The following is a 72,089-nucleotide window of genomic DNA, read 5'->3' as shown; positions in this document are numbered from 1 at the left end:
TGGATCATGTCCCTCATCCCCGTGGCACACTGCAGGACACACACATAGCAATAACAGCACATCCACATTGACAACAATGTGGTACAATATGCAACCCCGACACTGCAGAACAGAGGGCACAACTGGCTCCGCACACGCGCAAAAACAGGCCCACCACATCTGACAGAGCTGGAAACTGTGAATTGGAAATGTACGCGTAACATCTCACACCCGTCTAAACAGTCACAATGTACACTGTCATACAGTCTGCATGTAAACAAGAACAATGCGCCGACACACATGTCAACAAAATGTCAACATTCATCTCCCCTCCACATTGCAGAGGGACACACAACACCTCCAGCAGAGCACAGAAGACCACACATCAGTGATGCCTGAGTGGACCACCACACCTACGACACCGACGCCCTACAACAGCCCAATGACATCCCACACAACCCACCACCAGAACAAGGGCAGCCAGGCTACTTAGAGGAGAACCCAGCCCCTGAAACAGATCACAGCACCTGCAAGCACTGCAGCCTCACAACACTTCACTGAACCACACTTGGCACCCCAATGCCAGGTGTCAGAACGCCAAAAGGAGGTGGCCCAACAGGTCCGAGCCCATGGAAGGCGAACTAGAGCACACACGTGGGTGTCCATTACCCTTCAGGGACCACTTACACCCCACAAAGGAGAACCACACTGCCAGAGAGACACATGCAGATGCACATTCCCAGTACAGAACCACGCCCAGGGGCACGCACAGATCAGTCACACACTGCGTACGACGGCACAGTCCACTGCCCTTACGAATTGCGTGGGTGATGACAAGGCTATATGTCCAAGCCTGAACCCGCTGCCTACGGTGACATGTCTGCATCTGCTGTACACAGCACAATGTAATGTCGTAGGGCCCAGGGCCCTCATACATACAGCAAGACCACAGGGACACAAGCAGATATCATGGTGAACTGGCCACGGTCACGTGCGCACGGCCCCTTTATTGGCAGGGCCACATGTACAGTGACACCTGTGCTTGTTGTGTGTGGGGTGAGTATAAGGAAGCTCGCACAGAGTGCTTGGTGCTGGCAACAACAATGAACAGTGGACATCAGTGCAATGGAAACAAAAAACACCTGCATAACAGAGTCAACTGCTGAGCAACATGGAGGGAGTCAGAGCAAGTACAGACGTCACCCAACATACAAACAGAAGTGTCTGTGAGTTTCAGTGCACTGAAGTTGGGGCCCCAGAGCTGAGCGTGCTTATGTGAAGAAAATGTCTAGGATTGTGTCTCTTCTGGACATTACTGATGCAGCTGCGGGGGGTCGCACCTGCATCATCTTCCTCATCGCTGTCCCAGGTCTCCCACACTGCCTGAGGTGACATTGCTGCATGTGCACCCCGCAGCACATAACCAAAACAGTAATGGATGATGATTCATGGTGCACAGAGATAGTGGCACCTGGAGTGCTGAGCAGGGGATCAGGCAGAAGATGGCATCCACGACAGGTGCGGGCAACTACATCAGTCTGCCAGTACGACCGTTTCAACACTGGCAGTTGGCGGTTGGTGTTGGTCTTGGCGGTGGTGACGTGTGCCTCCTGCGGTGATGCGACGTCAGGCCTGGTCATTACTCGATTTGATGTGTGAGCTCTGGTGTGCTACAGTTGAGGCCGGAGGCAGCGGACAGCGCAGGGCCACTGACACATGGCGTTGATGCCCCTAAGGCCATCGTCTCAGAGGCCATCTAACATCTCAGAAGAAGGGGTCCCTGACCTGATCAGCACCGAGTTAGAGTCCCCGGACGCACTGCGGCCGGCACAGGCACACCGCCATGGGACGGTGACTTGTGGTGCAGTGAGAAAGGGGCACATGAAGTGCTGAGCGGGTCCTCGTCGATGTCCAAGGTGGACGTGGCAGAGACTTGCAGGGGGCAGTGGGAGGTGTTCTCCAGGGCCTGATGTAGAGGGTGGGAGTTGTCCGGAAGCAGCAAATGGAGGAGTGGAATTCCACGGCATTGTTTTGGCCACAAAGTCAGTATCACCGACATGCTGGCAACGACAACCCCAAGTCCATGGACTCAGTCGCCACCAAAGTTCATCCAGAAAGTGTCCATGGGTCGCAGGGAACAGACCTAGTGGCACGGGGTCTGCAAGGGCATGCAGTCTGCGTTGAGGCATGTACAATGACATCAAGTCAGCCATAAATAAATCAAGACTGAATTTGAATAGTGTGTGACCTACTCGACCGCAGTGGGGGCCTGAGGCAGCGGTCAGCGCGGTTCAGCAAGCTCCTCCTGGTACTTCCACACATGACGTTGAGCTGACATTTGGGGGTGACTTTTGGTTGACGTAGGCAAAAGCACCAGAGACGAGCGGGTGTTCAGTCAGCGACGATGACGTGTGCTGCCTGTTATGGACTGGATTGGATTGGCGTGAGGCCTGCTGGACCGCAGTGTAGGCCAACGGCGTAGTCATCAATGGCCCACAGACACATTTGTTTGGGATGCTATGCACAGACTTGGTGGCACCTTATCAATGGGAGTACAGTGAGATAAAATATGCCATAATTGATGTTTTCTGCCAAGTGTAATCAAGACTCAGCTCCAAATGTGTGACCTACATTTCCGCTGTGCATGCAGGTGGAGTACCTCAACGAGAAGGGGGTGCAGCGTGCCGGTGTCGCGGAGGCCGTGATGGTCTGAGGAGGCTGACAGGTTCACGGCACTCTGGCTTGGAGCTTGCACAGGCACGTGGTTGGCCCTCATTGACACACGCCGGTGTCGGCAGGTATGCATTGAGGCCTGGGTGCGCAGGGCCCACAGGACTGGTACTGGGCCCTGCGTCCTGGGGTACAGCAGGCACACAGGAACGCAGGCAACAACACTCATGGCGACGGCCTTGTGGCAGGGTGATGGGCGTTCCAGAAGAGGACCACACCCAGAGCTACGTGCTTTTTATTCACACCCCTATGCGTGCCTGGCATATGCCAGGCCAGCCCACTCAGCTCACGCCTACAGGGGGGGACGTAACAAGCTACATTTCCGGGATCTTCCCCACTGGCTGGGGTGGCATGGTTGCGTCCACTGTCACCTGCACTCCATACACCAGCGGGGTATGTCGACATGGATATGTGTATGGTCTGCATACTGCAGTCTGGCCATCGCTTCAACGCCACACTAGGCATTGTGTACATTGTCATTCATCGGTCAGTTGCCTCCTTCGCACATGCCTGGTCCCACCTCTTCCCACAATCTGCTATCGTGTGGCTGAGGTGCCATGCAGTTGATGGCTTATGTGAATGGCTGGTCCAGGTTGCCCGAGTGAGTTGTGTTGTTGTGTCTGGTGGGTGGGCATGTTGTTTGGCATGTTGTATGTGAGTTTGTGAGGTGTGCATTCCAGTGTTGAGAGTTGCTTGGTTGTGGAGTTGAGGTGTGTGGTGTGATCATTTGGTACTTGCCAACTAGCAGCGCATTTATGTAGGTGCCAGCCAGGAAGCACCGGGTGATGGTGGTCTGTCGGAAGATGTAGGACTCATGCACTCGGAATGGGTGGTTGGCGTCGATGATTGGTGGAAGTTACCCAGGTGGTCCACTATTGCCTGCACAGTGAGGGTATGCGTGTGCTTTAGGTTGCGGATATTGGGTGCAGTGTCACCAGGGGGCACAAGTAGGACATGTGTGCATTCAATTGCCCCCTGACATGTGAGGGAATCCAGCTGTGGCTTTGAGGCCTTGCTTGGTCTCCAGCTGGTCCTGCGCAGTGTAGGGGAAGGATAGGTAGTGTGGTACCAAGCTGATGATGGCATCCAAGACAGTTGGGGGGGCTTGGATGTGGCTGGCTGTGAGACTCCTCGGACTCTGGTGGTTGTTGGTTGGGGGTACCAGAGGCCAACAGGTGCAGCACTGCCAGCAGCTTTGTGTGGGGTGGGATGTTGGTTTTCCGCTGTGTTGGTGCCGTCGGCCTGTTGGGCGATGATGTTCAGGATGCGTAGAATGGTTGTCCTTTTGAGCCTGTGGTGGACAATGACATCCTCTGGTGTTAAGTCTGTGAGGCTGGTGCGTTTCCTGTGGGTCCGCTGTCTTTGTGCGTGCTGCCTCTGTGATGATCTGGGGAGGGGTTCCGGGGGGGTGGTTGTGGTCCTTGGTGTGGTGGCGGTGGGTGATGTTGCCTTCTTGGGTGTCCCGCACACATGTTCAGTGGCTCCATGGCATCTGTTGTCCTTCAGGGGTGGCTGTGGGCTGGGCTCCCTTTTCTGTTGCAGGCTGCCGTCCGACTTTACACCAGGTCGGAGCAGGGTTTCTGCTGCTACCGTGCCTTATCACCTGTTTTGTTCTCTTATTGCCGATGTGGCTGGTCGTTGAGAATGTTGTAGAGTGGTGTTGTTGTGGGTTTTTGCTCGGGAACGCCTACTCTGCATCTCATTAGCGATAGTTGACGGCGTCATTCTTGGCGATGTTTTTTGAGGATGCTATTGCCGGAAAACTGGTTGTATGGGTTGTTTGCACCAGCTTGTGAGTGGGGTGGTAAATTTATCACAACTTTGTCTACGATAAAGTGCTGTTAACTCGGCGATGGCTCCTTGAGAATATGGCCCTACGTTCTTTAAAGAGGCTGCTCTGAGTGGTGGCAATACAGTAATGGTGCCAATAAAGGGGACTGCATTAATATTAGTCTCTGGTCTTGCCATATAATTCAACAATGAAGCCATCAGGACCAGGCGCCTTACACTTTGGCACACTTTTGACCACCAATAGTAGCTCATCTACTGTCAAGGCGTATTCAAGAAGAGAAGCATCAATAGTAGTGCAACTTCTGGCTTGAAATTTGAAAAGTAGGAGTCTATAAGTTCTTCAGAAGGTCTGGTTTCCAGAGCGTATAATTGCTGGTAATATTCTGCAAAACAGGCAGCATATTTTCATCATGCAACAATTGAGTTCCTAAAGTATTAGTAATGGGTTTAAAAGTAATGGTTTTCCTTCCTACATTTTAAATAGGTTGCCAGCAGAGCACCCACTTATTTCTTGCCACAATTGAATCTAGTGTTAACTTTAAGACATGTGCCACAAGCTTTTTTCAGAAGAAATGTTATTAAATTGAATATTGGTAGTAATCAGTGCTTCTAGATCCACTTTGTTATTTTTAGATGTAAAAGTATGCTTGATATTAGTTACAATGGTAATGGATTCTGTTTTCCTAAGTTTCCTTCTGGAGGAGACGTAGTTGATTATAAAGCCCATAGAAGTTGCTTTAAAAGAGTCTGATAAAAAATGGAAGGGAGTGTCACCTGTATCATTTTAGTCAAAGAATTCAGATACAAACGATTTGTAAGAAGCAAGAAAGGATTTGACAGTAAATAATGAATTGTTGAACCTCCAGCATGAGTTATAGTTACGGCCACTGAAGATTTCAATGTCTGTCAAAACAGGGGCATGATCCGAGATCAGAAATGACCCAATCTCAAAATTAGTGAGGTGATGAAGTCAATTTTTACTTAAGAAAATATAGTCAATCCTGGTTTGAGTGATGAGGAAGCCAAATAGAAGGAACATTCCTTAAATGTTGGATTAAGGATTCTGCAAGAATTCGACAGGAAGTGTTGGGATATAAAATGTTGGAAGGCTTTATTTGCTGTATGAAGTAAAAACTTAGTAGAGGAATTACGATCTAGAAATAGGTCCAAAACCTGGTTGCAGTCTCCACCCAATATCAAGTTCTCAGAATAATGTTCTGTCATTTCTTTGATTAGTTTCCAAAATTCAGGATCAAGGTTTGGGGCAATATACAATTTATACTGTGAAAAGAATATCACCTATCTTGAGTTTAACTGATACCTACTGACCTTCGGTGTCAAAATCCTGGGATAGAAGTGTAATATCTAAGTGTTTGTGACAGAGATTAACCACTCCATTTTTGGGAAGAACAGATGGGGAAAAGAACATATCACCCACCCAACATTTTTTCAACATGGCACTTTCCTTTGCAGTAGGATGAGTTTCTTGTAGTAATACCACTTGCAATTTCAATCTAGACTGTGACAATACATGTTGGCATTTAACCAGGTTTTTCAAGCCCACGACCTTCCATGCTATAACTTGATTATGACATAGCTAAAACACATAACCATATACGAAGGTATAAACACTGGGCATGAGAGGGAGAGAGAATAAATATGAACAGATTAAAGAAAGGAGAGAGGAAAGCAAGAGAGAGAGGAGATAGTGAAGAAAGAACTACAGAAATAATTTAAGAACAAGAGAAGGAAATACAGGAAAAAAATCCTTCATTGTGAATGAAGGAAAAAAGACTAGAATGAACATGCCGAAGGATATAGAGGGTACAGAACACCTAACGAAGATGTGTCAATCCTAGATCCTATGAACAAGAATGGGAACACAACCATTGTAAAGGATAATAAAAGCAAGGCACTTCAAGAAGTATGTTGAACAAGAATAAAGGAGCTAATCTAGACCAACGTAGGCAGTAACATAACAAGGAAAAATAAAAAACAGGACTATAGACTTACCACAGTTGACAAAGGAAAAAGTGAATAATAATGGACAAGACTAGGCAGGCATAACGAGGTCAAAAGTGAAAATCCAACGTACAGTCTGTTACTGAAACAAAATAGAAAAACGAAGACAAAAAGTGTCATTAGGGGGAATCTAAGAAATGCAACCTAAAATAAAATAAAGAACCTTGTTAGAAAAAAAAATGAAAACGGTAAGCAGAAGTAAATGAGAACACAATCTGGATTGAGCATTGGTGACAGTCTCCATTTCCTCGTGACTATGTTGAAGTAGGAGGCTTTGTGAACGATCTGGGACTTCGAAGGTATAAGATTTGTCTTTATAGGCAATTTTGAGGTAACACAGATCTACTAAACCATAGCTAATGTTCAACATAGGACACATCTCAAGAAAATGCTTTCTTCTTGCTGCAGTTGAATTGGAACCATCCTTTGAAAAAATACCTTATTCCCTAACCAGTCCATGGTACCAACTGGCACATGCATCAACGTAGGCTTGTGCGATTCCTTAATTGCTATTATTAAGGAATCGCAATTAAGGAATTGCAAAAGCCTATGCATGTAGGAATCACTATAAAAATAGTGATTCCTACACATTCCTTAATTGCGACTCGCAAATTGCGGGTCGCAATTAAGGAATGCCGTCCCATTCATTCCTATGGGCCTGGAGGCCCATAGGAATGAACTGGAGATTGCATGAGCAATTTGCGAGTACCAGTAGGTACTCGCAAATTGCTCATGCAATTTCAAGGGTGCAAGGATATCAAAATAACACCCTATTGCACCCTTGAAATTGATCTGTGCACATATGTTGCACACGCACATGCCCTAAGGGCATGTGTGTGCGCAACATGAAACTTTGAAAAATGCACAAAAGTGAATTTTTCAAAGTTTTTGCAAATTACCATGAAGTTCAACTTCATGGTAATTTGCTCCCCCTATTATCGAAATCGCTAATTTTTTTACTTTAATGCATTGCATTTAAGGAATCTCAATTTGGGATTCCTTAAATGCAATCGCAATTTAAGTAATCGCAATTTAGAGATTTCTTAAATTGCGACTTTTGCATTTGGGATGATGCATCCCAAATGCAAAAATACCGGTCGCAAAGGGGCAGATTCTGAGAATCTGCCCGTTTGCGACCGGTTTTTCCTTTGATGCATGTGCCTGCAAGTTTCTTGGCTGTTTATAATATTTACACCTCGTATGTGAACTGTGGAAAAAGAATATTGATCCCCCAGGGCATGAATGAGAGAACATAAATGGTTTAAGTCCTATGCGGTGCACTTTTTGAATGCTGATGGGACCTCAGTCTTGCAGGTGAACAATTGAAGGCATGGCCTTTTGCAAGAAAGCAATCATATTAGAGGCTACTGAATTCTCCAGTAAGCTGCAAAACCTGAGGTTATGTCTCCGATTCCTATTCTCTAAATCCACTGTGAGTTTCTGAAGTTGTACAATTTTGCTTGCCAAATGAGAAACATCAGGAATGAAGTCCTCCCCATTGCTGACACATTGTTCAATAGCAGACATTTTTTGCTTGTGAGAGGATCATTTGTCTTTAATACGCTGAAGGGATGCATTAGTCTCCACAACAAAATGCTTTAAGGTTCTAATTTCCTCCATTATGTCCTCCAAGGTGAAAGGTGAAGGTAACTTTGAGGGAGAGTATAAGGGCCTTATTATGAGTTTTGCAGTGCAGGAGGAGGACGGCCCGGCTCCCTCACTGCCAAAACCATGTGTGAACCACCCGCCAGATTAGGAGTGTTCTCCTGTCTGGCAGGCTATTCTTAGGTGTTCCCAAGGCAGTGTTTATGAAATAGGCACCCCAGTGGGAACGTCAAAGACAGTACCTGCACGGCATGGACTGTTGCAGTCCATGCTGCGCAGGTACTGGTGTGCATGCAAAATGTGCCCCCCGTGTGGATCCACATGGCATGAGGCATAGGACCCCCTTTGTTTCCTCACTGCCACACTTTTTATGGCAGGCGCACCGCCATGAAAAGTGTGGTGATGAGGAAACTTGTAATATGCTTGGTGAGGCCACAGCAGAACCTCCCCTCCCCAAGCATATAGCATCCTCAGGACCAACGCTCAACTATCTGGGAACCACGGTTCCCTGGTGGTTGCGGTGGATGCGGTTGTACCAGGGCGGACAGATTGCCCTAGTCGCAATAAGGCGGTCGGGAGACTTCCACCGTAAGTCTGGCAGTCCGTGGACTGCCAGACTCATAATAAGGCCTTAAATCTTTTTTGGGCCTTTTGACTGATCCAGAAGGTTTTTTGAAAAGAGCTACTGAAACTGAGGTTGGAGTAGGCCGCTATATTCACTATTTCCCTCCATGACTGCTGAAAGGTAGTCTGGAAACAACTCTTTTTGCTGTTGAGACCTCTTAATGCAGGTTTTTTGGTAGAGGAGATAAGTTTAGGAACAGTCTTTAGTCTGCAGGATTTAGGCCTAAAGAAACAGCGGTAAAGGACAATAGCAATTACTTATATGTAATGGTTAGCCTAACAGTGGATGAAAAGAGTGTAGGTACCGTATAACTTGTGCCACACCATTAACTGATATAATAAGTGGCAGATGCGGGACATAGGCAGTCAAAAACAGCATCCGAAGGCCAGTGGCAAAGAAATACTGAATAGGAAAATGGCAGCTCCAAAATTTAGATCAGCATATAGAGCAGCATCATAGAACACTGTGCCAGTGGTCAAAACAGAACAAATACTGGGTAATGATCAGTTATCCCTGGGAAAATACACTGAGGTGCATATTCACAAGGTTCTATCGCCGAGTTAGCGGCACTTTATCGCAGCCAAAGTGGTGATAAATTCATCGCACCATTCACAAGCTGGTGCTAACAGCTGATATCACCAATTTACCTGCGATAGTAGCCGCAAAAAACAACGCCACGGACGACACCGACAACTAACGCTAATGAGATGCAGAGTAGGTGTTCCCCTGCAAAAATACACAAAAAAAACACAACACCACTTTCACAACAAACTGCCAGATCCGCGATGCGAGTCAAAACCACGCGATAAGCCACGGTAGCTGCAGGTATTTAACACCTGCCTCATGCAGGTGTAAAGACGGACGACTCCCTGCAGGAGGCAACGGAGCCCCACACACAGCCACACCCGAAGAACAAACGACGCCATGGAGCTACTCATCATGCAGCTCGGAGCCCCAACAGGGCAACAACACCCACCGCCACCCCCACCAGGACCTCCACCACCACCACCCCCTGGACGTGGACCACCACAGAGGCAGCACAGAGTAAGACAGCAGACCTACCAAAAACGCACCACTCTCACAGACCTAACGCCCGCAGAAGTCATTGCCCACTACAGGCTCAAAAGGGCAACCATCCTCCGCATCCTGACCCACATTGCCCACAGGCTGACGGTACCAACACAGTGAACAACCAACATCCCTCCGCAGACAAAGCTGCTGGGTGTGTTGCATCTGTTGGCCTCTGAAACCTTCCAACCAACAACTGCCAGAGTCGGAGGGGTCTCACAGCCAGCCCTATCAAAGTTCATCATACCTGTCCTGGATGCCATCCTCAGCTTCATACCCCAGTACCTTCACTTCCCCAACACTGCGCAGGAACAGCTGGGCTTCTACGCCATAGCTGGATTCCTGGCCATGTTGGGGGCAATCGACTGCACACATGTCCCACTTGTGCCCCCTGCGGATACTGCACACCACTACCGCAACAGAAAGCATCAGCATTCCATCAATGTGCAGGCAATAGTGGCCCACCGGGGACTCTTCACCAATGTCGTTGCCAACTACTCAGGCAGTGTGCATGATTCCTTCATCTTCCGACAGTCCATCATCAACCAGTGCTTCCAGGATGGCACATATGGAACGGGACTGCTCGTTGGTAAGTGCCAAATCAACACATCACACACCCCAAAGCCACCAACACACAACGCACAACTGTGGGAATGCACACGTGACCAAACCACACACAACATGTCAAACTACACGACCACCTACCAGACACGACAACATGACTCCATGGTCATCCTGGACTACCCCTGCACCCAATACAGACATTACATGGCACCACATCCACACAACAGCTGAACGTGTGGAGATGCGGAATGCAGCCATATGCGCGGATGCATGTGACCCGTGAATGGGAATGTACACAAGGAGAAGTGAGGCATGGATGTGCAGGACAGACATGGCTATGCAAACCACAGACATGTCCATGCAGACCACAACTGCTGGTGACTGGAGAGTAGTGAGCAGTGGAAGCAACAATGCCACTCCAGGCCGTGGAACAGATAGCAGAAGTGTCGCACGCTGCGTCCCCCCCTGTGTGCGTGAGCGTAGTGGGTTGGCCCTGAGTACGCCAGGGCTGCGCAGGGGTGTTGTGACAAACCCTATTGTGCAGGGTGTGGTCCACTCCTGAGAAGGCCAACGTCACTGACAGGGCAGCGCCTCGACACCTCCAACGAGGCCGACGCCATGAGCAGCGGGGCCTGCGACTCTGTGCGCCTGCTGCACCCCAGGATGCTGATGCACAGACCAGGCCTACCCGCCCCAGTGCTCCGAGGCCGCACAGCTCACCTGCCGACACCATTGTGTGTATCGGAGAGGGCCCAACACGTGCCAGTGCAAGCTACAGGCCCCAGTCACGCATGCTCAGCAGCCTCCGTGGACCCTCGCTGGCCCCCCCAACCCTGGTCCACATCACTCCTTAATTATTGACATGCTCCACCGGCGTCCTCTTCGGACCAGTAGTTCCCACAGTGTGCTGAGTCCTGAGTGGCAGTGACCCCAAGTCCTTGGCAGCGGACACGCACAAGACTCCCTTTGATCTGTGTGGCATATTTGCATTAAGCAGGCCTGCGACATGAGATGCTACTATCCTTGTGCGCCATGAGTGACCGTTATCGGCCGGCAGAACATTGTTGGTGTCTGAGCCTGTGGCATGGGGGTTTTCATCAGCAACGGGCAGGTACGGACCCGGTGTCGGGCCTGGGTCTGTGAAATTCGTATGCGCCATGTTGCCAGACACAGTTGGCATGTGCCCTCTGCATCATGCCCTGGGGGTAGGCCCCCCATTCTCCCCCGTGACACTCCGCGGAAGGCACATATGACACATACGAGACCCTGCTATGCCCTCATGAGCCTACCCCAGTCTCCTGCAGTTCAGCTTCCCGTGTCGGTGGGCCTGTGTCGGCCGCTGTGCATCTGGGGCCATCAGCCCTGTGCGACTCGAGTCATTCCCCCTTGTTGCTCTGACATTGCATTTCTGAGTGCCTGATGCCTGTTGGAGTTGTTGCCAGCACCAGCTACTCCCTGAGGGCTGGCTTACACTCACCCCACACACAGCCAGCACAGGCGTCACTGTATTAGTGTGCCTGCCCTCACATCCTTCCGTACCAAGTATTGACTCTTTTCTCCCTGCACTGTCACAGGTGATCAAGGATATGCACTCTGCCCTTGGATGATGACACCCCTCCGAGACCCAAATACACCTGCCCAGAGGCAGTACAATGCGGCCCACATACGCACCAGGGGCATAAGTCACGTTTCAGGTGCCTGGAAGGCACAGGTGGAAAGCTCCTGTACAGCCCGGACATTGTGTGCAAGATGATCGTTGCATGTTGTGTGTTGCACGACGTCTGTGTTCGCATCAATGCCCCATGGATCCCAGTTCCTGAGGTACCGGACGATGATGGTGACGATGGGGCAGGGGGCCCACATCCCACTGCAGCTGCAGCAGGAATGGCCCGTAGGAACTCCATCATTGACACTTACTTCTCATGAGCACGTCACATTGTGACCGTCCATGGCAATCGTGGGATAATTGAGGATGTCCAATGACGATGCATGTGTGATTAAAACATATTTGCCGGTAACAGGTTGTACTTGTACATTGTCATGTTCCATGTTCCTGCGGTTTCAGGTGTGATTTACCACGGTGTGCACATTTGTGGAACCTGTAGTGCCCTGTGTTCTGTTGTGGAGGGGTTGCTGTTTGTACCGTGATGTTGTCAATGTCGAGGTGCACTTCTGCTTATGTGCGTATGCAGCACGGTGGGCGAGTCGCTCCTGCGGCTCTGATTTGTCTGCCACAGGTCTCTTTCATGGGGTGTGCCGGTCGGTTCTGTTCTTCCACGGTGCTTGGATGTTGCGGTGTACATGTTGTCCTCTGTAGTCGATCAGGGTGCATCCGTGGTACTCTGCTATTGATGCTTTTTTCTGTGGCATTTCCCGTATGCTGTTCTTGTCCTTTTTCCCGCATTACGCGTGTGTATTGCTGCCCTCGCTCTGGTTGTCACTGTTTTCTTTACGCGCTTTGGCCCATCGCAGGTTTTTTGGTGTTGTGGTTTGTGTTTTATCTCCGTTGAGGTGGTTGTATCGCGGTCATTGACCGCTGTTTTGGCAAACTATCGCATGGTACCACCTTGTTGTGAATTCCATGTTGCAATGGGCTGCAATTTTGGAAGTTGCATTAATCTACTCTTGCGGTAGTTATCACACGTTCTTGTGAATATACCCCTGAGTTGTAATAGAACACTAGGACATATTGAAACAGAAAGTGAGACCGGCGAAGGAGAGGCTGAAAAAGGCCTAAAAAGTAATTATTAATAGTGTTGCTGCATTGCGTAGCAAGTACCTCAGAAGATGCGATGAGGTGAAGACAAAATGGAGGCCATCTCACTGCATGAATATCTAGACTTCAAAAAGGCCTGAAAAGCCCCCTTGTGAAATTTCTCGAAAAAGGTCTCACAGTGTGGCACCCGACAATAAACGTCCGAGTCCAGCTCTGAGGACAGCTTGCCTCGTCAGAAACCATTGTGTTCCCGTCTGACCACCGGAGCCAGAATGGCAGTGATCGTGCACCTCCCTCTTCCCAGAAACGTCTTAAAGTTATCTACTGTTTTTGTGGTTTGGCTACATTGGAATACCCAACCCATGTGAAAGAAAACGTTTAATTCCTGCCTTTTCCAGCCTTTGTTTTGCTTTGCAAGATTTCTTTAAAGTCAATTGTTGGGCATGGGTGTCTGGGACAGCTATAAACAGGGATTGAATCATTTTTCCATTCTTGGCTCCTCAGTTTAAAGGGCTCATGAAGGGAAGTGCTTTGGTCTATTGACAGGATAATTAAGGGCAACCTCAAACATCACTAAACAGGGGCACAACAAGAACTGGAATGATGGGTTCTTTATCTTTTGTGAAACGTTTTTTGTAATAATGTGGAGTCCACATTGGCCATTAGATTCAGTGACCGATCCTGAGAATAACTGTATGCATGGGAATTAAAAAATGCTTTATTTTAAATTCTTTTGTGCACTATCATTTTCTTTCTTTCATTCAGTTACACATTAATTACAAAACATGTAGTTGATGTAGTCGCTCTGCGTATTACCTTGTACACAAGTGCATGATATACAGCTGCATGTAGGATATATTAGTGCACTCAGTTTAGCCAGTCACATTGCACTGATGAGATTCGTGTAACCTTTATCTTTATTATCTGACTTTCAAACTCTCAAAATAAAAGAACAGCAAGTACTGTTCATAAATACGATTGTCTTGTATAACAGTTCAAACCAGCCCAATAAAAAGTTGTAGTGGTCGAGTTGTGCATGGACTGTTTATGCAAAAAGACAGATATGAGCAATTCTTCAAAACGGAACAGTAAAACATGGAAACAAAATACACAGAAATGGAAAATATTATTTAAACCCCAGGAATACAATGTACAGAAAGACTAGTTCTGTAGCTTGGCCAAAGAAATGTGCCCTTTAGAACTTTTTGAGCACCATATTCGAGCCAGATTTATCAGAGCAGTGCGTTGGTGTAATGTCACAAAAAGTGAAACAAATGGGGCAAAGTCTTGAATTGGGAATTAGTTTCCAGCGCAAATCTTGATGTGTTCATGGAAGTAGCCCTAAAGTAACACAAAGCACTTTGTGTTGCTTTGCTCTCCTTTGCGTTCTAAGGGCATCCCTTGGGTGGCACATGGGGTGCTTATGCAATTACGCATTCTGTTTGATACAAAGCACCATCGACTAAAAATAGTAGACAGGGCTTTCTAGTCTAAAATTTAGACCTCAAGGCAGGCGTAATGTGAGAAAAGTTTTATTTTATCAAAACATTATTTACTTTGCATGTGGGCTGTACTATACAGCACACATACACTGTTAGAAAAGTTAACAAATATTTCTGAGTATAGTATTTTGTACTGGATATCCTGCCCGTACAAAAACTATGCTAGCCATCAAACACACATCCTTGCCCTAGGTTACAAGGGTGTGTGTATTGAAAGGCAGCTTAAGGTACACCAATGTAGGGTGGTGACAGAATACACTTGTAGATATGTTGCTATCTTTCAGTCTCCCTTTTACAAAATGCAGGGCAGCAACTTTGTTTGCTGTGTTGTGTTGCATAAATTCTTAGTAAATTTTCCCTCTTGACACAATCCATCTTAAGTTTTAAAAAAAGCCTTGAAAGTTAGTTCCTTTTCCTAACACAAAGTTTACTTAATAGATTGCACTCGTGCCCTGGAGACAGCAGCCTAACCTTTACTTGATGACAAAGTCCTCTCGCTCAGGAACACAGTAAGAGGCCACCATCACAACTCCGCCCTGCTATTTCAGCGGTCTCCCAGACACACAATGTGGCATATTATCAAGCACGGTGTTAAAATTATCGCCGCTTTAGCGGCAGAAAACTGCTGCTAAAGCGCCGATAATGGGCTTGATAATATGCCGCAGAGAATTCCAATGGAAGCCCATGTTGACACCAGAACATGGGCTTCTATGGGAATTCTCAAGGGCATATATATTATCTGGCGCAGGACTCCCACCTCCATTCGCCGTTGCTGCCTTCCTGTTGGCAGCGGGTTTCTGCTTGGTTTGGCTTTTCACATCATGGCAGCTCATCTTGGCCTCCTTGACACTCCGACTGCATTCATGATGGAATGAAATTTTTTCGTCTGTGTTGCCAATGACACGGTGGAGATGACTGACAGTTGTTGTTAGCGTTCTGTCACCTCCGTGACGACGATCGGGCTGTCGTGTGGACTGTACCCCGTCTTCCTCTTCTCCTTGGCCTTCCCCGACCCTGAGGTTCCTTGCTGGTGGTCTGTGGGGCTTGTGGGGTTCGCTTTGACCTGGGCACTCGGTCCGGGTGCATCCATGCTGCTACGCAGTTTATTTTGTTTTTGCTGTGTTTTTTTAGTTCTGCTTTTATAGTGCATTTTCCCGCATGACATGTGGGAATTGCAGGCCTATGGCTGGTTTTCGCAGATTTTTGTATCACGATTGGCCTCATCGCAACTTTTTTCGCGTTCGTGTTTTGCATTTTTGAGGCTTTGCATTGATTTTAACACGGTCATTTGACGCGTTATTGGTAGACTATCGCATGGTGCCGCTGGGTTGAGAATACTACGTTAACACGGCGTTGTTTTCCCGCGATATGCCAAGTTGCGTTAAGCTAATCTTGCGATGATTATCACACGTTCTTGAGAATATCCATCAGAGAGTTTGCGAATGCACTCGAACTGTGTTTGATCTAATTGCATGAGAAAAAGGCACGCACTGTTGAAGAGACAAAAAATGAAGGCCCGTATTTGTAAAGACTTTGCATAGGATTTGTGTTACTTCTTTAACTGAATCCTGAGCAAAATGTTGTGTAGAGATTTGCATCTGATGCAAATTGCAATTTGCATTGGATTGTAACCAAAAGAAACACAAAGCTGCCAAGGGGGTGTTCCATGTGTGGTACATGGGCATTCCCAAGCAAACACCAATAGGTTTTGATGCAAATCTCTACCTACAAAGAATTGTCGACAGGGATTATGCCACAATCCTACGCCTCTTAAACACCTTAAAACATAGTTTTTGCACAGGAGGGAATCCTTCCTTTACATAAACTAAGTTTACTACAACACAGGCAACTTTGCTCTGTGGCGCAAGGGTGTCTGCATTGGTGCATGGCAACAAAAGTGCACCGAGAGAGCAAAAGAGGACCACTCTTATTCTATATGGCGCTGTTTTACTCTCCCCATGCATGCAACACAACTTTATTTGGTGAGCTGCACTGTGTGATTTCTTATTAAATGTGGCCCACATTTTTTAAGTCTGTGGGGCTTTAAAAGTGTGCAGGAAGTCCAGAACACTCACAGAGACAAAATGACTGAATAGGAGCTCTATTTTGAAATATGCTAAAATTTACAACAGCAGAGCAAGCCTTGAGACCTGTAGGTGTTTAAATACCAATTGGAAAAGGTTGGCCTCAGGCAAGGCGATGGACAATTGCTAGTTTGGGCAGCAAAAACCGGGATATATAGTAAACGCAAAGGGCCCAATTCACAGAACTAACTTAAGACAAAATCCTAAACTTACTACCATTTTGGTATTCACAGAAGGCACTTACTCATTTTGGTACTCACAGAATGCACTTACTCATTTCGCTATTCACCGAAGTTAGGAGTCCTAACTTTAGGACTCCTAAATACCTTCTGTGAATACCGAAAGTCTTAAAGTTATGATTTTTCTCAGTTTAGGAGTAGCAAAGTTAGGACTCCTAACTTTAGGACTCCTAAATGCCTTCTGTGAATACCGAAAGTTTTAAAGTTAGGATTTTTCTCAGTTTAGGAGTAGTAAAGTAAGGAAAAAAGGCATTTAGGAGTCCTAAAGTTAGGACTCCTAACTTCTGCGAATACCGAAATGAGTAAGTGCCTTCTGTGAATACCAAAATGGTAGTAAGTTTAGGATTTTGTCTTAAGTGAGTTCTGTGAATCGGGCCCAAAGTGAACAGTGGTATCGAAATACTGATATTGATTCATTTATTGTGTACAGATATTGATGTATAGGTTTTGTAAACATTTTCTTTATATAGTTAAAATGCATTCATTTATCATTGATAATGCTTATTTACAATCAAAACTGAATTCTTTTTATACATTACAGATGTCATAAGTGACGATACAATGAGCGTTGTTGTGGCTAATCTAGGTAATACAATGTATAGACTTAACTAAACAGTATTATGATCTATCCATTATATACTTAGTTTTCTTCTATCTTATATAGATAGTTGCATGATAATTTATTAAACTGGCGGTAGGTAGCACTATGAGCGTTTCGGCATTGCCTTCTTCAGGAATCCGTCTCAGTGAACTCTCAATGGAACTGTGTTGGTGGAGTTCCGATAATTCTGCTGGTCAGGGGAAAAACAGCACAGTGTGGTCTGCTACTCCTTGGTGGGGAAAGCTCGAGGCTTTCCTTTGTATGTTGCAGAGGAGGTGAATTTCACTGAAAATACCAGCTGTTGAGCAACACGTTTGCTACATCGGGAAATAGATTTCAAAAAAGTTGTTTCAGACTTATAAAAATGTCCACAGACAGTGATCCTGACTAGAATTCTAGCATACCGCTCAGCTCAACCTTTTGGGTTAGCTGAAGGAGCCCTCCATTCCCCTCCATATCATTTTTTAAACAAATTGAAAATCACTTCGTCTGGAACATACAAAGGAAAGCCTCGAGCTTTCTCCACCAAGGACAAATTGCGCTTGCATCAAGGGATTTTCCTAATGTGTGTACCCTCAGATGTTATCGGGAGGAATTTCTGTGGTGAAAACTGTCATATATAAACTGTGATATATAAACTGTGATATCTTATAGTTTAACTTGTTAGTAAGTCCTACACTGCACAGTATCCCCCTTCCGATGAACAAAATGTGGTGCAGATTGATAAAACCCCTTAGGTTTAAGCTCATATTTGTGTAATAATGCCTTTTCCCCAAAATAGTTTTAGGGCAATTTTCCTGCATGACTCAGGGAGAGGTTGGGGTGTGTAAATGAACCACACACTTATCACCACATTTTTCTAGAGATGATATTCAGCATATCAAATTGTAGGACCCTCAAGTGTGCATCCCTCTGCACGTGCTGCCTGTGCACCAAGTAACCCCACCACTACCACCAATGCCATCACAATCCTTATAGTGACTGCACTGATGTTGGAATGGAGGCCTTGACTTAGCAGTTGCTGGATTATAATGGCAAACCCCTCTCCAGGCCATTGCAGACAGTGTTCACAGTCATGGACATTTGAGTGATAAGCCAATGCATTCTGGAAGTTGTAATCTCGTTTTGCTTTAAAAAAACAGAAATCAATTTTGTTTGGATGAAAAACTCAGGACTGGAGACAGTTTCAACAGCGACCTGAAGCCAGGTGGTCACACCAATCAGGGGACATCCTACCCATAATACAGAGGAGGCTTCAAAGGCTAACTCAACTAGTCCTAAATTAGTCACCAAAAGAGGGAATCAGAGTGCCGGTTACTTCCCCCACTGTAAACTCTACTGCTTATCAAGAAAAAGAGGGGCCCCTTCTAAGCCAAAGGAGTAGGGAGCTATAAAGTGAATGCAAACGGTGTCCTTTGGACCGAGAATTAAATGTAAACAATAGTTCTGCCACAGCTAGTCTCACTCAGTCCCTCTATTCACATGCATTCGTCCATACCGAGGAAGATTGAAAAACATAATCAGAAAATACACAATGCAAAGTTATAAACTTTTAAAAATCTGACTTCACAGATAAATTTATTAGTTGTTCAACATGTAATCAAGAAGAAAGAATAATTTAATGTACAGAAATAATCAGCATAAATCAAAACCAAAAGGCTACATTCATAAAAAACAAATTGACAATCTAAAAAAACCCATAAAAGATGAGAGTCACTAATGCAGACAACTACAATGTGTCATTGGAAGAATTACACACCCGTGAAAACAGTACATAGGATGAAGAACCCGGTACTTTTGTGCTTTGTAATCGTTAGCTATCGCCCGTGTTAACAGATTTGTGTAGTGAGATAGGCGTTGATGCGTTTCCATGGCTAAATTCTGTCTCCATCTTTTTCAAGACCAACATTTTTGACTCTCTTGTAATGATTAAAAACAGGGGACTTGCACAATGTCCAGGTATATACCTTTTCTTGTTTGAGCAGGCTACCTTCCATACATTGGGCCAATAATTATCAATTTTTCTAATGGAGAGACTCCTCTCAAAATGTCTTAAAGGCCCTACGGTTGATCTTAAAATGAAACAATGTCGATTTCCAGTCTACACCTCCTACATGTTTCTTGACTCTCTAGTCGTCGTATATGTTTAGTTTCTTTGTTGGAGTTTCACCTGCGTGGTTTCCCTCTTATAATTAGAGTTTGAATGAGTCGATGTCACCGGGTTTGGTCGACATGAAAGAAGTCATCAACCGCTGTGGAAGAACTATTGTTTACATTTAACTCTCGATCCAAAGGACACCGTTTGTGTAAACTCCACTGCACAAGTGAATGGGCAACCACCCATACCTGTCCATGATGCCATTCAGGAAATGTCCAGGAGAATTCACTCTATGGAAGCAAGCAAGTTGTCTCCGGTGGTCAAATCCTTGGAGAGTGCAACTCTGTATATCCACAGTGAGGAAACCATGACTAACTGTGCAGTGCTAAAAAGCAAAAAACAAGTGATAAAGATGGACACTATGTCACGATGTGGCCATGACGTCTAATCCAGTGCCAGATGGCATAGGAATATAACTTTATTTGATGTAGATTTCAAAAACCCGACAAAGTTCCTGGAAAAGAGCGAAATGACCATATAGAAGATGTAATTGTTCTATGCAAGAGATATCACACCATCTACTGTCCCCTCTTCTCATCCATATATTCATAACAGATATCACAGCCAAGGAAATGAGCGCTCATAACACACCAAGTGACCAAGAAATTGTATTTGGGCAATGTGAAATGGCTGCCAAGGCAAAGGAACTTGGGGTTTGAGTAGGGATAGAATAATGCAGCAAGTTGATGGGTCTCTTGGGGTTAGGATGTGCATATTATGGAGCTACCAGTTATTGAGGGTATTGGCTATAGAGAAGTGGTAGAACATCGCATCCATGGGATGGGTCTTGTAGGGTTATGTTGAAGATAGGAAAAAGCTACTCCAACACAGGTGGGCAGGTAGTCAATATTTGCTATTGTATTACATTTTCAACTCACTTTCAAGTTGTATATTGGTTTATTTACAATTAGGTATTATTCTCATTATGTTCAGAAATAATGTATGATAATGTTGTGCCCAAAGCAATTGTATTGTTGATGTGCACCTTTTTACTTCTGCTTCCTTATGATCATCATTACTTGCATTTACTTTCTACTCCTCTTCAGACATTTGTATACACCTCCTCACAAAAAATAGTATTTATCATTGAACAATCCGGCAGTTCTTTAGTAATCCACTTGTGCAGTGAAGGCACATGAAACAAGAACAAGCCTTTTAAAGTCAAAATGCAGGTTCTATTGTTTTGCATTCCCTGATGTATGTCATGTAGGCATATACATAAAAAGTAGTTGGTGCTTTCTGAGGGCTTTTAACCATAGCATTATAGATATTCTCAGTCACTCGCAATGGATGCACAGATGTGTTCTCTAAACATTTGTATTTACAATATGCCCAAAAGTAGTGAAGAGATCACTATTCAAATAATATCATTATGGGAAATCAAAAAAGTATTCTGAAATGCCTACATCATAGGAATTAAGTGTTCTGCCTCATTACAATTGGATAGTAAGTTCCTTTAACTAGGTGGGATTTTGATAATCATGTCCTCAATTTTTTGTTGGTAAATTGAATGTTTTCTAAAATAAAAAGCCTGAGTAACTAGATAGTGGATCTGTATCTGAATCGAATGTGAGTAAATTCTTCATACTCTTTAAATAATTCTTGAATTGATTATAGTACTAACAGTACCTAAATGTGGCTCACATTACTGTTTTTATTTTTATTGGGTACAGTCTACTTAGTGTTATTCGATATTAAACATGAAAGCTCTCCAGCATGGCTAATAGTTTAGCACTGAAATTGACTCAATGTAATCACTACCTGGGAGGGAACAATGTGATTATATTTTGATACATACAGGGAAGAACAATAAAAGATTGATTGGTAGGGTTTCAGACAAAATCTAAAATCAAATCAAGAAAATTGTCTCTTGGTCTGCTGAATGAGTAGGTCCCTCTGTATTATGTATGAACCCAACATATATAACAAATGTAAACATTTTGTCCCAATAATTTCATGTTTCCCTTTTTTCTTCTAGACTTCATCTCCTACTATTGATCCGTCTTTTTCTTCTTTGAACCCCCATATTACAATTGACAGTGGAAGTCAGAACCATTGTTTACATTCCGATAGCTGAAACTCCCTCACCCAAGATCTCAAATGTATTTGTTTTCAGCTAACACTGGAACAACAGAATGAAGGGCTAGGTCCTTGTATATGGTAGGTTTCCTGGTGCAGCTTGACTGACATTGTTTCAGGGCAAAGATGTTCTCTCTTGACTGAAATCGTGAGAAAGCGATAAGGATATCTTATGGGAATACATTGTGCCTTCTTTCGCTTCCTGCAGCTGAAACCTTCTTTTTTTATCTTGTAAAAGTTTGCCTTCAGTGAAACATTTTAGGAGAAGTGTAAAAAACACACTTTATCAAAACAATAAATGTAAGCAAGAAGCTCAATGGATTTATTGCCACACCATCCACAGCAATAGGCGAACTGCCTTTCACTCCCTTCAAATCACATCAAAGTTCTTAAACCAAGAACCCAGAAGCAAGGAAGTGTAAAGGCACCGGTCCTCTGAGGCAAATGCCACACACCTCTCCCCTTTAAACAAAAATGTAATCAATAAGCATAAATTATACACAAAAAAAGCTATCCCTAAAATACAAATGTTACATATTGACAACAGAACAGTAATTATGAAATCATAAGAAAACATATTGCATTCAATATATAACAAACAGAAACTTAAAATTACTTTTTTAAAGTGCAATCAATTTCTCACAGCCATGTTGATAGTTGGGTATCTGGAGACATCTTTTTGTCTTAGTCCCCGTTGATGTTATAGTTTTTGCACCTGAAAATCCATTATTTTTATTGCTAGCTGAAGTGCAATCCTTATTAGAGAATTTGTCACCACCATCAGAATTTTTGTTTGAAACTACACACTCAGAACCCTGCTCCTTCAAAAGAACTACTCTATTGAGATTCCAAATTCTGCCATCCTTCATTATAATGGCATTCTTAATCAATTTAATAGCTTTCCTTGGTGCATCATATTTTGAATCAGGTTGGGCTCCCACAGGAGTTTGAATTTGTATCCAGTCACCTACCTTCATATTTAATTCTCTCATGTCTAGTATCAAACTTACATTTTTGTTTGTTTAATCGTCTTCTCTTTCTCTTTAGCTCTCCAGTTACCATCTACAGAGACCTTAACTGAGCCTTTGTTTTAATCTATCCATACTGGAACTAATTTTGAATTGGGTTTTCTCACCCTAATTGTTGAAAAGGAGACTTTCCGGTTGTCATGTGTCATATGAGAAGAAAGATGATACAAAAACAAGTAACTCTATAATTCCTTTTTCCAATCCAGACCTCTGTTTCTGGCTAACTGATTTCCCTCTTTAATGCCCTGTTGAATCTTCCTGCCATTCCTTTATATTCAGGATGATACAAAGCAGATTTCCTGTGTTTGATTCCATATGACCCTAAGAAATTTTCAAATTATTTGAAGCACAACTGTACCCCACTGTCAGTTAGTGTGCTACTTGGTACACCCTCTCTCCCGTAGAATCCTTCCAAAAAATGCACCACAGCTCCTCCTCAGACACACACCACACTTTAGTCCATCTTGAGAAAAGAGCAACAAACTCAAGCATATATAAGGTGTAGCTATCTCTTCCTTCAATGGGCCAACCAAATCCAATTCCATACCAATTTCTTGCATGGGTTCTCTAGGAGGTTCTCTGCAAACCATGGGCTCATATCTTCTCTTATGTATCTTGTCACTCTCTTTGCATTCAAGATTTTCACAGATTCTATTCGCATATTCAATGCCCAAACTAGACCACTGAACATACAATATAATCCTTTCTTTACCTTTGATAAGACCCTCATGGGCCATAAAAGTTATTCTGTTTCTCATACCAACAGGAGCTACAAGTCTACCACTTCTAAAAATCAACCCGACATGAACAGCAAACTTGCTTCTGATCATCCAAAATGCATATCATTTTCATTAAGTTTAGCTTTTGCAGGCCACCCTTTTAAAAAATGAGGAATTATAGACATTAAAATGTCATCCTTCTTCCACTTTTCTTCACCATTGGCACCTTCAGTCACTACACATATACTTTCATCAGCCCATATTATGTCATGAAAACAATGCCAATCTGCATTTTGTTCTGAAACTAAACAAGTTAAATAATACTCAGTACAATTTTGTACTCCAGGTACAGATTCAACAAAAAATGCATATTCCTGTAATTCCACAACTCATTTGCTTATCCTGGCCGAAACACTATCCAACCCTTTCTTCATGAAAATTTTCTTTAAGGGTTTGTGATCTGTCACCACAGTAAAGATCCAGCCCCATAGGAAATACTTGAATGTTTTTATTGACCAGGAAACTACTAGGGATTCTTTTCTAATTCCAATTTCGAATTGTCTGTGACATGCTCGCAATAGTATATTCTTCCCTATTTTCGATATTTAACCGAACTGCACCAACCCTTTCTTACTGGAGTCTGTAACTACTTTTGTTTGCCTGTGTGCTCTAAAAGCATTGAGATTCGGTGCCTTACGCAAATCATGTTTAGCATCATCAAATTCATTCTGACATCCACTATTTCACTCAAATTCTATGCCCCTTCTGCACATACTTCACATCTCTCTTGTGTTATTGTAAAGATTATTTATACATTTAGTATAAAATTCCAACATGCCCAGGAGTGATATAACTTCATCCTTGTTTTCCAGCATACTTAGGTTACACCGATTCAAATTTTGATTTAACTCCTTGTGGCGTGACTGTGGTTCCAGATAAAAAAATCTCATTCTTACTAAAGAAGAATTTGTCTACATTGAAAGTCAAACCCATATTTTAAAAATTTCTTCAACACAGTCCAACTCTTCTAATATATTCCTCCCAATTGTTATTATAAATTCAAACATCTTGAGAACATTGTACTCCTTCCAACTTCCCAAGAATCAAAATTTTAATCTTTGGAAGACAGAAGCCACTGAAACAAGGCCAAAAGACATCCTCAAAAACGTAAATGCTCCCATGGGAGTTATAAATGGTGTTAGATCTTATGAGTTAGGATGCAACTTGATCTGATGCTATGCAGATGCAAGATCAAGAGTAGTACACAGTTTAGCACCACAAATGGTAGATGTAATTTCAGATGTGTTTGGTAGAGGGCACTCATCCACCACCACCTCTGTATTCAATCCCCTCAGATCCACACACAATTGAATAGCTGCTGAAAGTTTCTTTGTGACTACTATGGATGCCAACCCTTCTGTTGCTTCCACCAGGGTTATATTATCTTTGGACTCTGATCTTTCCAACTCCTTGGACACTCAAAGGAATTTTCCTGAACTTGGATGCGTAGGGTATAGGTCCTGGTTTAAGTTTAATGTAATGAAGCTAATCCTTAACACATCCCAGTTGTTAGAAAATACCTCAAGGAATTTATTTGCAAAATCAGCACACCTATTCTCAATTTGCTACCCCCTACTTGAGTCTGTGCATTAGGATCAAGATATATGCCCAAATATTTTTGATGAGGCCACGCTAAGATATTGTCTCCTTTGAAGCCACATAAATCTTTGAAAGAATGATACATTCTCTATACTTTACTGTGCTCATAAAATACGCTTGCACCCTTATTTTATGACCTCCATAACCCACCGGTTTAATATCAGTATAGCAAAGAGTTGTGTTGGGAAAAAAAATTCTGAGCACTACATCGTTAATAATCGTGAGCCTTGAACATGATTCAAACAACATGTTAACATTCGCATCACCCACCATAACACTGTCAGCAGGAATATCAGGTGCTTGAGTATTTAATCTTTCCTCCTTGATGTGTAACACTAACTCCTCCCCATCTCCTTTCCTCCACTACTCTTACTTATTTTTTTCTCCACTTTGCCAGCCTTATCAGAACAGCAACACTTAATAAAATGACCCCTGACTACACAGATTGCACACAGTTTTTGAGGCTTAACATCCACTGCTATTCACCATGTGACCCATCTGGCCACATCGAAAGCATTTACCCTTGAAACCTTCAACAGTATCTACAGGCTTCAAAGTTCTTCTACAGAGTTCAATTTTCTTAATTCATCAACACGTTTCAGCATATGTTCAACTCTCTTGGCTTTGGCTAATACATCCCCCAAAGGTGGTTCATCTTTGTGGTATAACTTTTCTCTTATCCTGTCGCTCTTACAGTTTAGAATTGATTAATCCCTGATACGTTCTTCTATTAGTGCTGTATACTTGCAGGTACACCCACGTTTTCTCAGATCTGTCACAAATTACTATACAGTTTCATTGTCTTTCTGCATGTGCGTGTTAGTGAGTGGTATATAATGGTTATCCAATTTTTTAATAACCACTTCAAATTCATTCAAACCATGTGCTTCTTCTTGACTGGGCTCAGTAAGATTATCCAACACATCCTGGACATCTGCTCCCAAGGTGTGTAATGATAGAGCACATTTATGTTCCAAGCTCGAGCTGGTGTCACAAACTCTGGTGTAGATATGAAACACCGTCTTCCACTTGGCCCCCTTCATTGGAAGTTCACCAGGAATATCTAAGGAAGAATGATGGAGATGTTGCATTCTGCATGTAAAAGCGTCAGATTTGCAAGGCAACACGGTCATTCAGCAATTAAAACAACTAGAGTACTCTTTGAAGAGAGAAATGAATCAACGACTTCATGCATCTACCCTGATACAATATCATAGAGCCAAAAGAATTCCAAGAGGGTTGAGGATGTCCATTAAACCCATGCTATACAGGTTTCATCTAAATAAAGATTTCATGGAACGGTGGTATTCAATATTGAACAAATGTTCACTTGATTTAATCCTATTGTTAGTAGAAGAATTATCTAAAGTCATCAATGAACTTGCCAAGGAAATTTCAGAAATAAAACACAATTTATCAACGAGAATGAATGACGACGAGCTTAAAAAAGCATTAGATGACATCAACATGAGACTGGATAAATACACGAAAGAAATACAGGAAGGTAAATTACGAAAATATAAACGTGACACGTTGGATTATAAACTCAACGAAGTTTATACATGGGCGGAAGTCTATGCACAAAGAAGACCACAATCCAGAAAACCAACCAGGAATACTTCCTCGGAGGAAAGTATAGTTACAGACACCGACACCACAACCACTAGACCCACAGCGAAAAGTCAACTACCGAGTTCAGAATCAACTAAAGACATCACCAAAGACACCATTGAAGAATCAGGAGCATCTGGATCCACACATTTTTTATCCAGGGACCTGGATACAAGTCAACCACCGGGTCCATCAAAAAGCGCAAAACCAGGAGAGGCCACCACAAAACAAGGACGCACAAGGAGCCAGAAGTAAATCTAGTAGTCAACATTTCTTCAAAGGAAATCACTACTTCACAAATTCAAACACTAAGCAAAGGCCTTGGATATGTTCCAACCTATGACACTAATCTACTGGAATGCGAACTAGCCCTATACAGATTCACTAGAATACTACGATTACGACATTTTTTCACAAATGTGTTACCAGCTAAGGAAGACACACAAACCAAAGAGTTCCTTGAATTCAAACCCAAATCCACATACCAGGCACCAGTTTCGCATAAAATCATAGATTCATTCGACAACCTAGTGAGGAAAGATCTACAAAAACTTCAATTCAGGAAAGCGAAGAATTCGAATTTAACTTTACAAGAAAAAAATACACTCAAACTCATTCAGAAGGATACAGAAATACAGATTCAAAAAGCAGACAAAGGAGGTGCCATTGTTCTTATGGATCGCTCCTTTTACATTAACGCAGTACAAGAACACGTATCAGACACTCAAACTTATTTAAAACTGGACCAAGATCCTATATTTGAGCTTAAGGAAACGCTTGGAAGCATTCTTGATCATGCTTTGGAAATGGGATGGATAAGTGAAACCACCAAAAAATTTCTGACAGTAGAGTATCCAAGGAAACCCACCCTGTACATGCTGCCAAAGATTCATAAGAACTTGTTTAACCCACCAATGCGGCCCATAGTAACGGGTTGTGGAACCATCTTCGAGCCCTTGGGACACTATATCGATTACTTCCTACAACCGTTGGTTCAAGAATGGCCCTCGTATATCAAAGATACGACAGATTTCTTATTAAAGCTACAGAAAATAAAGTTCATGGAAGACATCATTTTTTGCACTATAGATGTCAAGTCTTTATATACTTCGATCCCTCACTCAGCTGGCATGGAGGCGGTAGAATGGGCTCTACTGCGCCAATCTTCGCTCAGAGCAGACAAAGTGTTCATTCTGGAACTTTTACATTTTTGTTTACATCACAGTTACTTTTACTGGAATAATGATTTTTATTTGCAGCAACAAGGTACATCTATGGGCTTTGCCGGGGCTCCGGCATATGCCAACACCTTCATGGCTAAATTTGAATCAGACTATATCTACAAAGACATTGGATGGACTGGAAATCTACTGCTATATTGCAGATTTATTGATGATATACTTATTCTCTGGATCAATACTCAGGAAATGTTGGAAAGCAAAATTGAACAACTTAATCAAATTGATGAACATATTCAGTTTACCCATGCAATTGACCAGACAAAAATATCTTTTCTTGATGTTATTCTCACCAAAGAAGCGGGTCACATAAAAACGGAGGTTTTCAAAAAGCAAACAGATGTGAACAGCGCGCTCCATTTTCAAAGTTTCCATCCCAACAGCCTAAAACACAACTTACCACTGTCCCAATTTTTGCGGATAAAACGGATCTGCTCCACTGCAGAGGATACGGAGAAGAATTTATCACTCCAACAGCAGATGTATCTTGCCAGGGGATACCCTACAGAATTGATTGAATCAGCCAAACAACGCGCATCCAAACTCAATAGAGAGAGTCTCTTACTAAGCAGACCACGAAAACAGACAACTAGACAAGTGTTTGTATCAAAATACTCCACAGCATCTGGTAAAGTGAAGAATATCATTATCAAAAGATGGGAATTGTTACAGAATGAGCCTGATTTTCACAACATTTTCAAAGATCCTCCCATGTTCGCTTATAAACGCGCAAAAAACATCAAAGAAATTATCAATACTCCAATTAAGCAAGGAAACATCGCTTACAAAGGAATGAGTAAATGTCACAATTGCATCCATTGCAATAATGTGATCATTGGTAACACATTAAACCATCCATGTACTGGAGAAATCATTAAACTTCACCACACTTCTGATTGTAATTCAAACAAACTCATCTACTACATTAAATGTCCATGTGGCAAGTTGTATGTGGGCAAAACCGAAAGAAAAATTAAAACACGGATATCTGAGCACAAAAGTACAATTAGAACATTGAATAAACACAGCAGTTTGGCCATGCATTGGAATGAAGAAAAGCACAGTATCGCCCAACTCAGATTCTCTGTGCTAGAAAGAGTAGAGCAACGTCAAGACACAGATCTGACCAGAAGTCTCCTACAGAGGGAGACCTATTGGATCAAGCGTTTGGACACCTTAATGGAGAAAGGCATCAATGACAAAATAGACTATGCTTGTTATTTATGATGTATTCTTGCTAGAGCTTTTTTGTATCAGGATAGTATTGTATATTCATATATATCAATGTGATTAACCATTCTTCTTGGGTTAGATTACCCTGACCAGTGACCTCACCAACACACGTTTCATTTTTTCCGGTACATTTTGTATTTCCACCATTTTTTCAACTATTATTACAGTAATTTTCCTCTCCGGGTCCATTTTCGCTCTCTTCCAAGATGGCGGTACCATTTATCTTGTTTTTAGTCACCTTGTTCATTTTTAGTTCAGCAGCACAGTATGCACGTGAGCATTACCCCCACCTTGATTCAGGCTTATGCGCATGGTCATTTTGTCCATTTCCAATAGAGGAGTTAGCCTTAACCTTGATGAGAGGCTGCGTATTTTTAGTCACCTTGTTTATTTCCAGTATAGTTTCCTTTCTTGTGATAGTTCCACCCATATGTAGTTGGGTCATCGTTGTTCAGTCACCTTGTTTATGTCTAACATGCTTTGATATAAGCGCATGCTCCCAACATGCCGCTATGAGTTTCACCTGGTGATTTTTTGAACCAGCAGTCGGATAGGTTTCCTCTTCATTGAATCGACCACGTTGTACTGTGTCGGTAAGATTTTTTCATTTGAATTTTCGTCTTATCGCTCTTGTCAGTTTCCTTCTTTATGCTTAGAGACGACATTCTAGTGTGTTCTGTTTTCAGATTGAATTCTTCGTTCTGAAAAGCGGTTTTTCATTGATCAACAAGGTAACAGTCCCATTGAGCTTTTTTACGCTTCCTTCACCATTCACACAACTTTATTCAAATATTTCTTGGTGATGGTCATTCTGGGTCATTATTCGGTCACTCAACTCATTCACGTAGTTGTTTCAGCAAAGAATGTTATGAATTTTTGAGTTTGATCATGTATTTGCAAACTGATGTTTTTGCCATCATTGTCACGTTCATTGTGTAAATATACATTGTTTATTTATTTCTTTAGATACTTAGCCCCTGACGAAGAGCCGGTTGGCTCGAAATGCATTGGGCATTTACAAAAGTGAACCTCTTGTAAGAGTGTAATTTGGATTTGTACGAAGAAATGAATGAAGATTCAACTAACAAATATTTTTGCAATGAATAAATTGCTTTAATCATTGAGACATTGATTCGAAAATAATTTTTTTATTCATTCATCACAAACGTTGGATTAAGTATGTTCATAAAAAACTACAGTCTTGAGAATTGTTTTAAGGTATTGACCTGAACGCAACTGTGCGTGGAGATTAGGGCCCCACCGGTCCTAGTATTGAAGGTTTGAAGTGTCAGGAATCCATGACTGTTGGAATCCACTCCACAGCACGCTATTCAAAAGAAGTGTTAAACGAGTAAAACATTTTTTCAAACACGAACTCGGAGTGCCTCTACCACCCATTTTGTTGCATTCTGCATGGTGTCATAATGGTAAGTGGGAACAATGAATAAAATGTTTTAGCTAAACATATTTCTCAAATTGAGAATAATTTTATGTTTATATCCCCTTTCTCTTTGCCACACTATGGTCAAAAATGTTTTCCACTACGATGGAAGGGGGTACACATTAAAGTAGTAGGATTATTTTGTGAACACATATTGATGGAAAATGTTTCTGAAAAAGACACATTTGTGCACCATATTGACTTAAAATTAGCTTTGCAGTTAAATCCTGGAATGAAGACTTTGTTAAATAATCAATCAATACCGCACTGATGTTTGATTAAAGTAGGTTTGCCAATACTTAAGATGGCTGCCGGGCATGTTGTTCTCTTGTGTGAAACTCCCAGTCACTTAAAAAGGCAGCCACTCATTTCTATTAATTGGAAAATGCAAGACAACTTCCAATTGTACTGGAATATATGGCAGCTGCAAGAAACAGCCCAATCACTTAGAATAGCAGCCAGTCATGCATATACAAGCTACAGTTCCTAAGAATAATTTGTCCCAAACACAGAAAAGGGCCGCCACACATGGGATTAGTGCGTCAGAACGCCCTTCACTCCGGATGTGGTATGATTTGTCCCATTCACAAAAAATGGTCATCATTCATGTGCTTAGCACGCCATATGCCCTTCACCGCAGATACAGTGAGGACTGCACCATGATGAAACTGTCTCCCTGTACTAATTGTGTAATGATCTTTCCAGATAAACGGACAGGAGAAAATGCGCTTCACTAATCCAGTCGGAGATAGATTCCAGCTCTCACTCTGCAGCTTTCTCAAATGCTGCCATGGACCTCTGAAACTCAGCCACTGAATCTAGGATATTCAGCACAGTATGTTGAGGTAGAAAATTGCTTGTTGCCAGTGTAACAAACACACTTTACCAAAGATGAAGGCAAGCAAGATGCTCAGTCGATTTATAGCTATCCCATCCACAGCTCCAGGCTAAATGCCTTTCCCACCATTCAAATCACAGCAAAGGTTTAGAACCAAAAACCCAGAAACAATCAAGTGTAAAGGGACAGGACCTCTTTGGTAAATGCCACAAGTAGCATCTTCATTCTTCCAATGAAAGCAATCTGTATGAATTAGGTTGACCAAGATTCATAAGGCTTTCAAGCTTTAGATGGTGCATATTATTCCTTATATCATCAGCTTCAATCTCATAAAAGAGGCCTCATACAGTCATGTTGTCTCTTTTACTTTCTTTTGTTCTGTTAATCTGAACATTTTGGCAGCAAAGTGATAGCAAGCTCTCAAATGTGGTTCAATTGGTTGGTAGTTTTCCTCAGAGATTATGCTAGTTCTTCAATATAATTTTATTTGTTTCTGTTAAGCATTTTATGATGTGATATGAGAAACTGATGCATATACTTGTTTCTTCCAACCTTCAATACACATTTGCATGACCAGGCATGGAGTAAGGCCATTAATGCAAAAAGAGAGGTTTATGGTTTATGCTACATCATGTCTAGTTTACTTTGTGTATCATGCACACACAAGCTCTGGAGCCGTTAGTTTGTGTTGTTGGTTGCAGGATTTTTCCATTTAAATTTAGATGCATGCATACTTAGGGCCACTCATGTGACATTCCATCGTTTTTACTGACATGGGAGGAGACCTCTTAAACTACCAGTTTTCCCTCTATGCATCACTTGTGTTCTTGCTTGTACTTCTTTCAGGTATCTCTCTGCAAATATCTGCATGCCACAAATGGTAATCCTCTTTCAAAATATGTCAAATGTACATAAGCATATATTCATCTAGTTACTGACAATCTCTGCTTCTACTTCACTGATCCCTCTTTATGAGTCAGCTGGGATCTTTGTTCATTTGTACCTTCATTTATTGCTTCTCCGTCATGGTTCACTAATTCATCATGTGTTATTTGGACTACAGAATGCCTGTTAGGACTTATACATCTTGAACTGCAGAGTGTGAAGACAATCCTCCCCACTCCCCAGAGAGCAGGACCAGTCTCTTGGTTGAAGCAGGAATAGAAGTGACGGAGAAAAGTTTCAGCTAGGGTGCCACAATCTTGTCTTGTGTGCATCTCTCAAACTTCAACATAGGGTTTTTACAGGTCAATGTCAAGCATTTATTATAGAGGTGAGAAGTAGGCAAATATTTACTATGGCACACAATCTAGAAGCCTTGACCCTTGACCTTACTAGGCTGGTAATCCTGGCATCCCAGCCATCAAGGGCCTGTCTGCCACAGTCTCACAGAGATTCTTATGTAGATACTGTTGCATCTCCTTCCCAATGCAAGTCCCAGTTTCGCATACCACACTTATTCCTGTCAGTGCCAAACGTTGTCTTTACTTTTTTTCCTCCAAGGTGAGCAATGCTGCAAATGTGTTCAAATTATGCATTTTTTTCATCTTTTTATGCATATGTGTATCGTGTATTGATGTTTTTACTGTACTTTTATAATCTTATATTGTAAGCATCGAATAAAGTAAATTGACTGACTGACTGAATCCTTTGCCAGGTGACCTGGATTACTGTTTATGGCTCAGCTGGCAAGGGGTAGAGATGCCTAGACATGGCTGTGAATTCTTTGTAGAAGATAAAATACTAGAATAATTGGATGAGTAAATGTATGGTTCTTAAGCAAACAATAATCTACCAGAACTTTCTGAAATGGGATTCATTAGTTGCAAGCATTAATATCCATATCTATCCACAGGTAGCTTCATGCACGCAATGCCCGTTGGGCCCAAAGGGCTTCAGCCCACCGTCGTGTGTGACAGCCCTGGCTGAGAAAGCTTCTTGGGCACACACATAGCCGCACCGAGTACTTCACAGGTCTTTAAAGGACCATTTGCTTTTTAATTAGGTTTTCTTGTTTATTCACCCCTTCTTGGAGCCCCTGCATCTCCACTCTGCTTATTGCTGGAAGAATTAGCCCCCCCTGAAATGTTTTATTAGCCCCCACTGAAAATGGCCATCATTCATGTGCTTAGCACGCCATATGCCCTTCACCGCAGATGCAGATGCAGTGAGGACCGCGCCATGCTGAAACTGTCTCCCTGTAACTGCCTGAAATTTGTCTCTAGTTGCATCTCTGGGTAGCTTTCAAATTTTCACCAATGGCAGTATATATTTTTTTCACTGTGACCTTAACTTTAAAAAAACGTTGGGGGCATGGCAGGACGACATTGGAGTGAGCAGCCCGGAGACCTGCTCGCTCGATCTCCATCCAGTGCCATCCTACAAAAATATAACATGGGGCCCTATCTACTCCCCCGAGGACAACACTGCACAGAGGAGACTGACTGTGCTCCTGTCAACTCCGACCACAGCCGATAATCCATAGTTTGAATTGCTGAACGATCGAACCTTGAGGCCACAATTCAAGATGGCAGCGAGCCTGCTGATGATACACTTTGGAGGCCCGCCTGAAAAGAGTGGCCACAGGCGATGCCATCCATCCCCCCTCCCGACCTGGCAGATAGCCTGCTAGCCTAACGGTGCACGGATCCATAGAACAGAGACCTGCCAACAGATGCGAATGGCCTGAGTGACGGGCGCGAGGCACTAAACCCTTTGCACTGGGAGAGAAGTCTGAGGAGATGGCCCCCTGCGCAAAGGTGAGCAGGTGCAGCGATTACCTGTGCCCATATCCTGGGGGGCGCTGGAGCAGGAATCCATCTTTTTGACCTGGTAAGTGCTGCAACCCTGACTCTGGCTGGTTTGAGAGCTGCGGTGTGAAATCGTGGAGTCATTCTAGAGTCTTCCGATGACTTCAGCCAGGCTATTCCTGTAATTATCTGGGGAAGTCATCCAAAGCCACCCTGAAGTATGCCTATAGGGTATAATATTAAAATGAGATGACTCTAGTGTCATTACAAAATCTGCTCCAGTATGGTGTCCTGATTACTTCAATTAAAAATGCGTGATGAACCTTTACAACTCAAAGAAAACTAATTGACAACTTCAGGATGAGTGTGAATTACTCCAGGATGAAGTTGTGATGACTGCAATTAAAAATGTGTGATGATCTTGTACTACTCGAAGAATACTAATTCACTGAATTACTCCAGGATGCTTTCAGGACAACATCAGGTTTAAGGTGGATGACTGCTGGATGATTTCCTAACATCTTCAGAATGAGTGTGCATTATTGTAGTATGCTTTTATGACAACTTCAGAATGAGGGTGGATTATGCCAGGATTATTTAATAACATTATAACAGCTTCATAATGAGTCTGAATTACCTTTAGGTGCTGAGAACCAAGAGTTCCCAGTGGAATCATTTAGAAATAATACCCATTCGTAACATCCAAGAGTATCCACTGGGTAGGCACTCTTGGTTATAATGAATGGGGATTACTTCAGAATGAATTTAAATAGCGATTTAGGATGGATGATTTATTGAAGAGTGCGACGTAAGCACATTTTCCAAATGCCGTTTCTTTCATCCAGGATAACTCAAGTCTAATTTAAAAACAAATTTGAAATGAAATACATGGGTGAAACATGGTGTCTCTGTAAAAAAGAAAACTGTACGGGTTTAAAACTTGATCCTTCTTTAAACAAGATGAAAAGTGATATAAAATAAATTTGTGAGGAAAGTTGGTGTAGGCAAGAATTCCATTTGCATTGAGTAGCAGCCTTGCAACGTATGACCTTTCCCCATACTCATTGTGACATGTCTTCATTTGAGCTAAACAATATCGCTCTAAGTTTTGATATAGTGACCTGTGACAATACACGGAACAAAGAATTGGTAGAAATAAATGGATCTGAAATGACTTACCATTGTTTGCTTTTATTTAGCCAAAGCATGTACATGGCCTCAAAGAGAAATAGGATACTGTACAAGATAACATTAAAAGTAGGGATTTGTTTTTTTTTTAAAGTCAACAAAACAAGCAACTCTGTTGTGTTTTTCTAGACTCAGAGTAGTTTGTCCTCTTTTGCAATTGCAGATCAGCATGGCAAGATCCCTTCTCGTAGTTTGGTTGTTGAGAGGTAGCCAGCTTGCTAGGAGATTTCATAACATTCTAAAAAGATAACAAAAAAATATATAAGTATCATTTCTACAATTAAGTTACTTTCGATTTTTTTAAAGATTTGCTGCCTTTATAAATCACTGGATTCTCTTCCACGATAAAGGGCGCCCTATGAGATGTTTTTAACACGGCTTTGCTGATGGTTCTGGTTCACATTTGAACTTAGACCATTGATCAGATGGAAGGTGAAGAAAGAAAATATCCCTCTCTCAACTGTAAAAGTGAAGGGGCAAATTAAATTCAGAACATCAGTCCCAGAGTTTCAATATTATTGTAGAAAAACCTGATTTGTATCCTCAAGAGATGGGGGAATTTGAGGTTTCAATCTCTGTCACACACTGACCACATAGTTTGACAGCATTGTGTCTGTAATCACTGCCCCTCTAATATTCGGGATAAAGTACAGACGTACAAATGTTGAAAGCAGCGAGACTGATTTCCTAGTTACCAGAAGCTGTGAGCCACTCGATGTAGCCTGTGCAAACAGGGAGTAAACTACCTTGGGTTCAACTTATGCTGCATTCAAGAAGGATATTGGTGGGAGGTCCACTGTACTATGCTTGCAGCATGCCCGCCTGAAAAAAAAGTTAAGACTGCCCTTGCGACCAGTAAATTAATGCAGACAAGCAGGTGTTTGGACCAGGAATGCATCTGAAAGTCCGAAGTAAAGCTGGTAAGCACTGTGTGCAAATACCTCACAAAAATTATGTTTCACAAATGACGTGGATTGAAGGTGCTGCGCAACTGAAGTATCCTGTATGAGATTTCATCTAGGCCAAGAGCCCTCACTCACCCGAGGGTGACATGCTTCATCATGGGATGCTCTCCTCACATCAGGGCCGCAAAGCCACTGATGTGGGCTACAACTCTTTTCGGTTTAAAGAGGAGCCGAGGTGTTTTCAGGGGTGGGACCAGAGGTCCGGGTGGCGAGGGGCACAGTGCAATAAAGTGTGCTCAGTGCTGTCACCAAGAGTTCTGGTTTAAGTCACAGATTTCTTTTTTATTTGGAGAGAACTGACTGAAGGAGTAAAAAGGCAATACCAATCAGCAAAAAAGGAACACTGGTGCAATAATGTGAGCTGCTAGGGGACAACTTAAGCCTAAAGGTTTTATTACTCAAAACAAATGTTTAATGTTAGTTACTGTTTTTACATAAACAATTTGCAGCTTTGACCTGAATGTTCGTTACCAGAAGGGTAATTAGGTTATTTGGAATAGCTTACCAAATGAATCATCAATTCCCAGTTGATCCTTGGCTAATGCTCTCCTCCACACAATCATTTCATAATTAATAGGGTCCAACAGAACCTTCACCAGCTGCTGCATATCATCCTGCAGATAACAATAGAAAATATTAATATATATGCCATCATATATACATACTTTGAAAAATTAAAGTTTTTGTTTCTGGTTGGCTAATTGACATTTATAAGCACCATGTGTAACAGTGATTAAAAACTGGTGCATTAGTGCCAGAAATACGCATTGGCCAAGCAAAAATCTACTCCAGAACCAATTTCTTTTTTGCACAGAACCGACAATGTTTGTCAAAGCAACAGCACTGCCTGCAAATGACAAATAGACCACTGATTTCCACACATACTTCAACTGGCCTAGAATGCAGTAGGTGTTTTTATCATTATTATTTTTATTTTGAGGGACAACATTTGGTGCAGAGAAACTTATTTCTGAGATCTGCAGGTGAGGAGTACAAAGGGAAAGTACTAGTGAATTAGGTGTTTTGGGTTAAGTGGTCATAAAGTTGCTGCTACTCACTTGGTTTTAATAGATGAGTTTCACTTAACTTTTGAGAAATCATTCTTAGCTTAAAATATCCTTACTTTTGCTTGTATTTATATGAGCTCCTCATTCAGACCCGTAGCAAGGTAATCTTACGAACAGCTGTAATTTCCAGTAATAATTGACAAGGAGTTATAAATGATTTACTTGTATAAAAAAGTATTTTGTAAATAGGCACATAACATTGGGAATTCAACTTCTTTAGCATAAACAGACAGAATACGTGTACTTGATCAAATCAAATATTAAAGAAATCCCTATGTTTCCCTCAACTACACCCACACCATATTATGGCATATTGACTGGTGAAAATTATATTTTATTTTTTACACAGTCACCACTGTGTAGTAATAGTTAGGCCAAAGTATCTATACGAAAGGTATTACTTTCCTTTCTTGAATAACCTTTGTACCGTTTCATCCCAAAATGTATCACTTTGGCTTCATCGTGGAAAGGTATACAGAAATGACACTAAAATTGGCAAAATGTTAGAACTTTACAGAGAAAATCTACGTTTCGTTATTTGGTGTAAATCTGTACTGCAATTTTTAAGAAATTAGCCTAAAATGGAGAGCAGGATGAGCTGTGTCTTTGTGGAGTAATGCGCCCACTATAGGGGCCTGTACTTGACCTCATGGTAACATGATCAAGTGGTGGCGGAGGAGGATGATTATTAATATTGGGTCACAGGTACCCCGCAATCCATGTCTGATATGTCTGACAACATAAGTAAAGATGATCAAGAACTGATGAGTTTTTACCAAATCTATACTGGCCATGGTTACATTCAGATTCTAACAGAAAAAATACAGTAAAAATAAAAACAAGTCACCTTTTATGATCCACCGTAAAGTTGAGCATGTTTCACACATTACCGTTCTTGAATTTGTTATGGTAACCATGGCTGCTTGAAAATGCTCTATGCCCAACTAATTGACATTTCCTTAAGTACCAGATAAACATGCTATAATGAAAAGCAAAATAAGAGTTTTGTGTAAGGTGGCACCTTAGGTGAACACACAACAAGAGTAATAATAGGGGAAAAAAGTGTCATGGGATTAATTTCTGTGGGCTATTGGGCCAAGACAAAAACCACACCTGTAATGTAACTGGCTTTTAGTATATTATCAATCACTTACCTTTCAAAGTATCACTCTCAACTTATAAAGCTCTCACTTTCTGCCTGAAACAATGCACTTTCATATAGGGAACCAGCAATGCAAACAATTCAATAGCTGTCATTTCTACCAATAAAGGACAGTGATTTCCTCGAGGGTCAAAGAAAATAATTATTAGGCATATACATGAGGAAATTCTAAAGCAAAAACACAGAAATATGGGTAAATGTTGGACTTGGCCCTTTTTGGCAGGTTCACCCCTAAACTTTTTGCCTTTTCTGTAACCTGGTGTTGGTGGTTTTAGGCCTCTTGGCACTTTAGCACTGTGGTCCAGTCTAAAGTGCGTGCGCTCTCTGTGTACGTGTGGTGAGGTTGGTCTGCCCTCCCATAGGAATGCATTTGGGATTCCCTGATCAGTGTGTGTCAGTGGTATTTCATGGTATGGGAGGAGCAGAGTGGTCGAGTTTAGTATGTATGAAATGGTGAGAATAAATGCTGTGCAATGGTGTGCGCAGATTTATTATGACTATGGGAGAAATGCCACGTTTAGAAGTTGGAATTTCTGTGTGCTATGTGTCTGCCTGCCTGATGTGAATTGCATTTCTGGCTTGTGAGTGACAGGGGCTGGGAGGTGTGTGTGGCTCCAGGAGGGGCAGGGTGAGTCAGCGCTAGGCTGAATGGGACATCTGTACTGGGAGTAGTGGGAGAGGTAATCCCCTGACTTTGAATAGGATGGTGCCTGCCCTAGTGAATGCTGGCTCCGCCCCCTGTTGTTTGTCTGATGATGAGCCTCCACCTGACAAAGGGGAAGAGGAGCTTGGAAAACAAAGTGCTCCTAAACCAGTTGCATCTGGTTCCCCCATGCCCTGCACTACAGACAAAGAGATTTTGCGGTATAAGTATAGAGGCTGTGACCCCATGAAATTGTTCAGTTCTTGTTCTGGTGTGCTGTTCCTGATGGAGGGGACTTGCTGCTGCTGGGGCCCAGGAGGAACCGCCATGGGGGCTTGCCTCCCTGCTGGAGGGCCCTGTGTGCTGACCTCCCTGGGCCCTGCTATGCCCCAAGGACCTTCAGGACTTCTGGTTGCCTTTGCGCCCTGGGAACGCTAGATTCTAAAATCCCCCAAGAGAAGGAGCACGAGGGCTCCGCAGTGCTGAGCTGCCCATAGAGGAGGGAATCCTCGGAGTAGGATTCCCCCATGATGACTTGGGAGCGGGTGCCCACCCCGCTTTATGTTTGTTTTGGCCGCGTTGGGCTAGGAGGAGTGGGTACCCACCCCGCTTAGGAGCTTATGATGCAGGTGCCCACCCCGCATTGTTGCCCTAGCGGGAGCCCACCCCGCATTCTACTTTCGAGAAAATCACCGCCGCCGGCCCGAGCAGGAAGTCAGGCAGCGTGATGCCTGACGTGGGGTGGGACTTACACCTCCCCGAGGGAAGCCCCGCGACACGGAATCGCTGGAAGGATGGAGAAGTGCAGCGGCTGTTCGGCGGGGCTCCCATGGTGAAGAGAGAGCCCTGCATGTTGCCGCACTGACCAGAGGAGCCAGCAGCCCATGGTGATGGAGGCAGAGGGGGCCCAAGGCACATTTTTGGTGCCTGCCCCTGCCGCACGAGTGAAAGCCCCACACGTCTGGCAAGAGGAAGCCTCCCCCGAGAGGAGCAGAGCCCTGAGTGGGATTTTACTTATCTATTTTGGATGCCCCTTCCCCCTTGCTAAAGGGAGCACCCGAAGGACCGGCGCAGAAGATGAGTAGACGCCCAGAGAGAGTCTCGGTGAGTGGGGGCTCCATGGGTGACTGGTTGGTGCCTACCGAGGCACGAGGCACCATTGCGGGATGCTCCAATGTTGTTTAAAGCGCCCCAGTGGTGCCCCGAGGGCACAGATGTGCCAGGGCCCCTTCACTTTGTTCATCTCAGCTGCCCCGCTTGCAGAGGGCAGCTGCACCGATGGGGTAGTTTCATTTAAAGAGGCCCAGTGGGGCTGAAGGGGCGCAGATGTGCCATGGCCGCTTTAACCTGATTCCCAGCTGCGCCGCACCAGCGCGGGCAGCTGCAACGAGATGGGCATATGTGATAGAAGTCCCTGAGTGGGGGCTCAGAAGGCACAGTGAGTGCCAGTGCCTTTATTTGATTCACAGCTGCACGGCAAATAGCGTCAGCTGCAACGTTTAGGCCAACAGTTCTTTGGGGGCAGTTTGAAGGAGACAGAAGTGAGATACACTCCTGTGCCCCAGCACCATGGAGCACTTTGGATTCTGCTGCATTGGCAGCCGCCCTGACATTTGGGACATAGGGCATTGGAGCCCTCTAAGAAGGCCAGTTGGCCAGGGGGACTGTTAGGTTTGTAGAGCGCCAGGCCCTAATGTGATTTATGTGGTGCTAGACAATATGATTCATGTCCTGTGAGTTATGCACCTTGATTTATGCCTCTACTGTGTTTAGGCTAAAGAGGTTTGGGCCTAATATGTGTTATGCCTAATGTGATTTACGCACCATGATTTATGCCTCTAATGATGTCTATGCTTCTTATGAGGTTATTGCATAATGTGTTTATGCTGGTGAGGCCTAATACGTAATGTGTTTATGCTTAGGCGGGTGTCTAATGCTAAAATGAGAATGCTTAGGTCATTATGGTACCAGTAGTTACTGGTTGTATTTTACGTTTATTATATGTCCTACATTTACTAAGTTCAATTAGTGATGGTTATGATAGTGTTCCCAGTAGCCCTCTCAGGTGTATATAATCCCCTGTAGATATTGCCCAGTGCCTGCTGGCACAGTGTAAATGTGTGATTACTATCCTATGTATTTATGATAATACAAAGGCTATTTTTGATATAACCTTGTGTGGAGTTTCCTTTGTGGTGTGCCTAGTGTGTTGGTGCTGTGTGTGTGTTGCGAAAACGCTTTACACATTGCTTCCGGGATAAGCCTGACTGCTCGTGCCAAGCTACCAAGGGTGTGAGCAGTGGTTATCTTCGGCGTGTAACTCCCTTTCCCTGACTAGAGTGGTGGTTTCTGCCTGGCTTTGGCGCCTGCCTTAGCCAACCAGAAATCCCATGCATTTTACCCACCAACATGTAATCGTTTAATGGTAGATAAATTAGAAGTTCTGTTTTTGATGACTGTTACTGGCGACGCCAAAACGAAGAAGAAATCCACATTGATGCTGTTAGAGCAAAAAGAAGTTCATTGCAGACATTTTGGTAGAGTTGATTATTTTAACATAGAACTCTGAACATTACACCTGTGTGTCTAGATACATTAAGCACAGGGCATTTTATGTCCTTGTGAACAGGTACAGCGTGAATAGTCAGTTCCTAAGTATGATCCCATTTTTGGCCACCAATTGATAACATGGTGATGTGAAATCGTAGTTACAAGCTACACCCTCAACTGAAAATGTTTAGGGAGCTGTTTTGATGCTGTCATTTTACAAGTGGGTGAGCGTTCCATTGCATGAGTTCAAGATGGCGAAGGAGCAGAATATCTACAGTGCCGGGAACAATTTCAGTGTGGTTAGGAAATGCTAAAAAGCTGATCTTACGTTATGTGTGTGGAAGTATCTGGATGAATACCTGGGATGTCCAATGAGCAGCACTGAAGGCATGGATTAGAAATGTGTAAAGAATCTCATTAGTGGAAATCTAATAGCAATAGTAAGACATAGGAGTATTTCTTGGCAGATTGCATAGTGCTCTAGTATTAAAGTTTAAGTATTTGTCATGGGGGATAGAAGGCATAATGAGAAAGGTCAAGGTTTGTAAAGAGATGACAAAATTTAAGAGCATATCACACAGCTACCTATTATGTATTTTTACATTGCATGTTTATTCTGGGGTAGTTACTTGAAAAAACAGTTTATTTCAAAGTGCACCGAAAAATGAGAACTGGTGGGAATTATAATATTTAGGTTTTATCTTTAATAAATATTTTTTTCATTAGAAAAATAAAAATGATGAGGGTCAGTGGATTCATGCCATGGATGCTCTGTGCCTGCAGCGCTTATGGCATAGTTATAAATTTAGTGCATTTGCCTGAAAATGCTGTTTCAAGCTCTAATAGATCAAAATACTGGTAGATAATTAATTAGCCATGTAAGATGCATTTTTGGCTTCAGAAATTAGAAAACCTTGCAACAGAGTGGTTGGGGGCTGTTGTTACGATGATGAAATCCATATTTCACAGGCAACTGTAAAAAAATTGCATATTTTACAGTGCCCTACAATATATTAGCCCTTATAGCACATCTTTTTGTGCAATTGAAAAAAAAAACTGATTTTATATCACTGAAAAAAACAAAAGGTTAAAGTAACCTTATAGTTAGGTGAAATATTCAGTAACATTATGTTTAAACTAAAAAACACAGAAATTCACCAGTTATAGTTCTCAAAGAACTATAGCTCACTCCCCCGCCATGATGCATAGCGTTTTTATCAATAATTATTTGCAAGTGTTGCAGTGATCTTATCAATGATGGTTTCGAAGATGTCATGAGCAGTGCTTAATTTGAGCCAGGTGCTTTCCGGTGCTGAGCACCGGCACTTAATTGGTTTCCGGTGCTCGACACCTAATTGTCAACACCACACTTAGGGCAGTCTGCCTCAAGGTGGCGCTGCTCATGTAAATTAGAGATGAGCAGTATAACAGTTGTTTAGGAAAACAATATACATTAAAAAATTGCAAATACCTGCCTCCCCAGCCATTTCTGAACTGTTGCATTTACATGGGAAAGAGATGGTTAGTAGTTGTTTTGGCAGCGAGGAAACGGGCGATGAGTGGTGCAAGCTGCAGTGGCCTCCTAGTCAGTGCCCTGGCACTTAATATTTTACAAATTAAGCACTGGTCATGAGTGATATAATATGTGGGTTAGTTAGTAATGCTTGGCGAGGGCACAAATTATAGTTACTTGAGATAACTATAACTGCCTTATTTCAGTTTTTAGCATTTAAAACGTTACCTTGTTATTGAACATTTCACCTAACTATAACGTTACTTAGGGTTTTGATTTTTTTCCAGTGAATTTCTAGTGTTTTTTTTAGACTGTAAGTAATAGCCCTGTGCCCCGCACAGTCAGGGCCTGTGGCCAACCCACAAGGTGGCAGCCAACCCCACACAGCACACGGCCTTTCCAACATCACATATCTGATTGTGCCGTTGTCCGTGGGGAGCGTTTGTGGACATAGAATGTTAGCTCTGCAGATTGACATATTATGGTGTGCATGTTGGTGCAGATGATGTAGACAATTAGGGCCCAATTCACAGAACTAACTTAAGACAAAATCCTAAACTTACTACCATTTTGGTATTCACAGAAGGCACTTACTCATTTTGGTATTCACAGAAGGCACTTACTCATTTCGGTATTCACAGAAGTTAGGAGTCCTAACTTTAGGACTCCTAAATGCCTTCTGTGAATACCAAAAGTCTTAAAATTAGGATTTTTCTCAGTTTAGGAGTAGTAAAGTTAGGACTCCTAACTTTACTACTCCTAAACTGAGAAAAATTCTAATTATAAGACTTTCGGTATTCACAGAAGACATTTAGGAGTCCTAAAGTTAGGAGTCCTAACTTTACTACTACTAAACTGAGAAAAATCCTAATTTTAAGACTTTTGGTATCCACAGAAGGCATTTAGGAGTCCTAAAGTTAGGACTCCTAACTTCTGTGAATATCGAAATGAGTAAGTGCCTTCTGTGAATACTAAAATGAGTAAGTGCCTTCCGTGAATACCAAAATGGTAGTAAGTTTAGGATTTTGTCTCAAGTTAGTTCTGTGAATCGGGCCCACTATGCTGGGTGTATCAACATATGGGAGCATACTTGTGGTTCTGCACACGTAACACTTGGTGTGCAGTTATAAGTTATGCAGAGTGTGTTGTAATAAGGGAGAAGGTGAGTTCGGTGGCAGAAGATGTTACCTAATAAATAGGAGTAACATGAGGTTAAAGAGGCACCTTAATTCAAAATTGCCATAGCTTTTCAATTTTGAAGCACCGGTTAACATATTAGATATTTCAACTCCCCTTGAACTTTAGCTTCCCTACGGAATTGTATTTTCTCTCTCTCTATGTTAGCTTATGATGGTGGTAATCCTGTGGATGTATAGCGATCATGCTAACATGAGGTTAATTGTGTGGACATCTGGTTTTGCTTGTGTATGATGATGGTTGTTGTATAATGTTGATTGTGTGGACATATAAGGTCGATAAATGGGTGCACAGTGTATTTTTGTTGATGGATGATGGTGGATGTGCTGGTGCATGATGGCATTTATTTCGATGTATCCCAGTGGGAGTGTGGGGTATCTTGGTGGTTTTATTGGTGAATGACTGGGGTTGGCTTGACACAATAGTTGTTTGGTGGTAGTGTGACAGCAGTAGTTCCGATGCATTATGGCAGTTGTGTGCACTTGTGATGTTGGTGTGCTTTGGCAGACACAAGTGGTTGGGTGTGCATAGAGTCCTGTGTTGATGAAATAGGTTGTGTGGATGTATGATGGTGGACAAATTAATATATATTGCTTCAGGAACTGACTTAGGATGGTGGATGTATTGGTGTATGAAGTTACGATATTAGTTGTGTGGTCATAGGATGCTGGGTGTGTTCAGCATTTCGTGGTGTGTGGACATGTGGTAGGTTTGCTGATGTAGGACGGTGGTTGAATGGATGTATGAGGGTGAGTCTGTGGCCTCATTAAGTTGCTTGTTTTAACATAGGCTGTTGCTTTTGTGGTGGTATGATGGTGGATAATTTGTCACATGATGTTGGTTGTGCATGTGTTGGATAAGGACAGAGGGAGTGTGGATATGACAGTGGCTGAACCTTACCGAAGTGGGTTCGTTTGATGTAAGATGATGGTGGTGTGCAAATATAGTTGTGGTTGTGCTGGCATATGCCAGTGGTTGTATGGATAATCTAATCATAGTGAAAATGTAGAAAAATCGAAAATGATGGTGGCTGCAGACTAAACTGTAAACAGCAGCTAAATAGGCAGAACATGTGGGCCGTTATACGTATGCTTTAGTACATTAAGGTGCCGATTCCGATCCTGTAAACAAAATTACCGTACGACTCGTATCCGTATTTTTTTATGTACGAGTCGCACAAGTACCGTACAAACTGCCAAGTACGATTGGGACGTAAAAAATAACTACGAATAGTGTTGGGAAAAGTCTACGAGAGTGCGTCGGAAAGTGTCCACGTCCGAATATCGTCTGGGAAAGTGTACGAAAGTGAGCCAGACAGTTTCACTTACAAATCGTAAAACACAAGTCCGAGCACGCAAGTACGATCCCGACCGCCCGTCCGAATACACAATCGCACGTAAAAAGGCCCGTACGGAGCCAACGCAGTAGCACACATGTACACGGGTAAACTCATGCCCGTGTACGAGCTGTACAGCCCCCCCACACCCAAATATGTCAGCACCGTACAACACCCTGTCCGCACTGCACCCCAGGCCCGCAACTGTACGTGCCGTACCCTCCCCATGTACGCGCAGCACTCCCTCATGTACGCGCCGTACCACCGCATGTACGCACTGTACCCCCAGGCCCCCACCGCATGTACGCACCGTACCCCCAGCCCCCCCCCCGCATGTACGCACCGTACCCCTGCACCGCATTTACGCACTGAACCCCCAGCCCCCCCCACCGCATGTACGCACCGTACCCCTGCACCGCATGTACGCACTGTACCCACAGCCCCCCACCGCATGTACGCACCGAACCCCTGCACCGCATGTACGCACTGTACCCCCAGCCCCCCCACCGCATGTACGCACCGTACCCAGCACCGCATGTATGCGCCGCACACCAACACCGTACCCCAGCCCCCTCACCCAGCATCGCGTATGTCCGGATCGTACCTACGCGAAAAATACTCTTACAGAACGAGGACACTGTAAAACAGCACAAGGAGGGTCAATCCGACTCGCACAACAACACAAAACACGTCAACATGACAAAATACATCTCAAAGACTGACCTGGCACATCCAAACAGGCAAACAGAGGCCCCAAATCACAACCACCACTTATAACACACCCACCAAAATTCAAACACAGCCACACCCAAAAATGGACCAATAAAAAGGGCCCACACACACAACCCATGAGCCTTTGCAACAGATCCACTGCTGCCAGACCCCACTGACAAACAACCCCACACAACTCATACCTTCGCTACACCTTCACTCACACACCTTCACACAACCACCTCCACAAACATCCCCCTCTTCACATTCACACACACACACCCACAACCATCCAGACCCAGACCCACACCCCACACCATGCCCACAGACAAGAATCCAAAGTTCACCACGGCGGAGCTGGAGCTCCTTGTCAACGAAGTCATCAGAGTCGAGCCACAGCTGTTTGGAACATTGGTCAGACGGACCAGCATAGCTGCAAAATAAGCCATGTGGCAGAGGATTGTCGACAAGGTGAATGCTGTTGCGCCCGTCCGAAGGACCAGGCATGAATGCAAAGCCAGGTGGTAAGATCTGCGCAGGGCGGTCAAGAGGAAAATGAATGAAGAACATGCCCAGACCAACATCACTGGAGGTGGGCCGCCCCGCAGACCCGTACACTACCATCCCTGGGAGGAGAAGGTGATGGCCATGCTACCGCCGGTGGGACTACACGGAGTCAAAGGAGTCGCAGAACCTGGTGAGTACACAAACAACTCATGTAACTTGGGGGGAATGGCATCCACACCCCAACCACCAGAGGCGCAACTAGAGCCAAATTTCGGGGGAGGCTAAGACAAAATTTCGGGGGGGGGATGAATCTCTTAAGCCATAGGCAGAGTGGAGCTGCAGGGGCTCTTAAAGGGGTGAAACAACAGCGAGGCCTCATTAACATGCAAATGGTCTGTTAAAGACCTGTGAAGGTCTTGGGTGCGGCTGTGAGTGTGCCGGGAAGCTGTCTCATCCCGGGCTGCCACACACGACGTGGGGGGCTGAAGCCCTGTGAGTCCAATGGGTGTTGCGTGCCTGCCAACCACAACCAAAAACCACGCCCATGCCACTAACGTCACCATTCACCCATCACAAATCAAGGCAAGGCCATGTCCAAGGCTACAACAACCACAAACACAAGACTGGATGTCCGGGAGGCTGGGAGGGTGGGCCACACACAACACATTGTTAAAATGAGACGCAGACAACAATGTCCTCAGCCCATACGGCATCGGTACATACCCATGCACAATGCACAGGGACTGGCAAAGTACTGACAAGGTAGCTGACACTGGGCCCTGCTGTATGCAGCACAAGGCCCTCCTGGGACCACTGTACACCCAAACACCAACTCCACAAGCACAGGTATCTAGCACAGGAACTCACACACACTGTCATGCCAGCATGCACCATGAGGGGACACATACATCACCTGGGAGACCCAATGACAACTCACACTACACACAACAGCACGCCCGGTCACCCCCCCCTAACACAAGCACACCCCCCCCAGGGCAGACAACGGATTAACACACTCCCACAATGGACATGTGACACAACAAGACCAATCCAGAGCCAAGTAAGCATCAGAGCCAACTATCTACAGGTCACACACTCAGGAGAACATCCCAATCTGTCCCCCGCAACATGCCCATCCCCAAGTGGACACTGAGAGGAATGCTAGGGACATCCAACTACCTCGGTGAACTGTGTCAACTTTAATATGTATGAAACATGGATGTGGCATGAAACAGCATTAACATTGTCTCTCTCTCTCACACACAGGGCAACGTCGACGATCTCCCCCCAACACTGGGGGGGAAGAATCACAGTCCCAGGCACTGTGTGAAGACGATCCCACCGGCAGCGACGACTCTCACCACTCCGTGGATGACCCCGACCAACCTGGACCCTCTGGTGTACAAGCCCCTGCAGCACCTGCGTCAGGTACATCTGTGCCAATCCCCACCCCCATTCGTGCCACATCCCAGGAGACACCCAGGAGCCCTGCTCGCACTGAACAACACAGCCAGTCTGACCAGGAGGGACAAGGTTCTCAGGGCACCCAGGAGGAGGCAGGCAACCCTGCCTCAGGGGTCCCGTAGACCCGATGTGCCCACAACGGCAGGCCAGGCTCGTGTGGGCAGGGGTGGTGGGAGTGGAGGCAGGCGGAGGCGCGAACCTGACCAGCCAGCTCAGGACCCCAGTATGTCACACATACGCAACATCCTGGACTCATACCGGCATGACACCAGAGGCATGGACCAGGTCGTGTCCAGACTTTCCGGGATGCAGGGGACCCTCGATGAGATAAAGAACCTGCAGGTCGAGCATCATGCCAGTCATCAACAACACCAAGGACGGATGGAGGCAAGACTGGCTGAGCTCCTGGCGGTGCACAGGGACGTGAGCCAATCACTCTGTCAGATCGCCCAAAGCCTGGCAAACCCTCCCTGTACCACCAGGCGTAGACCAGCACCAGACACAGGGAGGGACGAGGAGGAGGAGGATTCGTCTGACGGAGCGTCCCTAACATCGTCAAGGCCTGCATCTGAGGGTCCCCGGAGGAAGGTGGGTCGTCCACGTAAAAGACCCTGAGAGTCAGCGGACCATCCCCATCTCCCAGGTCACCTGGCCTGACACCTGGCCCCCTGGCGCAACAGCAGCACCTCACCCAATGACATTCTCTGCCACATGGACTTGCTGGTCACAGTCTGACCAATGATGACCAACACTGTGGTCTGGACTCTGATGACTCCAACTGACAAGGATGCCATCTCCCCCTGTGAACTTTGGATTCTATTCCCCCGGTAGAGCACCTTAGCACATCTACCAAAAGACTCACCCCACCAAAAATAAATTCATATTGTTCTGCACGCGATGTTGCTGTCATTTTGCATTATTCAACGACATATGTGTGTGGAAATGTCTAACTATGCCTGAGTGGTGAACTAACTCCAGCCATCCATACCCTGGGATCAGAGTCTGGTACAGGACACACATGGGTCACAAGGTATCAGTCAATGTAGGCATGGAGCACAACAATCACCTGTGATGGCCTCTGGCTGCTGAGGGGGGGCTTGCTAAACTGTGCGGACAGACCGATTTGGGAGATCATCATCAAGGCGTAGAGGTCATGGCCCATGTGGAGGTACCCGGGGAGGGAGTCCCAGGTATGTGTGGCCACGTGGGAGAACAATGTCCTGTATGCTGGAGTACGGTGGATGTGAAGAACAGTGGCCAGAGCAAGGTTGGATGCACGGAGATGGCCCAACAGGATCTAGGATGACAGACGTACAAGGTTGGTTTGGGGTCGGGGGTTGTGGACTGCCTCCTGAGTGTGGGTGGGGAGTGTGGAGGTCATCCTGCAGCAGACAGTGATCCATTGCAGCTATCTATGGTGAACGGTGAGGTGGCTGGGGCGCAGGGTGTAGAAGCTGAGGTGTGCAGCTGTCCCCTGGAAGTGGACCAGTTACCTGGGAGTTCGGATGTACTTGCTCCGTAGAGGGCAGGGCAGTATATGAGACGGATGTTGTCATGGACCTGGGGGATGGTCTGTCGTAACTTGTAGTGGATCAATCTGTGGATCATGTGCATAATGCAGAGGGCGTTGCAGCATGAGGTACAGATGCTGTGGACTAGCATGGCATATGTGAGCGAGCCAAACATGATGCACACCATCTCGTGTGTGTGGCCACTGGGTGCTTGTGCAGGGCCCGCAGCAGCAGGCGCCATCTCCCTGAAAAATGCCCCATTTTGCACACAAAGACTAGGATGTCAGAAGGACAACTGTAACAGGCGCGTGTGTAAAGTAAGGAGTGTCCAGTGTCACATGGCACACCCAGAGACAATGCATGCACAACCACCAAAGAGCTATTACACCGGATCAGGAAACTGAAGGGCGACCTGCGCACAGGAGACACACCCTCAGCAGCTGGTGATGGCCCATTGTGTGGTCGACCTTGCTAAAAAACATACACGACCATGTACTTCATGCCCAATAGAGAGCCTAATCCATGAGCAACTGCATGCATGTCGCTAGACTACACATGGACTCCTATGCATTATCGACAGCAAGTATGCCAGAGATGCCGCATGCCAAGTGGCAAGAAACCTGCATTGACAGAGACGAGGCACCTTGGAGTGTGACGAACACCTTTATTACTCAGCCTCACACCAATGGAATTGCATCCATTGGAACAGAATCACAGGTCATTCGGCTGACCATGTGTGACCTACACTGGACACCCCCTGCAACACACAGATGTGGTAAATCCTACTGAGCTGGCACACAAGTGAAGGGGTTGAGCCTCACACCCCTTGCTGCACACGGAGAGTGTACAATTCCCCATTGAGCCTCATATGGGGATGTCCCACACCATGTCCACCATTGGCATCCCGTATGTTCCTGAGGGACGTTATACACACATTGATGCCTTCATCAGAATCCACAATCCATGACAGATGACTGTCAGGAAGGGTGAATATCAATTTATGGGAGCCATGCAACACGTCAGGTGGCCCATGGTGAGTCAACATGAATGCACGGTAACACAACATGCACAGGAGCAGTCCCCACATATCACAAACACGTACCACCCACAAAACGCCGTGCTGCACTCCTTGTCTGTGCATGTAACTCTGATCCAGCACACGTTGCAATACTCATGAAGAATAGCAGGAGTGCAATGATGACATGAGCAGACGACAGCCGCAAGAACCTGGGGAGGACAGACACACAACAATTCAGTGAAGAGCTAGTAATCCGCAGACATGTACATGCACTCTACAGGATTTATGTTGTCACCATGCTAATAATGAATTTTGTGTACCCGCTAAAATTTGGGGAATGACATCATCACTTGAATGACACATCAGAACCCACCTCCAAGTCACTTAGCACACAGTCAGCTCGACACACACATTGCAACACATGCCACACAAGGCTCTAAGCGTGCACACTCAGACACAGGGACTCACCATCATGAGAAGAAGTTGCGGATAAGCTGACTCCGGATGTCCTCATCCTCATCCTCACTTGCCCCGTGCCCGAGCCCTTCATCCTCCACGGGTGGATTATCCTGCTCATCCGGATCCAGGATGAGTGGCACGGCCTTCTCCACTGCCATGTTGTGCAGCATGCAGCACACAAGGAAGATTTTGCAGACCTTCACCGGGGCATATGGGAGTGCGCCGCCGGTCTTGTGGAGGCACCGGAATCTGCTCTTCAGGAGTCCAAATGTCCTCTCAATCACGCGCCTCGTCTGCCCATGGGTGTCGTTGTACCGGTGTTCTGCAGCTGTTCTGGGGTTGCGGAGCGGCGTCATCAGCCATGGCATGTTGGGATAGCCAGCATCCCCTACATGGAAACATCATGGACAGAAGTGGGTCAGGAGAAGCAGTAAGATATTAAAATGCCACTAAATACAGGACTACCAGAGTATACCCACCAACAAGACATGCACGTTTGTTGCGCAGCTGCAGCATCATTTCAGGCACCCTGCTACACCTCATGATGTAGGCATCGTGTGCTGATCCTGGAAAACGGGCACAGACATGGGATATCATCATGTTAGCAAGACATACCACAAGGGCATTGATGGAGTGGTAATGTTTGCGGTTACGGAAGGCTACCTCCTGTGCGTGTGGTGGTACCAAAGCCACGTGTGTCCCATCAATGGTCCCAATGACATGGGGCATCCCTCCCAGGGCATAGAACTCACCCTTGACACCTGTCAACTGCTCACGAGTTGGGAAATGTATGAATTCATCCAGGTGTAACAACATGGCCTCTAACACATCATGCAGGACACAGCTGAACATGGTCTGGGACATGCCACCTACATCAGCTATGGTCAATTGAAACGTACCCATGGCATAGAAATGTAGGGCTGCCATCACCTTCATCTTGGCTGTCAGTGCAGTAGGATACCTGTGTAGCGGTTGGAGGTGTGGTTCCAGCCTTGTGGTCAAGTTGTCAATCAACGGTTGGGAGAAGCGGAAGCGGCGTATACAGTCATGTTCCCTCATGGCAGCCAAGTCTGGCATTGGTCGGGGGAGAGGCGGTGCCCTGCAGAATTTTGGAAGGAATAACGAAGATTGAGTACAGCACTACACCACTGTCAATGAACTGAGCACATGTTCAACAGCTAATACACATATGCTACATACAGAGTCTGTACTGTGCAATGCATCCAGGACACGTATGCCTGCCAGGTGACACCCCTACCAACAGTCAGTTACACACGTGGGTGCTGAAGGTCAACATGACATGCCATGGAACTAGCTGTGGGCCAGTGTAAGTGAACAGGCAGACGCATTACAGAAGTGACAGACAACCACATATGTGCATGAGAAGGATGTTTCATCATACAGACCGGTTGCGGAACACTAGAGGCACAGGTCACATGTCCTTGAAATAGGACAGTCCACAAACCTTGCCATGAAGGGGTACATGTCAGGAATGATCACACATACATTGAGACTACGCATATATGTGCTTGTCTCGCAAGTCCATGTGCGATGCATACATACACCCGTTACGTCTGATTCCACATGTGGCCTGGTGTGCGTAATAGTGTGCCATGCCCATCGACACGCACACACATGTTGGATGCAGCAACAGCAGATGTATGTCACGGAACAACTACAGCAAGTTCATGGGAACACATGACACACACATGACATAGTCACATCGTGCAACGCCGGTAGTTACATGTCAGGTGTCATAATCCGTGTCCCTGGCATCAGGGGACAGTTGCGGGTGTAGGTGACTGTGCCATGCCACTGATGCAGTGCTCGACTGTCCCCAGAGAGTAGCTCCTCTGTATCAATTGATATCAAGTAAATTTCTGTTGTGTCATGCTCCCCATTGTTTCCCAGTGGCATGGTGGTTAAACCAACTGTGTGGTGCAGGGCCTACATATGTTTGTAGTATTGTAGATGTCACTCATGTTGCTGTTCATGCTATGCGCTGTGTCCTATGTAGTTTGGACTCATGTGTCATATGTATACAGGTGTCTAATCATTTCCTGTCTCTTCACCTTGCCGACAGCATCGTGGGGGGAAACCGAGGGAGACACTGGCACGGACGTGGGGGAGGGATCCAGCACCGGGGCCACCAGTGCTGGGGAGTCTGGCGCAGCAAGTGGCACGGAGGCCGAGGGGAGTCAGGCGGAGGACCTGTCCAGTCCCATCACCACCCTCCCACTTGCTCGGGTCCCTTGTGTCCGTGCTAGGCGACAACAGGTGCGTGAGAGACGGCAAGAAGGTGTATTTAAAAGGTGAAGGGTGCACTTCCACTCCGGATCATTCTGTGGTGTGTAGGCAGATTAAATTGCATGGTGCTTCTCATATGCACGCTCATGATTTAGCTTCTATTCTGAAGTGGATTAGTGTGCCAGTTATGACCCCGTCTTGTACGCTGCTTGATAACGGTAATTATGTGCTGTTCAATGATGAAGCTTGCTGTAGGATGCTTCCGGGAATTCCTCACATCGTGACTGTATCACTACGAGTGGTTTTGGGTCATTACGTCCTTTTCCCACCCCCGCATGGCCGGCTCGATGTATCCATCTGGCCTTCCATTCCAACCTTGAAAGCAGAGTTCAACAAGATGAGCAGAATAAGGGCTCTATTGTCTCAAAAACAAGTCGTGTTGACTTCATCCAGAGAAACATTTGTCCTTCACGTAGCTCACACGCGCACAGAGGTGCAAGCACTTTTGGACACTGATCTCCCACTACATATTTGGGACTCGGATTCAGACTATCTTTCATGCCTCGTCAACAAGTTGCCTGGATGTTTTTTTCTAAATTGTGTGATCCGGCCTCGTGACCTCCTTCCATACTCTGTTTGGTGTGATCCCCGCATTTCATCATTCTATTTTTTCTAGCGTCTTCGGAGGTCTCCCTTTGCTTCTCGCACTCGTGGCTTGGGTGCTATTATTGATCTGTGGCTTCACAACTTGCGTTACAAGACAGCATGCACCGGTTGCTCCATCTTCGGCAACAGATGCTTGAATTGTACGGCACTCTGCTATGGATTGTCCTTCCGCTTTCCCTTCTTTACCTGCGTGCAACCTGTCTTTCATTGCCTAGATTGTCCATTCGAATGGGCTCTGGATTTGTGCCTGTCTAACTCGGAGTCTCCTGACCCGGATTATGATCGACTGACGAGCCCCTTAGTGGCTCATGAGTTGGACTGTTCTGGCGTCAGGATTATGGCCTGTGCTGCAGCACATGGAGTCCTAGGGAATTGGGACATCGGAACGGCTGCAACTGAATTCTTATCCAGAAGTTATCTTGATGTCCCCACCTGTTGTCCACAAATGGTGCTGGATGCCCCGATTGTTGAGGAACACGTGTGTTCTTTCCCCCTGCTGAACTGGATGGCAGATAATTTTGCGGAACGTTCTAATGATTTCCTCTTGGAAGCTGTTGCAACTTATTGTGCTTATACCTTGATGGATTGACTTTAGCCCTGCTCATTTCATGGTGCAGCCATCGATGTTATCTTTCTTCCCCTTTTACATGGTTCATTTCCCTGCACCATTGTTCATCATTGACATTTATTTTCTGACTTTTTCGCTTCCCTTCTATGGACTTCCAGTTCATGCCCTTGGTTCCGTTCTATCAAACTTGAACTCTGCGTTCTCGATTTCGCGCCCCTAGTGGTTAGTGGTACGAACAAGGGGGGGGTGTAGTCATGATTCCTATCTTCCTATGTACAATGCTAAGCTGGCACCACCGCGTTAGTTGTTAGTGAGCCATCTTGCCAATTCTGCTGCTTTTGCACGCGACACTGTAGTTGCGTGTTATCAATTTTAAAATGCCTACTCGAGTTTGCTTCACATGAGGACTGTCTGTTGTTTGACATCCTTCACAGTGAGCAGCGAGCTTGTACTTTACATTGTGTACACAAACAGTCTGGGTGACTAGACGGTGCATGTTGTTGTGTGCAGGTTGATCGTCCCACTATTTAGCCATTACATGCACGCAGCTGCAGATACCTGATAGACGAATGCTTGCCATATTGCAGTGCAGCACGTTTGAGTTTCATTGTGATGGGGAACTTTCGCAGGAGAAGAGACTAGATGATCCTGTGATGTGATACCACTGAGCTGATCTGTACAGTGGGGGGTCCCCCGTTCAAGCCTAGAGACCTTCTATTAGTCGAATTATACTACTATTGGTTTACTGGCGACAGGAAGGTTGCTGTTTCCACTGTCATTTTCTCATGATTGCTCCTTTCATTGTCTATGATACTGCAACAATGCTGATGCTTATGAACTTAACCATTTGTCTGCTTATGTTAGCCACAGTACTGCATCTTAGGACGCGAGGTTCATTGAATGAACTCTTTCAACTTTACCGTGTCTGTGTCTATTCTGTTGTGGACTGATCTGAGAGTAATGACGAACAGGTATGTCTGATTCCCACCATTCCTGAGAATATTGTCATGCGCTTGTTCTGGGTTGTCTATACATTGGGACCGCCGAGCTCAACCTCGGTTAACGAATGGGACACTAAGTTAGTCGGATAAGGGGTTCTGAGGGGAGTTTGTGGTACACCAAACATGTCTCCTTCGTACCAGGCACCGCACCCCCTGCCCCTGTCTCACCTGCTGCCGTCAATGCAGAGTCTGTGGACATTCAGCGCCAGTTGCAGGTTGGTCAGACATCGCTCCTGCGTGTCCTCCATGGCCACACCAGACTGCTGACACGGATGGTGTCGTACATGGAGGGCATGTCATCAGCGATGTCTGACCAACAGATGTTGCTGAGGTCCATTGACTCGTCACTGACGGCAGCAGTGGGTCTCCTGCAGCGCTCCGTCCCCCCTACCCCGGCACCATCAACACTTACCACTCCCATGCCTGTCCCATACACACCCAGACGTCCCCATACACGCACCCCACCAGACACAGGCAGCACCCCACCTGGGACGGCCAAGCGCACACCTCCTGTCACGCACACACAGGGGGGAGAAGGCAGAGGCACTGGGTCAGGGGGAAAACAGCAGCCACGCTGTCATAGTAGAAGTCCGCAGTCCTCCCGACCCACTACCTCCAAAACCACTCCCCTTGGCTCTCCTGTCCAACAGTCGGACAGAGAGTCCTTCATGGCCAGTCCGTCCCCAGCCCCAGTGAGACACCACCCCGCAAGCGTTTGAGGGATTCCCCGGGCAGGGTAGTTGATTGCCCCCCCGTCCACACACTCCCCCAGTTGTGCTGCGACCCATCCCTCTGAACCCCCCCCCCCTCCTTGGGGCCTGTGGTTCCTTCGGGTGCAGGGGAGACACTGGAAGAGCTTGCTGCCGTGTGCAGCGCCATACTGACCTCCTCCTTTGGCGCTGCCCCACCCCCTGTGGTGGAGTCGTACGTCCCTGCACCCACGACACCTACCCGTGCCCCTCCTTTCCCTGCGGTGCCTGGTTCTTCCCCCCCCACATGATGCTCCCTACTCTGTGGATGATATGGTACAGTGCACTGTGCAGGCAAGCTATGGGAGACGCGTCCCAACGTGTCCCCCCCAGGACTTTGCACCTGGCGTCGGCCATGGGCTTGGTGAATAGTGTACTGTAGCTACTTTTCTTCGAAATGCTGAATGTGGTTTTTTGTTTTTCCTTTGCACACTATGGCTTTTCTGGTATTGCTGTTGGTGCTGCTGCTCTCTGAGTTGGGGTGGTGATGATGTGTTGTGTGTCTGGGAAATGTTGTAGTGTGCTGCTCATGGGGTGGACCCTGGTATCTGCATGCCGTCACAAGGTGACTGCATGTATTCTTAGGTCATGTTAGCTCTTACTGCATGGTGACATTGTCCCACGGTGTGTTCCTTACTCTGTGGCACCTGCCATCTTCCCTGCAGGGTGTTTCCCAATTGCTGTGCTGAGCTGTGTCAACATTTCCACGGTGTGTGTCACATCCCTTCGACTTTGGCCATGCATGCTCTGCTATGTCTCCACCTGCATCGTTTGTGGCATCCTTGCTGGACACTGTACTTGTGTATGGAGTGTATTGACATGACTTCATGTGGACATTTTCCCTTTTCAGCACTATGCATGTGTGTACTCCCTGCCTCACACACATGTGTTACGTGTTCTGCGGGGTATTTGGGCACCTGACTGACAATTGTGGGCATTGTATCTGTGTGTACTCCACCCTTTTCCTTCCATGGGAGGCTACAACTTGTTGGCTGCCCCGGCACCTGTACATTCCTATCATTCCTGGAATGTGGGTGACAGTGTGTGTTCCCTTAGGCTCTCTTAGTTTCGTGGTGTTTGACATGAGGATACTGTCTTGTTGCATGATCTCAGTGTGTGTATTGTGCTGCCTCCGCCAGGGGTGGGTATGCATGTGTAATTTGTCTTCACACCCACATGTGGTGTGCCATGCAGTGGGGGAAGGACATCCATCCTCATGGGAGTGGGACACTGCAGTCAGTGATGTGTTGTCATGGCAATCTCAACATTGTCGCACATTGTGTATGCCTTCATGCACCCATGGAGTTTTGCTCATCGGAGGGTGATGTACCCACCCCCATGGCTCTGTCCACTGCTGGGGGTCCTCTAAACCCACCCCTCATATGTCTGGGCACTGCTGGGAGTGATAGGCACCCACCCCTCATATGTCTGGGCACTGCTGGGAGTCCTCTGCACCCACCCCTCATATGTCTGGGTACTGCTGGGAGTGATAGGCACCCACCCCTCATATGTCTGGCCACTGCTGGGAGTGATATGCACCCACCCCTCATATGTCTGGCCACTGCTGGGAGTCCTCTGCACCCACCCCTCATATGTCTGGGCACAGCTGGGTGTGATAGGCACCCACCCCTCATATGTCTGGGCACTGCTGGGAGTGATAGGCACCCACCCCTCATGTGTCTGGGCACTGCTGGGAGTCCTCTGCACCCACCCCTCATATGTCTGGGCACTGCTGGGAGTGATAGGCACCCACCCCTCATATGTCTGGGCACTGCTGGGTGTGATAGGCACCCACCCTTCATATGTCTGGGCACTGCTGGGAGTGATAGGCACCCACCCCTCATATGTCTGGGCACTGCTGGGAGTCCTCTGCACCCACCCCTCATATGTCTGGGCACTGCTCGGTGTGATAGGCACCCACCCCTCATATGTCTGGGCACTGCTGGGAGTGATAGGCACCCACCCCTCATATATCTGGGCACTGCTGGGAGTCCTCTACACCCACCCCTCATATGTCTGAGCACTGCTGGGAGTGATAGGCACCCACCCCTCATGTGTTTGGGCACTGCTGGGTGTGATAGGCACACACCCCTATGTATGTGTCCACTGTCGTGGTACGAGCTGTACCCACGCGCTGATGGCCTGAGTAGGGCCCGTACCCCTACGGCACCCCAACTTTGGGGGTGCGGCCCGTACCCATGCCTTTGGGACGTGGGTACCGGCCGTACCGCCATTGTTGGTGTGATGTAGGGGTAGGCGTGGTATGTGCCATACTCACGCGCTGATGGCCTGGGTAGGGCCCGTACCCTTATGGCACCCCAACTTTGGGGGTGCGGCCCGTACCCATGCCTTTGGGACGTGGGTACCGGCCGTACCGCCATTGTTGGTGTGATGTAGGAGGGGTAGGCGTGGTATGTGCCGTACCCATGCGCTGTTGGTGTGACGTAGGCGTTGTACGGTCCGTACCCACACTCTGGAGGGCGTGGGTATGTCACGTGCCACCATTGTGGTGGTGACGGGTACGCGTCCACGTCCACTTCCGTTGTGGCGGGACGTGGGATTGGTGGACACGCCTCCCGAAGTGACCAGACCATGGAGGTAATTAATGTGCATGATGTTTCAGTAATTTGTGGGGTGTGGGTTATGTTTCCTGCCCCTTGCACACACACACACCCCCCCCCCTTTGCCCCTGGGGGTTGTTCTGACCTTCTGCGGCGTCTGCGTCAGTTTCTGTACACGAGGTGGTAGGCTATGAGGGCCGGGATGACGCGTAGGTTGGGGTCCATCGCTGTCCGTCGCGTACCGCTGCTCCTTGTTCGCGTCGTCCTCAATTTCCCTGCAGTTTTTGGCTCCCGTAAAAACGGCTGCGTGCGGAGTGACGTTGGCACGAATCGTACTTGCTGGTCCGTAGAACGCTGCCTGACTCCGTCCGGACGTCGCGTATGCGCCGTCCAGAATCAGATTTGTATGTATTTTTTTGCCGGTCTGTGTTTTTTACGACTCGTATGGAAATGGTGTTTCTGTGCGAATCGTACTTGCGAGTTTGTAAGGTGTTTTTCCCGGGTACGAGTCGGACGGAAAAAACGCTCCTTACGACCATTCGTACCCGGGTTTTACAGGATCGGAATCGGCGCCTAAATGTATTTGTAGGCAGCGCAAAGACCCACTTCTGTAACTAATTTAGCTGAAATCATTAAAATATGAACATTACGACAGTGGCGAGAAAAAGCATACCCTGAAAGATTACAGAAAGTATGGTAATGGACATTTCAGGCAGGCTCGATGCAAAGAATGGGCAGATGGGTCATGGGCATAATGGGACTCAGACAAATGGCCTACTCCTGGCACTTACATTAAATGGAGAACGGGGAAACAGATTTTTCCTTCCAGAATCCTGTGCTGCTATGGCACTCCCAAGGAAGTGGCAGCTCTTCAGACCCAAATATAGGCTCCAACGAGGGACAGGAGATCAGGCTGGCCGTAGTTTGGTCACAAAAGAAGTCACAACGTGTCAATCAGTGTTTCTTAAAAGAAGGGACCAGTGAGTGTTGAAGACAGCTGGAGTCTGCGGTGACTGCTTTTGCTTTGCTCTTTATCCCTTACGCTTAAAGCTAAATAGCAGCAGAACCATATATATCTTCTTATCTAAGAAGTCACTGCTTGAGGGGCCGTGTTCTGGCCGCGGAGGAAGATGGCCGCCTAAGCTGTAGGCTTCGCCGGGAGAGGAGCCTTTGATGTAAGCGACGCGCTTACCTACATCGTTAAGCCTGCAACTTTGGTGAATTTGGCTTTGTGATGAACTGCAGAACCATTTTATGAGCAACACGGGGCTAAGCGACGTTCACAATGGCATCCTCTGCTGCGACGGAGTCCTGAGGTCAGCCTGACGTCAGCCGGCCTCCAACACTTCAGGAATCCCCGGTTCTCGCATGCGCGTAGACCGGTATTCCTCTCACTATCTCCGCCCCATCACAGCGTGTTTCCCTGATGTGACTGAATTTACGGGCGGAGTCATGAGAACGAGCACGTTTCATGAAGAAGAGCTCCAACGTTACAATTAGCTCCGCGGCAGTCCCGTAAAGAGGATGATATTACTACAGTGGGGAAAATTATACTGTTGCCCTGCATTATTTTTAAAAACAATCTATGAAATAATCTCAGCGCTAAAAACTTTAATCTCAATTTTACTACATACTGTCAAGCCACACACTTTGAGATAAACGTGTAGTTAATTCACTTCTTATATTTCCCATGCGCAGAAATTAACGTCTTGGTGACTAATTGTATTCCTCACAAAATATCCTTCTACATATAGCCCCACTTCTAAACACTCCTAAGTGCAACTTTGAAGGCAGCTTATATGACTATATGTATACAGAGGTGGTGATTATGACAGCTGTATTGTACTTCTAATTCAATGTATATTGAATGAAGTGAGGTGAAAACATATACCTAATGAAATGTGACCCTTTCTGCACATGTTTTACTGCCTAATATAGCGCTCACGCATATCAAGCCTCACAAGATATCAAGCATTTAGGTCATAGGATAAGATTACAGCATAGTGAAGTGGTTGGAAATAATATTCAGTCTCAACTCCTGCTAATAACGTCTTTTGAAGCTTTACTCTTTTTGATAATTACTGTCACTAAGATATATCCGATAATTTAGTGCACGGCAATATCATTTTAGAAATATATTACAGAGGGCTAGATACATTTCTGTGCACAGCTGTGGGACTGATCCTAATATCAAACACTAAAGGTGGCAGTAAATCCTCTATACCACTTCTATTTGCTGAGTCCTTAAACAGTCAAGCAAGAGGCCTGGCAAAGGATCTGCTCCTCCATCAAAAGAGTCATCTCAGAATGCTAACATTTCTCCACAAGGTGATACACTGAATCACATATTACTGGAAATTTCCGCTGTCAGTAGACGTCTAGAAGGTATGGATGCTAACATTTCATCCCTAACAGCTGAAACCAAAGCAATTGGTGTAGAATTGGCGGGTTTTCACACAAAAACTGATGATCTACATTTGAGACTGACAACCATGGAAAATCGCCTTGACGCAGTGCAAAATAAAGAGCAAGAGCTGTTATTCCTTCGCAGCAAGGTAGTTGACTTGGAGGACCGTAGTAGGAGAGATAATATCTGCTTTTTTGGATTTCCGGAAAGTATTTAAAATCAAAATGCTAGACTATTTCTCTGTGGCGTTCTTCCGAAGCTAACTGACATTACCATTAGAAATACAAAGAGCCCACCGCATAGGTCCTCCACAGAAAGATAATACAGCTCGACCAAGGCCACTCATCGCTTGTTTTTTAAGACATGAGCTAACTAGACTTTTACTAACTACAGCCCTTTCGCATAGCTCATTTTCATATAAGGGTCTCGTCATCCAAATGGCTGCGGATTTCTCTAAAGAGACCAATGAGAGGCGCAAAGCATTTCTCGCTATCAGACCTCAGCTACGACAAATGGCCATTAAATATGGTCTATTCGAACCAGCTCATTTTCGTAATACTAAAAATGGGGACTCTAGAGACTTTTATGATTCAGCAGGTTTGCAGCAATTCCTAGATTAGATGAAAACACAAGACATGGATACACAAGACGCTTCAATTGAGCTTGAGTTCCACACAACAATCATTTGATATAAGAAGACGTAATATTAGCAACCCTCGCCAAAGAGATCTAGAAAGACCTACTCGTGCCCAGGAAGATAATTCTTCAGCGTTGCACACTGCTTCTGCTTTTGCACAAGATCCACATAGAGATAAATCTCGTTCCCCTCTTAAGCCTGCTTCAGAATAAGACTGACAATAGTAATATGACAAATTTACCTATTAAGTAAACATTCATATTGTTTGATTCAAAATAAGATAAACATTGCATTACTTATATTTCTATCTTAAGAGTAAAATTGATTAGTCAGTGTCAACCTATACGATATAGATGGAAATCGTATTCAAATTTTGCATAATAGAATGTTATCTATTCGCCACGTATTACAATATTCTGTATTAGATTATACTCTTTTATTAGGATGTTTAACTATATCGTATTATAATATTTAATAGTATTTGCTTCAGCCTTTACTCCTCTATCTGTTCTATTTAGTATATTTATTATATTATATCAATTAATTCTTAATTTATGTGCATTTATACATAGCAATGAATGTTCTCATACCTAATATACAATATATTTATTGAATTTTCGAGAGGGTAAAATCTACCATGCTTCAATGAACTACTCATTCAATCTTATATATATATTTAAATGTGGTTTCACATAGATTTAATATATTATTGTAACATATGTTGTGCTGTGGTACGTATATTCTTTGGAATTGGCAGTGTTTGCTATCCTTTCGTCGAGGCTCCTCTACGCGGTGGTGCTCCGGAAGAAACAGACCTGCGGTTTACAGTTTAGTATTTTTTGGTACTTATATTACTATCTACCAATATATATACTATATTCACTTCCTTTCTCTTAATTTTACTGTATCTACAAATTTTCTATTCTCACACCTTATATTTTCTTTCTGTAATTGATTATCTATATTTCTGCTAAAACCAAGGGTTTCCCTTCCTATACTCTATCTTTCTCCCCTCCCTCCTATTTTATTGATTCAGATCACCCTTCTGATTGTTAAAAATGTTATAAATCTATTTTTAAAGCTTACTTAAACTCATTGACATTTCATAAACATGCCCAGCATGTCCAACACACGCCCTCTTTCTGTGATTATATGGAATGTGCATGGACTTACTCACTACATCAAAAGGAAAAAAGTACTGTCATATCTTCAATCCAAAAGGACAGATGTGGCATTACTTCAAGAGACATATTTGGACACATTGGAATCAGAGAAACTTTGTAGAGACTGGGTAGGCAAGGTAATTCACAGTAGTATTCAAAAAGATGAACCTACAACTGCAGGTCCCACCCGCAAATGTGGAGTAGCAATTCTAATCCGCAAATCTCTACAAGTCACAATATTGAAAACATGGATAGATCCTGAAGGTCGTTATGTATTTGCTAAGCTGCGTATTGGTGATACTTATATTTGTGTTGGCTCTGTTTATGCAACGAGGGGAACAAAAAAATCATTTTTTTCTAAATATAAATCGCTTGAAAATAGAGATGGGTGCATCACAATATCTCATAGGTGGCTATTGGAACATTGTGAGGGAACCAATTCTAGATAAAACAGGCCCCCTAGATAAAAATAATAATACTGATAGGGCATTAATGGATGACATATTAGTTGATAACGGATTAATTGATCATTGGTGCCTTTCACATCCTTCAGATACAGAGTACACATTTTCTTCTCCAACGCATGGTACCCTATCTCATTTTGATTCTTTTTTAGTATCTCAAAGATGAATTCAGTCCATTCAAGAATCTTGTATTTTGGAAGCAGCATTATCTGACCACTCCCCGGTTTTCTTAGCTATAGAAGTCTCTAGAGGGTAAATATCAATTGCAACATTTTTTTCAAGACTATATTTCCATAAATCAGGGTTCAGTGACCTCAGATAAAGTGAAATGGGCTGGGGCTAAAGCTACTATCAGAGGTTAATTGATGCGTGAGGCGGCATTAGCTAACAAACGGAATGCTGCACGACAAAAAGAACTAGAACAGAACATACTGTCATATACCCACCAATATACCATAGCACCAACACTGCAAAACCATAAATCTTTAGAGCAAGCTTGAATGGAGCTAAATGGGCGCTTTACCTCTAAGATGGATTTTGCCCTTCAAAAAATGAAAACAAGACACTATGAACAAGGTGAAAAGGCAGGTAGATTATTAGCGGCACAACTAAGACAAACAGAAACAGCCATGGCCATCCCAGCTATCAAATCATCTCAAGGTACTATTCTCACTAGACCGCAGGACATAGTGAATGAATTTGCTTCCTTTTACACATCCCTCTACACACCAGAGACGCAAGTAGATACAGATAGACTGAATAATTTTCTTTCAAAGGTAGATCTCCCATATCTTTCCAATGAGGTAAGGGCTCTTCTTGAAGGAGAGATTAGCAGGGACAAAATTACGCAAGCGATATCTAATTTACTATACCTTAAAGCCCTTGGAGAAGATGGTTTCCCAGCTGAATTCTATCGTTGGACTGGACATAATATAATTGATTCTCTACATGCTGCTTTTCAGGAAGCTTAACGAGATAACTCCTTAAATCCTCTTTCTAATAAAAGCAATAATTGCAGTACTCCCTAAACCCCGGAAAGGACCCTTTAATTTGTACAAGCTATTGTCCCATTTCACTCTTGAATTGCGGTATCAAAATATTTGCCAGTATTCTGGCTTCTCGTCTTAAAAAGGTATTACCTTCCTTAAATCATTCAACTCAAGTAGGGTTTGTTCCAGGACGTTCCTCTAGGAATCATTTACGTACACTAGCACATACCCTATGGTAAGCTAAAAATCTCCCACAAGACACATTAGCCGTATCACACTAGATGCTCCAAAAGGCCTTTGACGGTATAGAGTGGGATTAATTTTTCAAAGTGCGTGAACGCTTTGCACTTGGAAGCCAGTTTATTCAGAAAGTACGGCTATTATATGATAATTCTTATGCACAAGTAAATTGTGGAGGCTTCCTATCAGAATCATTTCCGATCCAACGAGGAACACGTCAGGGATGTTCTCTATCCCCACTTCTTTTTCTTTTAGCAATGGAACCTGCATCAGCCACTATTCGTCAATCAGAAGCAGTCACAGGCATACATTTCCCTACAGGTGAATCAAAACTTTATTTATACACAGATGAAATATTACTCAACTTAACAAACCTTTCTAATTCATTGCCTTCTTTACTTCAAATCATAGACACTTTTTCTTGATTTTCAGGTTATAAAATAAATTGGGACAAAAGGGAAGCCTTACCTATCTCTGATGGAACCACTAAAGCGGCTATTCACAACTTCCCTTGCATTGGCAACCCTCACGTCTTAAATACTTAGGTATCTTAGTAAATAAAGGTATGGAAGATATGATTACAGATAACCTGAATCCATTGATTGTTCAAATGCAACGTGACTTTGATAAGTGGAAATTCTAAATCTTTCCATGTGGGGTAGAGTTCAAGCTGTTAAAATGGTTACACTCCCTCGTTTTTTGTATACCTTAGGTATGCTTCCTTTTCATATTCCCTTATCCAAACCTTTATATGGGGTTCAACAAAACCTCGCTTAGCTATGACAAAATTAAAGGCTCACCATTCCTCTGGTGGTATGAGCCTTCCATCCATTGAACATTATAATTTAGCATCACAGATTTCTCAATTATCATATATGTTACCGGGAGTTTCTGATGTCTCGCAATGGGTCCATTTAGAACGTCAGCTTTTATCTCCGGATTCTGGCATTTCTGCACTTTATAGTACTAAAATTACACGTCAGAAACCTACAAATTCAGTTCTATCAGCTATGTCCAAATCGTGGCAACGAGCACACCATTTGTTAGCTTATATACATGAAACGGCACCCATATGGAATAATTTCAGTATTCATATTAATTAGAAGGTATTATTATGGCCATTATGGAAAACAGCAGGTATGCAAACATTAGATTACATTTTTTATAATGGTGACTTTAAAACATTCACACAATTACAAGATGAATTCGGTCTTCCACCACATCAGTCCCTAAAATATGACCAGCTTAAGCAATGTTTGAAAAAACAATTATCTTCTCCGATGCTTTCAAATTCACAAATAGTATCATATCTAAATACTTGGGGCAAACATAAAGGAGTGATATCTGGTCAATACAGAGTTTTTACAACACATCTTTTCTCTCAACCCTTAACACAGACATTACAGCTCAAATGGCTTTCAATTTCTTACACTGCTGGTGAATGGGAGGAAATAATTGAGAATCTAGACAAAGGAACTCGTGAAGTTAGACTTAAATCTTGTCTATTTAAAATTCTTCATGACTGGCATTGGTCCCCTGCAAGATTAAAGAAGGCTGGTTTAATTCCCCATGCCAATTGCTGGAGATGTTCTAACACCAACTGTGACTCAACACACATTATATGTGACTGTCCTTTGGTTCAATCTTTCTAGTCATATGTGGGAAAAATGTTATCTTCTACCATGCCTTTACATCTTCCACTTACTCCTGCTGTTATTCTCCTCCATTATCTACGGCTATCTCCTAAACTCACTAAACCCCAATGTCGTCTATTTCACACAGCACTGGCTACAGCAAAAATATGTATTTTATGACATTGGAAATCTTCATCTCCTCCTTCGCAAGAAGAATGGTTGACAACTATGTTACAAACAGCATCACATGAAAGAATAATTTATAATCTTCAGAATCAAACTGACATATTTCTTCTTGTTTGGTCATCCTTCCTGAACATGAATAGCGGCATAGATATTGATGATAATACTCCAAGTACTGATACTAATACCCCTTGATTTGACATTTGACATTATATTTTCTTCCTCCCCGCCTTCTTCCTTTCCACCCCTGGTTCTCATGCTCTCATATTATCATGTTATTTTATCATCTTGCTGTCTTACTATTTTACTATGTTATTACCTTATTCTTTCGTGATAATTCACTCCTATCCTTTCATTCTTACTATATTTTATCGATATTTCACTTCTCATCTGCCGCCATATCTCTTATATTGATATGCTTTGTTAGTTCTTATATCAACTTTCTTTCTCTCTTCTATTCACTCTTCCCTTTTTTGACATATTTTACAGTATTCGATCTTTAATATATTTTACTACTCAACAGCTGAGGAGATTTGCCAAGTTAATATTTGCCTATATTTATAGCTATATATAATATTTAATCTATATATTAATACATATATCTGATAAGTTAACCAATGACTGATTCTTTAAGAATTTTATAATTCTTATATCTGTTACATGCATTATTTAAATATTTAATAATTTTCATATCTTACTTATTCATATCTTTCTTATTCAACTATTTATTCTGTTATATATCTCTATAGTTGTGTGTGTTACTCATTGGCGCATAGTATTGACCATATATGATTTTTTTCTTCTTTTTCATATATTCAATATATTTATTTATATCATTCAAATTGTAAGTTGCTATTATCATTATTATATTTATGATGACTTTTTTCTAAAATCCTAATAAAAAATTATAACAAAAAAAGAAGTCACTGCTTGAAACTAAGCTTTCTGTGAGCATTTTGCATGTACTCGACCCCCCCTTGCAAAACAAAGGGAACGATTGTTTTATGTAGCAGAGATATCATGCTCGCCGCTGTTGACCCCAGTGAAGGGTATCACCGGCCTCTGAATCCAATCAAATGGAGAAGTCAAAACGGCTCTTGCCTGCTCAAACATTTCCGATAACCGCCACCTCCTGCTGAAGGCACTTCTGGGCTAGTAAGACCTTAACGAAGGTATGCTTTTTTTAATAACAAAATACATTCCGCGCTATAAAAATTGTGTCTTGGACACATATTAATGAAGATGTGGTCTGACGGCTAGATTGCCGACTTTGGAGCTGGAAGACCAAGGTTCGAGCCTCGGGGTCGCATCCACATCCTGTGATTCTGGGCAAATCACTTAATCTCCCAGTGCCTACCAAAAAACATGAATGTTTCCTTGTGTAACGTAACCGGTGCTCATGTAAAGTGCTCCAATACCTTCGGGTCAAGTTTGCGCTATATAAATTTGCACCAAAAAAAACCCCCAAAGACCTCGACGGTTCTCACTTGCCCTCGCCATCACAACGCTCGCCAAACATGGCTTTCCAACTGCAGAACTTCTGGCGTGACCAGAAGTGCGTGGGTAAAAAAACCCGACCAGTGATGTAGTGAGCCACCCGGCCACTGCACTACATTGTTCCACCTGCTACTCCCTGGGCCGGTCTCGGACCAGGGAGTATAAATAAACGGCGACGTCGGCGCACATGACTGACGGCGCAGATTGAGGGACGGAGTACATGTGTACCTTATTGCTACCGCAGCAGAGTTAGGCCTCCCCTACCACTTACCCCTTTTAGCAGTCAGCTGACCGCCCCCCAAGCCGCATGCCCAGGAAACCCCCATACTAGCACCATCACACTGGCGATGAGGGAGGTGTGAGGAACACATGCGCGCACACGCGCCCACCTACCACAACGCAGGTCGGCATTGGTGACAGGCGCGAGGCGGGGAGTGAAGTCCGCCGCTGCTGGTGCACAGCGATCGGAGTCCAGAGACTGGTGGGGGACAAGGAGCGCAGTGAGGTGTCCACGCGTGCATGACGGGCAGCAGCGGCGGTGGCAAGGGCTGCGGGTGAGGTGAAGTCTATGGCGGTGCGGCCTTTGAGAGGTGCATATGCCGTCCTCTCATTGGCAAGCATGTACAGTGAGCAGGCGACGTGGCTGAAGCTCTCAGTGAGCGCATTGAAGCACAAGCTGGCGCGGCTGACCCGGTGAGGAGCCATGGTTAGACAAAGTGCCCCAACGGGGAGACAGAATGAAGATCTCCAGATGTCTACATTGTGAAGGGTCACCAGGACCGCGTGGTGGGGCAGGCAGAACCAGCCTGAGAGCAAGGGTCCTAGAGAGGAGACAGTTTCTGCTGGAGGCGCCAGGGGGTACGGTGCAAGGTCAAACAAGCCAGGCTACAGAAAAGTTGTGACACAAAGGCCGCCATGACCACGCCACAGGCAGCGGCAGCGCCCCAGGACACGGGAGCTGCTGGGGTTAGGCCAGGACGAATGGCAGTGAAGGCCCTCCCAGAATTCAGCCAGCTAGCAGTCCCGGCAACAGCGGTGCCGCGGTGGCGTAAATGGATAGGCCAGCTGGAAAACTACTTTGTGGAAACCAGGGAAATGGACAATGCCGTGAAGCTCTCCACCATGCTCCTGATGGGGGGAGATGAGCTCTATGACCTTTTCCAAAATTTACCGGACACGGGAGATGGCAACGACTATGAGAAGGCTGTCAGAGCCCTCAACCGGCATTTTGATCCACAGGTCAATCCGGATTTTGAGCCCTTCAAGCTTTGCCCTGCCAAACAGAAGGAAGACAAGCCGATTGATATGTTCTTTGCATGTCAACGGAAGCTGGCGAGCACCTGCGTAGGAATTGACCGGCAGTTCGAGACAAGGGCACAACTCACAGTGGAGTGCAAATCTCTAGAATTGCGCAAGCTGATACTAAGACAGCCGGGAATATCGTTGGACGATATCTTGGTCCTGGGGAGATCACACAAGCTGGCAGATGTCAGGGCTGGCGAGAGGGAGGTGGCATTGACCAAGAGATCCACGAGTTCCCAACCCCTATATCCGACACACATCAAGCAGGAAATGGTGGATGCGATCAGGAAGATGTACAACAGAGGAACGGGTCCCAGCACAAACCCCGAGGAGCGACAGACCAAGGAAGGGTGCAGGAACTAGCAAATTATGCCCAGAGGGGATGCCCGGCGCAGGGGCGACAGTGCCTCAAGTGTAACAAATATGGAAATTTTGCAAAGATGTGCCAAAGCACGGCAAGATCTGGCGCAAGCCGGCCCAAAGGCCCAAGGTTTCAGAGGAGTGCCAAGGCTGTCCAGGAGGTGAAGGAGCTGGATAGTATCTGCCAGAAGCTCACGGTAGCTGAAGACGAGGACGATGACAATGTATTTGTAGTGTCAAACATTCGGGGAGTCAACACCACAAGAAGACCACCTCCACTGTGTCAGATATGGATAGGAAACAATTGCGTTCAAACGTTCATTGCCACTTGGGCCTCAGTAAACATCCTGGACACGGCACAATATAATGAGCTCTGACCCAAACCTCATTTGATGCCTACCACAGCCAAAATACTCACCTATGGAGGACATTCACCAATCCCGCTCCAAGGGGTAATTGACGTTGAGGTCAAACATCAGGACAGAGCAATGCCAACGAGGTTCTATGTCACCTGTGACAGGGCGGGGTCACTGCTGAGTTGCCACACCGCTGAGGATCTTGGGCTAGTGATGTTTGCAAGGCACATACATCAGTTGCAGGCGGAAGTGGTGCTGGCGGAGTTTCCTAAACTTTTCCGAGGACTGGGATGCCTGAAGGGAGTAGAGGTCCAACTCCACATTGATGAAACCATCAAGCCAGTAGCCCTCCGACACCGCAGAGTGCTGTTTCATCTCCGTCCACTGGTGGAAGCTGAACTGGAGCACCTAGAGAAGGATGGAGTGATCGAAAAAGTGTCGGGACCTACGCCGTGGGTATCGCCGCTGGTTATAGCACCAAAGCCCAAACAGCCGGGGGCTATCAGACTATGTGTGGACATGAGGCTACCCTACAAGGCGATCCACAGAGAGAGGCATATTACTCCAACCATAGACGAGATCGTGGCGGACATCAACGGGGCGCAATGGTTCTCCAAAGTGGACCTTAACTCAGGATACCATCAGCTGGTGTTAGCGGAGAAGAGTAGATACATAACAACCTTCTCGACACATGTAGGGCTACGCTGGGTCAAACGCCTGAGCTTTGGGGTATCCTCAGTGGCCGAAGTATTCCAGGATGCTGTGAGAAAGGCCTTGTCAGGATTAGTGGGCGTGATAAATGTCCGCAACAACATTCTCATCTTCTCTAAATCGCTAGAGGAGCACCTTGTTCGCCTAAGAGCTACCTTCAAGAGACTCGTAGAACAGGGCCTAACACTGCACAGAGCTAAGTGTGACTTCTATGCCAACGAGGTTAAATTCTTTGGATACCAGTTCTCTGCGAAAGGCCTTCAGGTGGAGCCAGCAAAGGTGGAAGCCATCAGGGCAGCGGCCATTTCCCAAACACAATCAGAGGTCCAAAGCTTTTTGGGTATGGCCAATTATTGTGGCTGTTTCATTCCACACCTTGCAACGCTGGCAGAACCACTCCGGAGGTTGACAAAGAAAGATGTGCCATGGCAATGGACCGACGGAGAAGCACGAGCCTTCAATGGCATTAAAAGCGCGCTGTTAAAGGGAGCCACCGTAGCATACTTCCAACCCGGGACAGCAACAGAGCTAATAGTGGATGCCAGCCCAGTGGGATTGGGAGCAGTACTACTCCTGAAGAATGCACAAGATGAATGGGTGCCAATCGCCTTTGCCAGTAGAGCGCTCACGGCTGTGGAGACGAGATATGTTCAGATCGAGCGAGAGGCGCTGGCAATACAATGGGCATGCCAGCACTTTGACATTTACCTGTGTGGGCATATGTTTACTGTGGTTATGGATCACAAGCCGTCGGTACCGCTGTTCACTGGCATGGCCCGCAAT

At 44.8% G+C, this 72,089-nt stretch overlaps 1 long non-coding RNA gene across 1 annotated transcript; it reads right to left on the bottom strand.

The window, feature by feature from the left end:
- Positions 1 to 35,524: 35,524 nt before the first annotated feature.
- Positions 35,525 to 60,694, bottom strand: LOC146860375 (uncharacterized). Its single transcript, XR_014979144.1, has 3 exons — positions 60,155 to 60,694; positions 36,939 to 37,047; positions 35,525 to 35,706 (listed from the first exon to the last, which is right to left on the bottom strand). It is a non-coding gene; the product is annotated as an uncharacterized LOC146860375 (long non-coding RNA).
- Positions 60,695 to 72,089: the final 11,395 nt, after the last annotated feature.

This window comes from Triturus cristatus, chromosome 3_1 (genome assembly GCF_964204655.1).
Source record: "Triturus cristatus chromosome 3_1, aTriCri1.1, whole genome shotgun sequence".
NCBI lineage: Eukaryota > Metazoa > Chordata > Amphibia > Caudata > Salamandridae > Triturus > Triturus cristatus.
The sequence above is the reverse complement of the archived record's forward strand: the minus strand, read 5'-3'. Positions and strand labels throughout refer to the sequence as shown.